Below are 72,089 nucleotides of genomic sequence, written 5' to 3'. Positions count from 1 at the left end.
CGGGAACTATTTGCGGCACGAATTTGCTTTTCTACAGCTATAATGGAATCAGTAGTGCTGAATTTGAAGTAAGAGTTACGGGTCCAAGGGGAAAAACGTAGAAGATATTTTTCGAACCGGAAGAAAACTAAACGAATTTTTGACTTGTCAGATTTTTTGAGTATTTTCCAAAACGGCGATATGTTCAGATAATGTGGTAGAGCGACAGCTGAAAATTTTCGAAAGAAGACGGTGGTTGAAGCGTAACTTATTCATTACAAAAGAAGCATATGATAACCCAACTCTATATTCAATGTGAGCAATTAATAGATGTGAGGAATATCCCCAGGTGACGCTTGCTTCCAGTTAAAGAATGCAACTTCGGACTTTTCACCATGGAAATGAAGACCTAGTTTTGCAAACTCAAAACTGTAGCGTTGCGAAAATTTGGCTAAGGCGCTGGATATTATGGTTCAAATTCAGAATGTCGTCTGCATAACGTACAAGAGATAAATCAAGATCGGCGAAGATAAAAATATGTGGGAACAGCTTATTGTGCATCAAAAACTCTGTTATTGAAGAGTGAAGGGGAAGAAACAGCACCTTGACAGTTCCAACGCTTTACGAACATCGTAACAGGCTAACATGAAAGTTTCACCTGATGCATCAGCATTGATCAGTGCGTTTGTGACAACCGATAAAGCGTGGGCACAACCGAGACGTGGCTGGAATACTAATTGGTAAGGTCGAACGTAGCATTTGGTATTCAGATTGTCAATGAACAGAAGTCCGAAAAGCTTGCAGAAGGTAGTAGCCACAGTTATAGGACGGAAAGACGAGCACTGGTTGGCGAGTGTGCCATTCTTTGGAATTGGAGGGAGATCTCCAATCGATAAAGAAGAAGGTACAACTCCTTGTGTAGCAATCATCTGCATCAAAAGGGCCATATGGTTTACCAGCAGCTCGCTTCCATGTAGAATGTGAAGAGCGCTCACTTTGTCGATGCCAGCAGATTTCTTACGTTTTGGGCATTGGATCGCTCGCAGTACATAATCAACAAAACAACAAAATTGTCGGTAAGATAACTAGACAGAAATTTATCAAGCTAATCTTCATATTTGGACTATAGGCCGGCATCTGGTGGGGATAATTCAGCAGAGAAGTACAAATATGACTCAGATTCAGGAATATCTTGAGCAGGTATGCGGATAGGATAGGAAGGTTAGGATAGAGAAGTTTGCTGGGACGTCTCTTCAACTATCTGGTTCAAGGGGATGGATAGTTTTCTTTCAAACTTTCTTTTGGTAGAAAGACGATGTCAAAGCCCTATCTAGAGCGAGGACGGTCACAATAGAGCCACAAAGTGTACCAAGACTTGAATTTTCTACAAGCGTCAACTGGGTTTGGATTACTGGACCAATGCTTCGTGACACCCCGACATTTAAGTTTAAGAGGTATAGTGGCTTTTTCTCTGCATCGTAGGGCATGGCGAATTTGTACAAAATAGATATCTAGCAACACCTTTATTTCATTTGCAGCAGCTTGGGGATTTCTCATGAGTAGCTGGAACGGAACATAATTTCGTGTAGGACAGAATTAGTAACTGTTGCGAAAAGATCACCATGGATGTTTTTCCAATCCCTGTAAAATTGGGTCTGAGGCTGATTTAGTTGTGGGGTGAGAATAGACTCAGCAGAAGGACAAGACATAGATGCAGATATTGGAAGGTTGTTTGATAGTTGAAAGTCAGTAACGACGTGAAGAAACCGCATGGTCAAAGTTCGAAACTTGACTTGAATGGTGTGTAAATGTAATCGGGACCTTTTGGCAAGATCCTAAGCCAATCGTCAAAAACATCAGACGAAATGGAATTTCACAATAACGAGGTGTCAGTTGAATTACAGTTAAAATGTCCTATAATACACAACACTTATGTAAATGGCAAATCTTTGAAAGGCGAGACCCTAGTTTCTCACACGCAGAAGTAAATACTAACTCCAATCGGTCATTGTGGTAATCTGTCGGGGGATAGACGTTTACGATAACATACTCATCTACACGGACGGCAAGAATAAAATCATATCTATCAAAAATACTCGACCGGCACGAGGTCCTAACATGTATCGTAATACTACCCAAGGGACGGCCACTGGAAGTGGATCGTCTAGCGGGCACCGAATAGCTAGCAAAATTATTGTCGATTTTCAGAAGGCCTTAACTAAGACTCGTCAAAAAATGTTCTTGCAAGCACAACGCGTCACAGTTCGAAAGTAAACCTTTTATCACAGGCGAAGTTTGACTAAAAGTTCACATTCAATGAAAGCACAGCTTGTGCATTAGTTGACAGATCCATCTCATACCGTGGGTTTTACTAGTTGACTGTTGTCACTGGGACACTTTACACTATAATAAGTATGGTCGGCAACTTTACATTCTAGACAGATCATATTTTCTGAACACAGAGAGGCACTGAACCCTTTTTTTGAACACTTAAAGTTGTGATCGCATGATTCACAGTGAAAGCAGAGGGCCACTTATTGGAGCATTGCGATGCCAGATACCCGGTTTTATGACACGAGAAACAACGCTTTGGGAGATATACGAATGCTTGTGCAGAAAACTTTGTAGCTAACTTTCACAGACACTTTCAAGAACTGATCCAGGTTTTGTTTCGACTCAGAGTAGACCTTGAACACTCATGACTTTCCGCACTGTGAAACTTTCACGCAATTTGGTACCAGAGATTTGACTTGATTTCTCATCGCATTTGGTTGGTACGCCTTTCAGGGCCCCTGTAAACAGTTGGGATTTCACACTCACCGAGATACCTGAGGTATTATTACTACCATTCTCGGCAATTTTGTTCGCTGCACACTTTGACTTAACAACAAGTTTCCATTCTGAGGCCGATTTCTAAGTTTAGTTATATCACCTGAGGCCTAAGGGCAAAGTTTATTGTTTAAGTCCTTACGAGTACTTTGTGAGGCCAGGTTAGCAGGCTTAGTTGTAATGTTGCTGTCAATTTCAGCTGGCCAAAAAGGTCCTGAATGCGTCGCATTCTCTAAAAAGCCGTCAATTTTTTGAATGAGTTCATTAACTTTCGAGACTAAAGAAGCCAAGACTGCCTCCCCGATTGTGAAAGTGACAAGATCAAAAAAGTTAGAAATGCGGGATTATCCTTTGCTGCCTTATTTAACTGTTTACAGATGTTAAATGCATTATCTTCATCTTTTGCATGTTTCAAACATTGGCTCTGAATATTCCGCTCCTTGTACAAAGCTCTTTAGCTCTAACAGTAGTACCATGATAAAAAAACTCACAGCTTTTCTGATAATCAGGTCAATTTTCGCATCATCAATCATGGATCTGGTAATAAAGTTTAGCAACAGATTTAAAATAATCTTCCAATTTTGATTGGTCATTGCGCAATCTAAATATCATAACCAGGGACAGTCTAGTATTTCTTTATCGTTCAAATTTCAGTCAACACAGATAGATGTGAGATAGATGTGAGTTGGAAAGTTATTAGTAGCTAAACGGGATGGGACTACTTTACTTCCAGATACCTCCACTAGAGTTATAGAAATCTCAGCACTTATCTCAGTAATTGGCAGCTGACTTGAGTTTTGAATTGGGATTCAATACAGGTAGAAATTACCTTTCATAATGTCTTTTATCCTTACAAAAATTATCAACACAAGTAAGCTAGGTACAACATTTTTTTAAGATTTACAAAAAAAAAGGATAATTGGTCAGAGGTACACCACTCTTCCATGCCAACAATTTATAGTATTTCCGTTTTCAGTGATTTCTGATTCCAGGAGGCAGAATCAGGTTGGTCACTCGAGAATTACTGGAAACAGAGGCCAATATAATTTTAAACCTTTATGCAAATTACTTTCAGGTTTTCTCGTGACTTTTTGGGTTTTGTCCTCTGTTAAAAAAGGAAGATATTTCTTCATTGCGTATTGAGCATTTCCCGTATCGCAGATTCCTTTTTCTCTTCCTTCCGTGGTATCGCAATAAGAAGAAAATGCCAAAATTGGTGATGAATGTTGTTATTAGTAAAGGTACCGCTCTAAGCAGAAAGCTTTCGGATATCAACAATAATATAGTGCATCCCTACCACTGTGTTGAAAGTTTTTATTTTTGATAATATAATTTGTTGTAGCTCTGAACGGGATGAGGGACTGTACGTAGATGTGTGCCCTATGTTTTTTTTTGTTTTTTTTTTTTGTTTTTTGCTGTGATGAGAGGTTTGCATTGGTAATATTGATACCGTTCCACTGTCTTGAAAGTTTTATTTTTAATTATTGTTTTTTTTATTGTTTTCTTTTTTCTTTTTTTTGTTTTCCTCTTCTGCTTATTTTTTGTAATTAGTTCGATAAAAATAAATAACAATAATAATTGTAGCTCTTGTTGTTTTGGGGAGGAACTTTACATAGATGTGTCTGTCGTATGGAGTGCTATGGGTTTTTTTAATCGTTTTATTAGAATTTATTTTATTAGAAATCGTTTTATTAGATTATTATGATTATTTATCTTTTTTATGTTTAGTAGAATTAGTTATTTTATCAGAATAACTTTAAAATAATTCATCATCATAGCAATAGGAAGAGCGTTTTAAAAAGAAAAAAGGAAAGTATATGTAAAGAATTTAAATTAACATGAGAGGAGGTCATATTCATAAATTTGATTGCATATTTTGCCTACGAAGTTAGCCTATATATTTTGCTAATATAAGTATAGAATTTTGCTATCATATTTTGCTAAGGATATATTACCTATAGAAATGGAGAAAGGTAGTAAACTATGATTCTTCATTTTTTTTTTTTTTTTTCACAACCCATACAGGACCTACAGCTTGAAAAATCCATGCGTTATATTCTTTTTTAAAACACTATTAAAGTAATAAATAAATAAATGTATATTTTAAAATACAAATAGATTTACATAAAAACTAGCTCATAATGCTGACAATTTAACGCCTTAGCCTAACGCTGCAAGCTTATCCTGAAAAATATCTTGGTCACCTACCAGTATTATAACATTCCCTCTCAATAACACTCATCAGCCACTCTTAATCATGTTTCCCTCGCCCAAAGAGGTTTTTTCTTGCATCCCTCGGTGTTCAGCTCTCACCCCTCGAATGAAGCACACTTTCATTTATATGCCCATAAATTGGGGATTAAGAGCCTGCATTGTTTCTAACCTTTCATGTATTTTCTTCTTTCACTGAGAGGAAAACATTCATCGTTTCATTTAAACCTCAATTTTTGAATATCTTAAATAAACCTTAATTATGATCTATAATGCTCACCTTGATTCTTTGAAGCAAGTACAAATTTGATATATTAAAGAAAAGTCAAGTAACAATGTAAAGCCTGCTGGAACGTACAGAGTTCGAGTAAGTGTGGGGAATAAAAAATTTATTGAAGCAATCCCCCTTTAGTGGACCTCAGTATTTAGGTAGCTACTTCCTTTTTTGGTGTTTAAATCAAAAAAAGTATTCATATGAAAATAATTATTCGTTGTTTCAGGTATTACCCTTGGAGTTTTCTGAGTAGCCCTGCCTGGATTCAAATCAAGTGTGAACTTCGCGTTTTGTCTCAATTTTCATTCAACTTAAATCCAGACTGGGAGCTCCCCGTCACATCTTCTGAAAGATCTCAGCCAATTCGAGATGGTGTCCGAGACATGTTAGTTAAACATCACCTATTTAGCTGGGATCTATAAATGTGAATTATTTTATTAAATTGGATTCACTGTATTTATGCATTCGCCAGAAGATAAAAGTACATATACTGCCATGTACTCTTATACCAAATGTTGTATACGTGTGTGTACGGCTAAATTACGTGCATGATAAATTACCTGGTCTTTCTTTACACATAGTGACGAGAACAATGAAAAGGGAAAAGAAAGGACAGTGGCTATGTATTGCTTTTCAAACGGCTAAATTTTAGCCCTGAAAATAACCGATTGTGCCTCTCAGCAGGTAATGCTGTAAAAAAAGGACGCATTACTGCAAGAATTGACTTGAGAGAGGAAAGAGGCTGCTCCATTCCCCTTCAAATCCGATTCGAAATCTTGAGCTTAGGTCTGTATAACATTTATAATCCATCAGCGATCTAGTGAAACAACCTAAATTTCCTCTTTTTTATACTAACTACAAAACTATGATTGATTAAAATCGAACATCGGATACCTCCGAATCAATATCTTGGATATGTGGCAGTATAACGTGTGCTATTGTCTTTCAGTAATCCATTGAAAGCACCTATATTTTTCGTTTTTTTAAGTACAAATTTATGATTGATTAAAATCCAAAGTTTATTAAAAAAAATAGATTTTTTTCTCAATTAATTTTCAGAGAATGGATACATTTCAAATTCTGACACTTCTTGTGCAAACGGTGCAGAGGCAAAAAACGGTGCAGAGGGGGCAGAAGTCGATGCCTTTCCAACTCCTTTTGTTTATTTAAGAAAAGCTTCAATTTTCGGAATTAGTGAATTTTACTGTATACTTGATCAAGAAAGTATTTTACTTAAGAGGCAATCGTGCCAAGGCACAATTTTTCGGCATATATATATATATATATATATATATATATATATATATATATATATATATATATATATATATATATATATATATATATATGTATATGTATATATATCCACGTTTCAGACTCTGTTGGATTGTCTTTTTTATCGGAATTTCCCTGTGCATAAGACCAAACAAGCTGATAGATAAATTTCAAAGTCCTATTTAAATTTAGCATTTGTGTTTAAATTCCACATCCTCCCTATATGTTTCGCACCCTCCTTGTGTTAAAACCGAAGGAGGTGATTCATAAATTTCTCATTCCTCCTGTGTATTTCAAGTCCTTTCTATGCACAATAGTAGAGAAGAAGCTGATCGGTAAATTCGAAATCAGAGTGTATTTAGAATAATAAAAACGTAGGGTGCGGTTTAGTTAATTAAAAACTGTATGCACAATCAAAAGCAGCATTGCTTTATCCGTACTTTTATTTTTTGAATTGAGACTGATGCCTGGTTATGGAAGTTGTACATCTTTTCTGTTTTGAATATATGTTGTATGGTCCTTTTTTAAAATAAAATGTCGAAATAATGTATCTTTGTTTTGATAATTTTCCGTTTTGGTTGGTTTTGTTAGTTTTTCCTCTCTTGTATTATTACTGTCATTATTTTATTTCGAAAGATTTACGGTGCCAAAAATAATGCTGACATTCCGCTAGTCATGGCAATCACTATTGTTGCTTAGAACAATGAATGATACTCCTCTGTTTCCGTCTAATTTTTTTTTGGTACGAACTTCCACCTGGATAAGTTAAAAAAATTTGAGGTTGCTTATACTTTTTTTTGGGGGGGGGACTTACTTTATTCCCTTCAAACATAGAATACACAGTCTCTTAAATTATTTTTGGGGCAGTTTCTTAAAGGATTTTCGGACAATTTTTTCTTAATTTAATTTGAAGCTTTATTCTGAGAAAAGTTTGATCTTACTTTGGATGTTATATGACCAGAAGAAAAAAAAATTACTCCAGCATAGCTGAATATCCAGTTTGCTTCTGATTCGGATCCGGGTTGAAAGATTAGTTTTTCTGACAGGCAAATTTGTGTTAAAACAACTAAAGTTTTTGTTAATGTACTGATAACAATCACAGTTCGTACTCTTCTTCTAGAAGAGGTTCTAAACATACAAGTTTTATAGGGAGACGTCAGGGAGTTCACATTTCAATCAGGCATCCAGCCGTTATTTAAATATTGATGGTTTTCCGCTTGACAAAATGTACCGTATTCTGTCAGAATTTGCGTCAAAGGTGGTCTCTCTTGTTCTAATATCTGTTAAAGTCATAAAATATATTCAGTTTTACCTTAAACTACTTATTATCATCCGTTTTGGCTTCTTATACTACAAGTCTCGATCATTATTGACTCAGAATATTATTCAGCAGATAATGAAATGATAATCCTAACAATTTGAATAATAACAAAGTCACCTGAAAAAGTAAAGAACTTCTTCCTTTACTGATAATACAAAAAACTGACACTTGCATTAAGTATCCTTAAAGAATTGCTTAGCCTCAAACAAAGACAGTCAAAACCTATACTATATCATGAGGGGTTCTTGCTATAAAAGTTTGTGCTCGTTTGACCATGTTTCAATTTGCTCTGTTTTTATGTCAGGTCGTTGTTTCGGTTATGACCAGTACCATGTTTTAATCCCAAAGTCTTTTAGTAGGTTATTCTCTAAGCCACAAGCTAAACCTTCGTATGGGTACGATGGTAGTACTAAAAATTTGACAAAAACGTGGATGGATTTCAGAGGGAGGCCCCGCCCTTTCCGACTATGATATCAGCTCGCAGCCCCCTGTGCCAAGACCATTACAGCTCGGTTCCTCTGGAGTTCTGTCGGACGTGTCCGACTTCTCCCGGGTACTAAAGGCTGGAGTCTTACCTACCGACCCAAATTCCCTCGCGCACATTTCCGTTCCCCCCTCCGTGTCTACCCAACCCACTTCCCCTGCCTCATTCTCGTTTACAGCACTCCCACTGAACAACAGCAACTCACAGCACCCTTTTCAATCACGTGCCCCTTTCGGAGCCCCTTCGCTACATTTACCCTGGAGGATTACATAGATAGAAGCCTAGAGTCAGTTACGAAAACAGAACCTCTCACTGCTGCTGTTAAGTTGAACAGTAGGATAAAGCTGAAAGAGAATTGTTTAGATGATTTTAATTTCTCAACTTTTCTTTACAGCAACGCAGAAAATTTGAGTATAAATAAAGTGTGTAAGTTAGAGAGTTTGATTAATATAGTTAAAGCTTCAGACGTAGTTGTTACTGAAGTGCACCGACAGAATCCTGAATTACTAGAAATTGTAGATTATATTAGTTTTGTTAAGCTTCACCCAGATGACCATGCTCTGGGGAAAAAGGGAGGCGGGGTTATGATTTACTCTTTTAATAAAATTAAAACAAGATTAATTGAAGTCACTTGTTTAAATAAGTATGATGAGTTGATTTGGGTTTTTCTGCAGCCTAAACGCCTCCCATGCAGATTCACTGGAATTGCTGTTTGTTCCAATTGTTATTTACTGGGGCAGAAATTTCTAGAAAAAAAATCAGCAAATGCTGATTGTGTAACTGGTAAATACCCTAATTGCAGAATGTTTATGCTAAGTAATGCCGATGAACTGAAACTTAAGCAAATCAACAGAGCACTTGGTCTTAAATAGCTGCTCAAAAAGCCAACCACTAATGGGGATACTATGTTATATCTTATTTCTTCTAATTTACATGAGTTCTACAGGGAATCAGTACCTGGCCTGCCGTTGGGCGGGAGTTATCACTTTCCTCTAGAGCTTAATCCTCTCCACAAAATTTGGATTGAGTACATAACTACAACGGTGACCAGCAGACCAATAAGTACCAAAAGACTTTTAAAATTTTGTAATTGGATTAGTCAAGTGAACTGGGATGAGGTTTATAAGGCAGAAGGTACACATTCAAAAGCAAGTGTGCTACGAGAAAAGCTATGGTGGGCATATAATAAGTCTTTGTTTCCGAAAAAAACTTCAAAACATGATTCAGCGGATCGTGCTTACATCACTAAGAATATAAAGACACTTATTTTAGAAAGAAGGTGGCTTTTCCGCGAAGGCATACGTGAACAAGCAAATAAACTAAAAAGAAAATTCGGAAAATGACAAGAAATGTGGCCCATGAATATACCGAAAGAAAAGTAAATCATTTGTTTAAGTCAAAACAAAGCCAGTGGTACAGAGAAATTAAAAATGTCGTTAGAAAAAAAAGAGAAAGGAGTGGATTTTAATTTAGATTAAATAAAAAAACAAGTTTTTTTGAAATGAAAGTAAGGAGCGACATTAAAACTTAAAACGAACAGAAATTACTCCGTATATGAAAGGGGCTTTTCCTCCTCGACACCCCGCTCTTTACGCTGAAGTTTTTTATTGTTTTAAAAAGTAGAGTTGCGAGAAAGAATCAATCTTTAGCGCAAGGAGCGGGGTGTCGAGGAGGGAAAGCCCCTTTCATATACGGAGTATATGAGTTTTTTATACGGAGTATAAAAAATATTCAAAAATTTTCATATACGGAGTTTTTTTTTCATATTTGCAGCTGAAGGATCATATTTTCTTCATCTATGTCATATTTTTATGCATTTTGATGATGCTTCTGGAAGGGGCCAATTGATACAATTCTTTGTTCAACCATATATTCACCCTATTAACTGTTCATTCGCTCTATTAACCCTATGAACTTTTCACTGTAATTATATCCATATTTGAGAAAACCTTTGAAATAGCTTCATTCCCCGTCCCTAAAAAATGGCAATAGCTAAAAAACAGTATCTTAGACGGAAAGCTGATCAGGTATATTTTTTTAGCTTTTATTGTCGAAGTCCCTTATTGAAATTGCATACCTTTTTATTAAAATGGTTTTTGCCCGAATGGTCTGCTCTATAAGATAACATGATTCGCTCCTATGACGTTATTTTTCAACCCATAAGTTGAAAAATAACGCAACATATATATATATATATATATATATATATATATATATATATATATATATATATATATATATATATATATATATATATATATATATATATAAGTTGTATGTGTGTGTGTGTCGAGTGACGTCATGTTTGTGTTTCGACTGACGTCATGTTTGTCGACTGACGTCATTATAAGGATTGATCTGTATGCGTCATGAAGTTGTTTGTCGACTGACGTCATGTTTGTCAACTGATGAAATTACATACCGGGACAGAAATGACGACCGGGACACAGGGAATATAAATGACGAGCGGGAACCTCAAAGAGTAATTACAGACTGGGACACCCGGACACAAATCACGACCGGGACACAGGGAATATAAATGACGACCGGGACAAAGGGACACAACTACAACGGGGACGCCGGGGGCACAGGCGGGATATATAAATGACGACCGGGGCACAGGGATTGTTAGAATATAAATTACAGACCGGGACACAAATGACGACCGGGACACAGGGAATATAAATGACGACTGGAACACTCAAAGAGAAATTACAAACCGGGACACCGGGACAAACATGACGAACGGGACACAGGGAATATAAATGACGACCGGCACACAGGGACACATCATTAGAATAATGAGGCATGGATCTGAATACGGATTGTTTATCCCATGGACAATTATATGTTGCATGTTCAAGAGTCAGTAAACCTAACAATCTATTTATATGCACAGACAATGGGACAGCGAAGAATTTTGTATATTCGCATGTTTTACGTATTATATATATATATATATATATATATATATATATATATATATATATATATATATATATATATATATATATATATATATATATATATATATATATATATATATATATATATATATATATATATATATATATATATATATATATATATATATATATATATATATATATATATATATATTCACAGGTGGGACACAGGGACACAACTACAATGGCGCGTAACTAATATGGCGTGCAACGACTTACGCGCGCGGGGGGCTTGGGGGGCGTGAAGTGCCCCAACACTCAGGCGGCTTGGTGCTGCAGTATATATATATATATATATATATATATATATATATATATATATATATATATATATATATATATATATATATATATATATATATATATATGTTAGATTTGCCACATCTCTGACCGATTTTTCTATCTTCCATTCTGTTTTTCTGGTGGCGGGTCTCTAGCATACCCAGGGGACTTTACGTAGGTTTTCCACCCCCTGGAAAAGCAGCAATAACTAAAAAACAAGTTACACATTTTTGATTTATTTAAAAAGTGTCAATTTATTTATTGGGAATTTATGGAGCAGAACTATTAATTTTTTAGGTCAAGGGTACGGAAAACCATTTTTCTTTATAGTCTTTTAGAGAAGGAAAAGAAATGATGCAATAACAAAAAGTAGAAAACAGTCGCAGGTGTTTATAAAGAAATATTTTTTATGATGGAAGTTTTCCAAACAACATTTTTAATAACATCTGTTTTTTTGTTTTGTTTTTTACTTCAACCGCTACCGTAGTATGTGCGTCATTTTAATTAACTCATTATAATTCAATTTAACATAATATATATGATTATTATATAATTTTTGCTTATTACATTATTAAGTTTTTATTGTTAAGTATTCTTGTAAGTACTATATATTATATTGTTATTGTATAATATAATAGTTGTTATGGAATTTAATAAATATCAAATGTTTATGGGAAACAATAATTTCAAAGGTAGAAAGCTATTAAAGCAAAAAAGAAGGGAAAATAACCATCTTGTAGGCTAAAAAATTTACATGAACACGTGGAAAAACGTGGCTACTTGGTTCTATTGACCTGGCTTGCGGGAAGGGGGAGGGTTGAGGAAATTCTGTCTAAAGTAAAAAAAGCGAACTTAAAGGTACTTTTTGAAACAATGATTTAGATTATTGATACGAATTGAAAATGAACAAAGGTACAGAAGTCAAAAGGAGATCAAAGAACTACAAAGAGGAAATTAAACGTTGAAAATGGAGATGAAAAGGAGATTAAAGAGTGGATGAAACAATAATATAGAATTTCAAAGGTAAAATAAAAAAAAAGGATTCCATGATGAGCAACTTTATCTCTTTTGGCTGACTATATTTCACGTATATTAACTTTTAGTTATTTAGCCTACTGCAAAAATAACCTGTGTTAAATTTATCCTTAAGTTTTCATTTTGAGGAACGCTTTGTAAGTGAAAACAAACAAAAGACCCCGTTCCACTTTGTCCTTCAGAGGTACCGGAGGATAAGGGATCCATTTACAAAAAGAGGACAAATAAAAGACCCCTTTTATCTCTTAATCTCTTATCCCCTTTGCAAAGCTCTTGTTCCTTCCCAAAACCGTTGCTATGCAACTAATATCTTTTAGTCTAGGATAGTCGCATTTCTAATTAGCAATAATGATAGGATAAAAAAAAACATATCACATAGTAAATTAAACCCATGTTTGTACCTAGGGGACAGGCTTGAGGTTGTTAAACTCTCCTTCGTCCATTCTTTTTTCGAAATTGCTCTTATATTTTGTCATCCAGTAGCTTGGGAGAGAGATTAGTTTCTTCTGAGGGAATATTTTCTTTTTCTTTAATTTCGTGGAACGTTCAAAAATTGTATAGCTTAGAATAGACAAATGCTTAGAAAGAAGCACTCTTTTGGACAATCCCCTATCGAAGCATCACCCCTTCCAAAAAACTCGTGCGTACGAGCCAAGGGTAAGAAATAAACTTCAGTTAAGTGTCTCCCTTCTCGAGGCATGAGATATCAAGAAAATGAATTTAATTCACTTCTACACAAAGACCTAGAAATGATAAGAAGAAAATAGTGAGAAAATGGGTTTTAAGGGATTATACAAATTTATACCATTTTGCCGTTCTAATTCCCCTAAAAGAGTTTCCGTACGTACGACTGTGCTTGGTTCTTAAGAAACCCCCAGGTCTCAACAAAAAAGCTTTCCTTATTGCATTTGAATGCCTAAATGTATATTTAAGTTTCCAGAGTTTTCGAAGGGAGTTGTCGAAACTACTGTATTCTTCAGACTACTGTACTGTAATGTAAAACTACTGTATTCTTCAACGCACATTTTTTCCAGCTCAACTTGATTTTGTACACCAATATAAGATAATATATATGTATTTGTTTTATAAAAACATCATTAATATATGGCTATCGTTTTTTCAAAGGACTTCCTCCAAGGATCCGATACTTGGTTCTCTAAGTGATGAATTATCCGTGCTGCCAATTCCAATGGATGTTTGGCCGTCTTCTGGAAGATCTGGCTTTGAATCACCTAAAAAATGAAAATATCTGTAAAAGGATTCTTTTTTTTCAAATCGATGCACTGTTAAAGTGACGGGGTAGACCAAAGAAAAAAACACCCTCCCATCCAGACAAGTATAGAAGCCCCTTTGTTGTTTACATCTTATAAAAAAGCTGAGGGGCTATTACCTTAACTCTCGTAAATAAATTTATTCATGGACTTTCTATACATTTAGGAGTGTATCCATGGGGGGGGGAGTCAGTTCCTGAAACATTACCTAGTTCTGGTTCACTCATTGATAATATATTTATGTCTTTGCCAGTTCAGGCAAATTTTGCTATTTTAAATGATATATAGGATCATTTTCTGCTGGTTTTAAATTTAGTTTTTACCTTTAAATGCCACGGGCAAGTACGAAACGGCAAGTACGGTAAGTAAATAAAATAACATTGAAGTATCTGAATGAAAATCTTGGTCGGGAGGATTGACCGGAGGTTATATCCACGGAGCATACAAATGGCCAACTGATATTTTTCTAAGCAAATTTAATTGATGTCTTTATTCTAGTTGCCCACTTGTTGCGAGTAAAATTTGCAAAGGGAAATCATCTTTAAAGCCATGGATAGCTTCTAGAATTTTAAATAAGTAAAGAAAAAAAATCATTTATTTAAAAAGCTGTCGAAGAACCCATCTGATTATAATATAAATAATTTAAGAAGCTCCAAGTCCCAATCCCGTAAAAAGTGGTCTTTAATTAGTTATTTCATAAAAAAAAGGAAAAATTCTAAATTTCCTGAAGTTCCTAGTTAAGAGGACATCTCAACTTCTAAACATTCTAAGGAAGTAGCTGATATTTTGAATACTTATTTTGCTATTATAGGAGAGGAAACTGCTTCATCAGTAACGCATCACTTTGATGTAAGCAGTAATAAACATTTTTCCTCGCACCTTCCATCTCCTCAAAGTAATTCAATTTTCGTGGACCTATTTCTCAGTTTGAAATAACAAAAATAGTTTGTGCTCTAAATGCAGGTAATTCATCCAGAACAAATGGGCTACAGGTCATTTATAAAGGATAAAAATTCAGCAGTACTTTTACCATTAGACCATATAATTTATCTTTTCATTTATAACTGGAATATTTTCTTTGCTTCTAAAGAAGCAAACATGTTCCCACTTTACATACGTGACTCTCCTGAAAACCCATTCAATTACCGCCTTATTTATATTTTGTCAGCTTTTACTAAAATATTTGAAAAAGTAATATACAGCTAGTAAAAGTACTAGCTGTACTAGTACTAGTGTACGAGAAAGTACTATAGTTTTTATAATTTTCTGAAATCGTCTAATTTCTTTACGAATTCCCAATTTGTTTTCAGGTCTGGACACAATACTTTACACGCTATCCTTTCTCTCATCCAATATATTCATGAATGCCTGTAGAAAGGAGCAGTTCTAGCAACAATATGTTTTGATTTAAAAAAAGATACAGTATCCCGATATATTCTTTTTTGTAAGTTGGACAATCGTGGTGTGCGGGGACCGGCGTTGAATCTGGTTAAATCTTTCCCGGTACTAGAAGGTAAGAATTAAATGGAGGCAATATCTACTCTCCAGCTGCTCCTGAGTCTGCGAAGGTAGGGGTACCTCAGGGCTCTATCCTAGGTCCTCTCCTTTTTTATTTACATAAGTTTTCTTCACCTCGCCTTGTCAATCCCGGGTCTTAACACGCATTTTGCAGATGATACGGCAATTTCAATTTCTGAGAAGAATGATGAGAAGGTGGTTGAGAAACTGGATACTGCATTTTCTAGTATTTTTAACCAATGTTTATCAAGTTTTATTGTTCCGAATCTATTAAAAACTATTTTCACAATTTTTGGTAGAAAGTCAAATGCTTGCCCTTGCATTACCCGAGCTACTTCTTCAAAATATTACCAAGGGACTACAAAAATTCAAAAACCTTGAAAAAGAAAACCGAAAGTTTGAAGCTTAATAGAAATCGTTATTACAAATCGGACTTGTTTTAATAGTCATACATCTTTGAAAAGATGCAGTGTGAAAAGATATAAAATTGCGTAAAGAGCAAAAAAACAGGTAATTGCAAAAATATATGTAGATATTTTAACAAGGGATTAGAGCCATTAAAAGACCTTAAAGAAGAAAACCAAAGTTTGGAGCTTAGTAGATATCGTTGTTAGAAAATCAAAGATTTTGAAGAGACTTCAGTATGAAAGACAGAACATTGTCTCAAATAGTCTGCAGTTAGATGTCAAGCAACAATGAGAATCCATAAATAGAAGCCTGCCACGTGCCGAGTAACTGGGTCCGGTGGCTGGTAATTACGAAAATATGTGTATATATTCCGAAAAGGGATTACAAAAGTTCAAAAACCTTAAAAAAGAAAAACAAAAGTGTAAAAGTAGATATCTTTGCTAGAAATCGGTCTTGCTATACCAATCAAATATATTTGAGAAGAAGTTATGTGAAAAGACAGCAAATTGTCTCAAACTGTCTGCGGTTAAAATACAAGCGACAATGAAAATTCATATATAGAAGCATACCGCGTGTCGAGAGCCGGGGCCCGGCGGTCAAGCCACCAAGCTCCTGGTGCTATATCAAATGAAAAAAGCAAGTTTTTTTAACTGCAAGTAAGGAGCCACATTAAAACTTTAAACGAACAGGAATTTTCCCGTATATGAAATGGGTTGTCCCCTACTCAAGGCTCCGTTCTTTACACTAAAGTTTGACTCTTTGTCACAACTTTATTTTTTAAAACAATTAAAAAACTTTAGCGTAAAGCGTGAGGCGTTGAGGAAGGGACAACCCCTTTCATATACAGAACGCGACATTCTGGACCACTGGGTCGATACGATCACCCTTGGGGAAAACAAACAAACAAATAAACACGCATCCATGACCTGTCTTCTGGCTAAAAATACAAAATTCCACATTTTCGTAGATAGGAGCTTGAAACTTCTACAATAAGGTTCTCTGATACCCTGAATTTTATGGTGTGATTTTCGTTAAGATTCTGTGACTTTTAGGGGGGGGGTGTTCCACTCTATTTTCTAAAATAAGGTAATTTTTTTCAGGCTCGTAACTTTTGATAGTATTTAAAAAAGCTCTGATAGTATTTATAGCATTAAATGCGATTCTTTTGATGTAACTATTAGTATCAAAATTCCGTTTTTTAGAATTTCGGTTACTATTGAGCCGGGTCGCTCCTTACGACAGGTTGTTACCACGAACTGTTTGATTTATATATATATATGTATATATATATATATAATATATATATATATATATATATATATATATATATATATATATATATATATATATATATATATATATATATATATATATATATATACATACTCTTTGATTTATATATATATATATATATATATATATATATATATATATATATATATATATATATATATATATATATATATAAATCAAACAGTATGCATATATATATATATATATATATATATATATATATATATATATATATATATATATATATATATATATATATATATATATATATATATATATATATATATCAAGATGTAGACCAAGTTAAAATTCCTCCAATTTTTTGTTTCAAATACGAAACTGCCAAAACTAGTATGCATTGTATACATTAGGAAAGCGATTATCCCCGTTTTATGAGAACAATCCCTTTTGTGGATGATAGCGCTTTGCCCCCGAAGGGAACGTTACATGAACCTTTGTCAACTGAACGATAGTAGGGTCACAAATGCTGTATCTCTCAACGATGAACTAAAAATGAATTCCCGACCTTGTCCGCCAACTCATATAAACGTTACGTCTGCTACATTTAGGTGGCTTTTATTCTTGGAACTAATGCTAAACTAGCATGTTTTGCTTCGCAAGTTTTCTAAATGCTCTGAATTTGGCCCTTACGATATGGCTATAGATTTAGGTTGCATATTTTATGATTCTGGCTTTTTTATGTTTATTTAGATTCATTTCCATAAGTTCAGGAATAGTAATGAGCTATGGTGAGTTCTAGCTGTGGTTGCGCTTTTGAAAAAAAAACAGCAATTTCGAATATTAGCATTATCTTCTTTCTGGTACAAGTTGTAGCTGTAGGCCTGTCATCAAATCGCATGTTCTGTGGAAAATAACTTTAATACGAGCCAAAAAAAACGAAAGAGATTGTCTTTTTTTTGTTCTCGTGCAAAGTGTTGTGTGACACATCGCCTTATAAATTCCTGCAGACGAAGAGATGCTCGATTTTATTGCTGTCCGAATATTTCTAGGATTTATGTTAATAATATTATAATATTAGATTAACATTAATTAGATTAGATTTAATTAGATTAATATAATATTAGATTAGATCTAATATTAGATTAACTAGTATTAGATTAACGGCATGTGTATTAATTGAATAATGTGACTCATAGTCTACAATAAACGACTAAGCTTTTTAAAAAATAAAGTTCAATTAAAACAAATCTGTCATTTAGAATTTTAAAAGAATTTCCTGTCACATTTCTTATGAAAAATTTATTCAAGTAACGAGTATTAACTAAAATGACTGTACTTACTCAAAGTGTTTTGAAAAGCTTGACTATCTGATTCGAGGTGAGCGTCTTTCTCTAATATACTGGATTCTATGGGTTCCATTCTCCTTCCATCGTTCGCTTCCTCTTCCATTGGGATGTTATCTTCCAGAGCATCTTTTTCCTCAACTAAAATTATTTCAAAAACTAAGTTGGCTTATAGTTTTACCGTTTAAAAACATTTTTATTTAAATTAATTAGGACTACGAATCCCATTTATTATGCCCTAGTATTTGGTCCACATGTACACTTTGGAACTGTACGTGCCAATAGCACTAGAGAATCAATTCACGGTTGAAATGGAAGGTAAGCCAAAAGACGCTGCGCGTAGCCAGAGGGTCAATACCGCATGTGCAATATCTCGGAACGGCTTTGTGGACAAAGCTTCAGGGAGCATTGGGCTTTGCCGAAATTCATGTAGATATCCATGAATTTAAGCTCCTGATGGTGACAAAGAGCCATAAGGCCCATAATTTTCGGTAGTTTTACAAAAAAAAATAATGCAGCAACATACCCTATAAATAAGTGCATTGCGAGTAATTTATTGAATAAGGCCTTTTTTTATCGATAATATGCAAACAATTATATGATATATACTATATAAAACCGGTTATAGAGAGTCTGCTAGCGAGGCTAGAAGCTTACACGTAAATGGATGTCCGAGAGGACCTGTGACCTTGGCTTACACGGCAAAGCACCTGTCTAGTGTGCAAGAGGCAGAGGTTTTATATTTTATATGCCAAATAAGTCAATCCTCTATTATCAATAGTGTTAAAAAAAAAATCTCAAAATATTCCTTCGCTCGTGCATTAGTTTACTAATAAATCTATTTGTGTACATAGGAGTACATAAACTCAAGACCTCTTTTACTTATTATTTTACCTATTATTCTCCAAATTTGGGGAATATTGAGGTTTAGGGATAATTTTCAATAACAAATATAGATATATAGTTTACTTAGTCACTGAACTATCCGATTTTCGTTAGTAAAGTTACGAGGAAAAGAAAGGAGGTATCAGCGATAGCTGAACAATCAAAATAAGTGTTCCAGGATAGTTTTAATGAATACAACTAAAAAGAAAACAAGTTTTTTTTGCTGAAAGTAAGGACGTCAAACCTTTAAACGAATGGAAATTATTTTTTATAATAGGGGGCTTTCCCTTCCTCAATCCCCACTGTTTATTTTAAAGTCTTAAAGCTCTTTAAAAGACTTCTCATTCGAAATCAATAGCCCCTGTATTTGAGTACTCTTACCTAAAGAATCAAGACAAAAAGTCAAACTTTAGCATAAATAGCGAGGAAGGGGAAACAGAAGAATTTCTGTTCGTTTTAATTTTTGATATTGCTCCATACTTTCAGTTCAAACAACTTGGTTTTTAAAATTTAATTTCTGACTGTCCTTCAAATCAGACTAGGAAATCTCCATCCTCCTCGAAAAAGAAATTCTGGAAAAAAAAAGAAAAAAAATTCGGGGAAAAATTCCTCCTAGAAAGTAGCCTACCCTTAGAAACTTTTCTCTGTACTTAGAGTCCTCCCCATGGAAAATCTCAGCCCATCCCTACAGAAAACTACCCCGAAAATTCTCCATTTATTTCCCAATAGCAAATACTATGTGCAAACAATATGGGCAAGTTGCGTAACATATAGCTCTTTATCCAAGGACTCTGGAGGGTCTTGTCATCGCCAAAATTAGAGTTATACGACCTTTTATGCTGAATTATATGAATATCCTAAAATTTGGTTCGGATGTCTTCGGAGAAAGAGGAGAGCTAGGTGCCGTCAAATCTTTTGGTTACTTAAAAAGGGCACTAAAACTTTTGTTTTTTTTTCGAATGAGCTCTTTCCTGATCTTCTAGGACCATTGCTTCGATACAATCACCCCTGGGAAAAAACAAACAAACAAATAAATACCCAAATGTTATCTTAATTCTACCAAAAAAGAAACAAACACATTTTTTGTGGATAGGAGGTGGAAAGTTCTACAGCAGGGTTCTCTAATATGCTGGATCTGATGCCGTGATTTTCACTAAGATCGTTTGACGTTTTTGGGGTGTTTACCCCCTTTTCCAAAAATCGGGCAAGTTTTCGTTCCTATTTCGTTCCTCAGGCTTGTTCCTTTTTATGGGTAACATTAAACTTAATGAACTTTATATATTTGGAGTCAGTATAAAAAGCCAATTCTTTTGATACAACTATGGTTATCAAAAGTTAATATTTTTTAGTTTTGGTGACTACTGGACCGAATCACTCCTTTCCTATAGTTTGTTACCACAAATTGTTTGAAAGTTCCCATACAGTTATTACTATGATGTATATACATGTATATGTATATGTATATATTTATATTTATATGTATCCTAGTATATGTATACATGTATACATATATATATATATATATATATATATATATATATATATATATATATATATATATATATATATATATATATATATATACATGTATATACTGTGAGTGCATGCAATGTACAGCGTAAGCAAAAGTATTTAAATGGACAGTTTTTTCTCTGCTTTTTTCGTTCATGGTGTGTGAGGAAATACGTACTTATTCTGTGCATCTGATCCAAGTCACACTCGTCTCAAATGTATGTGTATATAAAATATATCGTAATATCAAAATGCCATTCAAATTTTTAGTTACAGGATTCGCTTATTTACTAATGGAGTGGACTATTGTAAACAATCACCTTGCGGAAAATAGATCCTAATAGAATCTCGTATAATTTTGCATGTTTCTTCTTGTTTATATGGGCACCAAAATAGTCGTAACCTCCCTTAATCAAAGTGGTGTCGCAATTGAATTCAAATATCTATTAAATTAATTCCATTCATGGAAAAAACGTCAGTAAATAGAACGCAGTGTATGAATTCCATAAAGAAATAGAACAGTAAATCGGGGATTTCTTAACAGCTGCGGAAGAACACTTTGGAGCAGATTACTTTCGAGAAAGACCACGTAGCGATAAAGGGTACCTACTTGAAGACGACGACCTGAGAAAGTACTGCTGGAGAACTTCAGGTAACAGAACATTGAAAACTGTAAAGGCTAGGGGATGATTATTTTTGGCAATAATGGTATCAAGTGTATCAAGACCTGTATCTGCATAAAGGTCAGTAGATGGGTATAGTCGAGGAATGTGAAAAGCAGCCTTTGATGCTCTGTTCTGGGCTCTCTGGAGAGAGTGAAGTGTATATTTGTTGGTATTTCCCCAAACAGAGCAGCAATTAGAAAAGTAAGGAAAAATGAAAGCAAGATAAAGATTAAGCAAAATAGTAGGTGATAAAACTGAATTGGCACGGTTTAGCATTGAAGTTTGTCGTAACAAGACTGAAACCGCAATTCAGTAATATGATCTTAATGGCATTTCTTGTATTTCAAAATGTTATTAAAACTCTTTGTTGTAGCACCTCCATTGAAATCTCTTTCAGTTTTTTCCACAGTTTTTACCGTAAGAGGTGCGTTTATTATTTGATAAACACCTTTAAGTTTGAACAAACACATCTACTTAGGGTATACATTACCTGCAGTTATAGTAATCGCCAAACATTTAAGTTTGTATAATTCATATTGTAAAGAGAGTTTATATATTTAGAAATATTATTTAGGTTTCTCTTGCAGAAAATTCATAATAAGCTCTTTCATTTTTTTTTCCTCAGCCTTTACCGTAAGAGGTTTGTTTACCTTTTTATAAACACATCGTATATTTGAACGCAATAGCTTATGCTGCACACTAAGTGCTGTCATCTATGTAAGTATAAAAAGCAGTACAATAAGATTTTAAAGTTCTGAATTACAGTTCATGCTTTTCTGCATATTATATGTTTTAACACATTTGGTTATATTGTACATAGAGTACAGTAAAAGTTAGGGCTGGGTTCAAAGCTTTAACCGGTCTACGCGCAAGTGTTTTGGCCGCTCAATTCTTGCGAGATTTTCAGGGAAATCCTTGGAATCCGGAGATAGTGGAAGCACTGAACAGAACACAACTGATGAGCTAAAAGTAATAAAAGAGAGAGGTGATACCAAACTCGCAGCTATCATTCTTGGGAGGCATCTATCTGTTGATAAGTGGCCGCGGAATTACTGTGTTGTTCTAAAATCTCTTTTCTGCGAATAGCCAGTGCTGCTGCGGAGTGCACCTGACACTTCCATGATTAATCGCAGAAGTCCAGTTTTTGTAAAGAAAAAATCACTCAGTGATAATTTATTGCACCCCCTGGCATTTTGCGCCCTTATACCCGGGGTTAGTGAGCTTATTGTTAAATCCGGGCCTGGTAATAATAATCATTTTATATGTATGAATTTATAAAATTTATTATAATTGTATCTTTTATATTGCAATTTAACATAAGAAATATTTACATTGAAGTAAATATTTCTTCCACTGGTTCAATGCAACAGCTTCTTGTAACGTTTTTCAAGATTTTCCTCAGCTATCAAACAGTTCTTGGTAACGAGCTGTAAGTAAAGTGTGACCCGGGTCAACAGTAACCAAAACTCTATAAAACAAAACAGTGATACCAATAGATATATAAAAAAATTCTTATTATGCTGATTCCAAATATATAAGTTTCATTAAGTTTAGTTATACCCATTAATAGCTAAGAGCCTGAGAAAATTTGCCTGGTTTTCAAAAAAGGGGGAAGACCCCCTAGGAGTCATAGAATTTTAATGAAAATTACAATATCAGATTCAGCGTATCAAAAAAAAAACCTACTGTAGAGGTTTCAAGCTCCTATCTACAAAAATGTAGAATTTTGCAATTTTTGAAAGATGAAAAATCACGGATGGGTGTTCATTAATTTTTTCCCCATGAGTGATCGTATCGACCCTGTGCGTCTAGAACGTCGGGATAGGGCCCATTCTAACGAAAATGAAAAGTTTTAGTTCCCTTTTTAAGGGACCAAAAATTGGAGGGCAACTAGGCCCCCTCCCATGCCAATTCTTCCCCAAAATCGTCCGATCAAATTTCTGAGATAACTATTTTGTACAGCATAGCTGAAAAGCCTAATAACTGTGTCTTCCGAGACAACATGATCCCCTACAGCCCCTGGAGGAAAGTTAAAAAACAAGTTTTTTAACTGCAAGCAAGGAGTGACATTAAAACTTAAAACGAATAGAAATTATTCTGTATATGAAAGGGGTTGTCCCCTCCTCAAAGTCTCATTCTTTACGCTAAAGTTTTTTTTATTGTTTTAAAAAGTAGAGTTGTGACAAAGTGACAAACTTTGGCGCAAAGAGCAAGACGTTGGGGAGGGGGGACAGCCCCTTCCAAATACTGAATAATTTCTGTTCGTTTTAAGTTTTAGTGTCGCTCCTTACTTGCGCTTAAAAAACTTGTTTTTTTTATTTAATTTCTGAACGTTTTTGATTAATGCATGTTTTGATTTTGGATCACCGCAGATAATTAAAACGAGATTTGAATATTAATTTGTTTTTCGGCTAAATGGCTTTCTCATAGTCTTGATCAGAAGATTTTGATGCAAAAAAGGGGGTGGGGGAGGAGGCCAAGCTGCCCTCCGGTTTTTGGTTATTTAAAAAGGCAGCTAGAACTTTTTATTTTTTATGAACGTTTTTATTAGTAATAAATATACGTAACTTAAGAATTAACTTACGTAACCAACTTCTATATTTGTATATTTTTATTACGTATATGAGGGGGTGTGCCCCCTAGTCAATACCTCGCTCTTTACGCTAAATTTTGAATTTTGTCCTAATTCTTTAAGAATGACCCCTGAATCCCAAAGGCCGTAGAATAAATAGTTGAAATTACTAAAAATGCTTAACTTGAAAATTGAAGCATTGTGGAGGAGAGGAACCTCCTTATTTACGCAGTAATTTCTGTTCTTTTTAGATTGTAATACTGCTCCTTACTTCCAATTGAATTTTATTTATTTATTTTCTCATTCTTTTTGTTCAATAATGTTAGAAAATCCTGCTGCCCCTTCATGGAAGTTCTCTTCCCTCATGATAAATTCCTCCATGGAAACATCCTCCCTCCTAACCCCTCAACCCCTTCAACACGAAAGGGTCCCCCTGAAAACGTCTGTACACTTCCCAAGAACCATTTCTATGGGTAAACAATGGTCAAAGTCTGTAACTTGCAGCCCCTCCCCCAGGGACTGTGGGGGATTAAGTCGTCCTGAAAGACATAATTATTATGTTTCTCGACTATGCTGAACATGATTGCTATCTCAGAATTTTGATCCAGTGACTTTGGGAAAAAATTAGCGTGGGAGGGGGCCTAGGTGCCCTTCGATTTTTTGATCACTTAAAAAGGACACCTGAACTTTTAAATTTCGTTAGAATGAATCCTAGAGCGACATTTTAGGATATCTGGGTCGATACGATCACCCAGGAAAAAAAAAACAAATAAACAGACATCCGTGATCTTTCTTCTGGCAAAGATTACAAAATTCCATATTTTTGTAGATAGGAGCTTGAAACTTCTACATTTGGGTTCTGTGATAAGCTGAATTTGATGGTGTGATTTTCTTTAAGATCCAATTACTTTTAGGGGGTGTTTTCCCCTATTTTCTAAAATAAAGCAAATTTTCTCAGGTTCATAACTTTCGATGGATAAGACTAAACTTGATGAAACTTATATAATTAAAATCAACATAAAATGCGATTTTTTGATGTAACTAATCGTATTAAAATTCCGTTTTTTAGAGTTTCGGTTAATATTGAGCGGGGTCGCTCCTTACTACAGTTCGTTACCACAAACTGTTTGATTTTCTTCCCTCATGGTAAAGTCCTCCTTAGAAAGATCCTTTCATGTAGCCTCCTCCACCCGGCCCCCCTTTAACGTAAAAAATTCCCCCTGAAAACGACTGCACACGTCCAAATAACCATTACTATATGTAAACAATGGTCCAAGTTTATAACTTGAAGCCCCTCGCCTGGGGACTTTGGGGGATTAAGCCGTCCCAAGAGACATAATTACTAGATTTTTCGACTATGCTGAACAAAATTACTACCTCAAAATTTTGATCCAGTGACTTCCGGAAAAAACGAGCGTGGGAGGGGCCTAGGTGCTGTCCATTTTTTGGTCACTTAAAATGGGCACTAGAGCTTTTAATTGCTGTTAGAATGAGTACTCTTGCGACATTCTAGGACCACCGGGTCGATACGATCACCCCTGGGGAAAAGAAAAAAACAAAAAAAAAACAAATAAACACGCATCTGTAATCTGCCTTCTGGAAAAAAACAACAAAATTCCTCTTTTTTTAGAATGGAGCTTAAAACTTCTACAATAGAACTCTCTGATATCCTGAATCTGATGGTGTGATTTTCGTTAAGATTCATTGACGTTTAAGGGTTATTCGCCCTATTATTTAAAATAAGGCATATTTTCTGAGACTCGTAACTTCTGATGGGTAAAACTAAACTTTATTAAACTTATATAACTAGAATCAGCATGAAAAGCGATTCTTTTGATGTAACTAATGGTATCAAAATTCCATTTTTTAGATTTTCGGTTACTATTGAGCTGGATCGCTCCTTACTACAGTTCGTTACCACGAACTATTTGATTTGTTATTGAGAAGTATGCACACATTTTTCGTGTGGGTAGGGGAGGACTAGTTTACTGCTGGGGAATTTGGACGGGGAAAAATATCCACGGAAACAGAAGTTACCAGGGGGTGAACTTTTCAGGGAAAACTTTCCTGTGGGTAAATTTGCCAGATTTCCTGTTTGAAATTTCTTTATATGTCTTGCTGTCTCTTTACCGATTCAATTTTACGCGTGGAATTGTCTAGGGTACATTTTCACCAGGATTGAATTGTCCGGAGGATATTTCTTGGAGAGGGGGATTTTACTGTGAAGTTGGGGTCAGCAAACCTAGCGTTATTGAAAAACGATCAGAAAATAAATAAAAAAAGCCAATTTTTCCAACCGAAATTAAGGAGCAGAATAAAAAATAAACATGAAAGAAATTACTACGTATATAAGGGGTTGCCTCCTCCTCAACACCTCACTCTTTACGCTAAGGTTTCCAATTTAGTCCCAATTCAATAAAAAAGACTTCTGAAACACAAGGGTCGTTTAATTAGAACAATAAGTAGCTTTTTTAAAGTGCCAAAAATTTTAGCGTGAAGAGCGAGGTGTTTAGGAGGAGGCAACCTCCTTCATATTTGTAATAATTTCTGATCGTTCTATTTTTTACTGCTGCTCCTTACTTTCGGTTAAAAAGGGAACCAATTTCCTTATGCTGTAAAGCAAGATCAGCCATAGTCATCCTCTCTCGTGTGCGTATGGATAAAACATACTATAATAGGATTTTATATGTTTCGAAATGATATCAATCCTTTTCTTTCGATTCAAGTTGATTTTCTTCCGCTGATGCAAATCCTAATACATCAGTTACGTTATGGCCCCTTTCAACGTTTTTCCAAAGTTTCTCGTACAATAGGTACTATCCCCTAGTTTATAGTTTTTTTTTCTGATAAAACTTAATTTTTACATTGTATGTTTGATTACTTTGTCTCATATGCTTATACTTATTTATAAAACAAAAAATACCAAAATGCTAGATATTGCGAAATATTCGGCTGCGATCAGCCATAGTCATCCTCTCTCGTATATGTATGAATAAAGCATACTATAATAGGATTTTATGTATTTCGAAATGATATCAATGCTTTTCTTTCAATTCAAGTTGATTTTTTTTTCCGCTGATGCAAGTCTTAATAGGCTACATCAGTTATATTATGGCCCCTTTCAATGTTTTCCCAAAGTTTCTCGTACAATAAGTATTTATCCCCTAGGTTATACTATTTTCTGATAAAACTTAATTTTTACATTGTACGTTTGATTACTTTGTCTCGGTACTTATATTAAATATGAAATGTTAAATATAATGTACTTATATTAAATATTTTATATTAAATCAATTATTTATTTATAAAACAAAAAATACCAAAATGTTAAATATTGCGAAATGTAACTCATGTTTATCTACACACTATGGTGGACGTATTTTCTGCTGACCTGATGAAGTAATGTTGTATCATGCTCATTGTAACCCTTTTCAATGTTTTCAGTAACTTAGAAATATCCCGGACGCATGTTTGTCTTCTTCCCAAGGGTGGAAAGAAATATTGGACTAGCGAATAACAAAACGAGATGGAGCTCCCAAGACAAAAAAAAACAGACCACGAAGTCATAAAAATGCTTGAAAAGTCATACTCAAAGATTGTGAAGGACACAAAAATATAGTGAATAGAGTAATGGCTCCCTTAGAATCAAACACAGAAGAAGCTCTAAAAGCGGGAATAGTAACTCTTGATTTTATGGTCGACAAGTCAGTAAAGGATTATGTTTTCAGAAAGAAATCACAAGCAGCCCTCATGACAGCCATGAGAGCTTGCGTATTGGACATCAAGCACATAGATCCTAGCCTAATCTTCTGGAGGTTCTAGGTTGTTGCAAAATGTTTAATCACACCAGAAAGAGATTGCTTCAAACATGAACCATGTGCTATTCCTTCGTCATTCTTTGACGAAGATGACCTCATGAGGAGATCAAACAAGTCTGATCTTGTGAAAGCTTTATTTGAAGCTTGTAGAAATATAAATCATCTGTTCTCAAATAACTACTACGACCCCATCGTTACGTTGTGGATGGTGGATCTCGTCTTCATAGACTTCGGTGGAAGATTGGAACCAGCTTTTCAATTATATTCGACCAGTAGTTGGCATCTATCGGAACGTGGTACCCACAACCTACAGTGGTTATGACGGATCGACGGAGGACCCGTAACAGAAGACCAGAGACAAAACAGACGCGTGGAGTTTAGCGGAAGAGAAGCGCTGTTTAGTGCATATACATAAATTCCAATACCCATGAATTTGCATAAAAAAATAAGGCGAGGTTCATCCACATGCTCGGTGAAAGCTAACGTGAAAGGGGGATCGAAATATTCCAAGAGAAAGCAACACGGGTGTGAAGATGGTTAAAACTGCTGCTGAGAAGTCTAATGTTCCTCCTGCTGTGCTAGATGGTGATGTTACTGACTAACTCTTTGTTTTATTATTTCATGTCATATGCGATCTCAACAAGATACATTATTCTTCAGAAGCGAAACAAGGTAGTGTAAGTGTTACATGGGACTTAAACATGATGAAATCTACTTGGGAATAGAACTCAGCAATTCCACACTTTTCTGCCAGGCAGGGCTTTTCTGTGACACCACTTCCAATTACACTGTGTTGGAAACAGAAAAGCTATATGCATGCTTAAGGAAAACGAGGCGTTGCAAAGAAGTTTTCTGGTTTTTCTGAAGCCAAGCACAAAGGAAGAGATAGTTAATGATAGAAAACATGTTTTACTGTCCTTATATGGATACAAGAGTGATGAAGATATAAAATCAGATTGATATCATATCTTCCAAAACCAGGTCTTAACATTCTCAAAATGTGTTCATCTTCGAGACTTGCCACCCACAGGTGCATCAGCAAAGTTTCACTCGCTGCATGTCTATCATCAGGTTCGGATTTGGTGTGGAAATAGTAGTCTCATCCCTCTTCAGCGGGGATTCAGGTGTAAAGAAACCGTCTTGGTTCTGATGATTATTGATCTCCGGCTCAATTGCAGCTTTTGAAAGTTATGAAGTACTCCTGTAAGCCAAACGCCTGTGACTCAGAAAGATGCTAATGCATGAAGTTGGGTCTGGATTGCTGTATAGCGTACAAATCATGCAGAGGGATCTCCTGCCAGAATGCTATGGAACCATGACCTTTACAGAACCATGAAGGCGATGAAATTACCTATAGTGCAAATAATTTTTGAAAGATTTTTTCTTTTTATGTTTGACGAGGTGAAAATAATTGAAATCAAAGTTATTTAGTTCATTCCCTAATCTTCGTATTAATTGATTTTGCTATATTATTAAATGAGCCACACTTTATGTGTCTTAAAGCCTTGGATTTTTTTCTCTTAGGCAGGGTATTCAATTAAGTTATTTTCTAGGTTTAAGTTCCGTCTATTCATTTTTTAAAAAAGAATTTTCTTTAATCAGGACTTCAGTAAAGGGTAGCCGGTTCTACAGAAGCACGTAATTTATATTCCATGAGATTGTAATTGCAGATGTTTGCTGGTTATAAGTCTCTTTGTTTTCCTTTTTCATTATCTACGGTCAAGAATACCCTAAAAAGGAGTCCTTGCTCAGTAAAAATGAATATTTTGTTGAATTTTGGGGTTACCCCTATCCCTTCAAACTCTAACGGTGAATTTGCAAAAATATCTCTGTGATACTGGGGATGGACCCTTTTACGTTCACTTTTTTCTGCAACCTCAATGATCCCATAGAAGATATCCCTTTCTATTCATTTTTAAGAAATCAACTTTTTAGCTTTTTCCCCCTCCTCTGTACTTAAAGGGCAAATTTGACCTGTTTCTCCCCGGGGTCGCGATACCTATTTTGATTCGATCATTAAGCTCCTTTTTCTATATTGAATAAAATTAAAATCATTTTTGTTGCAATTTGTTGAAAGTCTATTTCGACTACACTACTCTGTGCATACTGCTACTACTATACTGCTGTCGCTAACTTGAGTGTATAATGAGGAAGATGTTGAACCAACCAAAAGGTACTATATGCATACTACTACTACTACTACTACAACTACTACTACTACCACTAATGCTACTACTAAGGCTAAGAATATTAAGGAGAAATTTTCGGGGAAATTTTCATGCTCACACTATGTGCATGTGGGTTATTAAAGTGGTGCATTAGTAATATCCTAGCAACGGCTTAGGGTTTTAAGCTGAAAGTCCTAAGGCTAGCTATCTTTTGGCACTAAGTGAAGTTTCTGGAAGGAATTTCGTAGGACGAAGCCCGACGAAACTTACGACTTCATGTGCGCGAAGTCGACGGAAACCTATTGACCACCTAAAATCAACTAATCGACCGGGATCCTACAAAACTTGGTATTTTCTCGGTCTAATGCAATGTCATCAAATACTTTTGTCGGCCGAAGAACAACAAAATTCGCTGTTTTGTCTGCGGAAAGCTGACAAAAACCAATTGCCCCCTTTAGAAAACGACTTGTTTACCTAAGCCTTATGAGACTTTATATATAATCGGTCCAACCTAATGTCGTTAGACTTCCGTCGGACGAAAGACTACGAAATTCACTGCTTCATCTGCACAAAGTCAACAAAAGCTCAATTCTTTTTTGGCCCACTACTATGTAATAAAAGACTTCCGTCGGGAATAGACGATGAAATTGACTGCTCCAATTGCACGAAGTTAAGAGAAACCAATTCGCCACCTAGAAAAGGACTTGTCAGGTGGGGCCTTACAAAACTTGACATTTTCCAAAGCGTTGGTTAGCAGGGACTACGCCTCGGTTGTTCTCTACTGAAAAGAACCATGTTGGGAAATATTGTTGTTTATTTTCAAAATATCGGAAACAGCTGGCAAGGTTAAACTAAGCTTATTTAGAACTAGACCTCTTCCGCTTATTCTCAAAAGCCCTATGACAACTCAAATAACCGAGGGTATGAAGAATTAAAACTGCGAGGAAAAGAAACAATTTTTAATTCTAAATGAAAATTTTGCTGCTTTGTGAACTATACTTATTTTAAGACTTTGCTTAACAAAAAAAAGAAAGAATACTGGAAGCCCAGTAACCTGGGTTGTACTCCTACTCCAAAAGAAAATTCTGTAATACATGGCCATTTCGAAATCGACAATTTTTCAAGAATGAGGAAAGTTTACAGGGAAACAAGTTTCTCAGTGATCTTGGAATTTCAATTTTAATTAATGCGATTCTACATTTGAACAAAAAAGGACGCTTTATTTGCTTAGATCATCAGTACATGAAATATCTGCAGAACAAAGAAACAGATCCAAAAGTAGAATAAAGCTTGTGTGTGAAGTTTGTTTTAAAAAAAGAATGATGAAAGGCATTACGAATTTGACTCTGATTTACGAACTATTCACAACCTAAAGCATCATAGTGAGGAATTGTAAAACGGTGCTAAAGCGAAGATTAGGCCGAATATTGTGCAAAAGATCTCTATATTTGATATTCCAAAATGGTTACACTTAGAAAGCTCAAAGAAAATTGTTAAAGGCCCTGTCACGAGCGAAATTCATGTCGAACAGCAATATAGCTTAATGCAGTTTAAGTCAACAGAAAGCTTAGTCTGTCTTCAGTATCTTCAATTCTGTCTTCTGCCTCTTGTTTTAGTGCTTCGAAATCACAGACACCTGGTTTTTCACATTCTGACACTACCAAAGATGTTTATCAAGAAACTTCAGCAGATGCCCTAGTTGATAGTACACGATCTGATATGATAGATTCCCACATTCTGGGTAGAATCTCAATTTTAAGGGGACAATTTGATCAGCGAGCGTCAGTTTGTTAAAGGTTAGTAATTTAATTATATTCAATTATTTTTTATATAATTATATTATTTAATTTTTAACTATATATGATAAAAAGATGACTTATGCAGAAGGGCGGTGAACATGTTCTTTTAATATTAAAACTTTTTGTATTTTTACCTAATTTAATTGTGTTTTTGTGAGTTAGAGGACAGTCTTAGTAAGAGGCCTTTCTTATAGGATTGGAGTATTGGAATCGTGTGAGTTTTAAGGATAATGAATTATAACTAAACATATATATACCATATATATGAATTATAACAAATGATATATATATATATATATATATATATATATATATATATATATATATATATATATATATATATATATATATATATATATATATATATATATATATATATATATATTTATATATATATATATATATATATACAAAATAGCGTTATTACTATTCAGCAGATCTCTAATCTCTACACGTTTGAGCTTGCTCTCTACTGTTGGGGTTCTTGCTCTTTTTTCTTTCGAGGTATGCTTTAAACATGGAACTGAACTGAACTAAACTAAGGAATATCAAATTGACTGCAAGAAACAAAAAAGAATATAATTTTGAGATTGCCTTGCAAGTTTAATGAATCATGGTTAGGTTTTCATATAAAAGTTTTTGAATTCATTTCAAACTTTTCAATTTTTTCGAATACCTGAAATAAATACAGAAAAACAACTGTGGTGAAATCGAAGTAACATTCCAGACATCACTTTAGAAAGTTTGTCTTGGTCTATCCTTGACAAATATCGAAGTGTGAATAAAAGAAGATGTGGCTTGAAAATCGAAGTTACTTATCCTCTAAGGTCTGGCAATATGAAATGTTGTGAAAGAAAAAAAAACCTTGGAAGAAGTTTGCTGTTCGGAAAGTGATCACGAAGAAACATTGGGAATGAGCAATCTATTCGCTCTAATTATTGCATTATTGGCTGTACCGAAGAAACTGAAACTTGCAGTTAAGTTGGATTCCATTACAAGCGAATCAGACATTGTAATACAAGTGCTAGAAATGAGGCGATCAATCAGCGAATATGGAACTAGGCTTATTAGTCAGTCAGAGAAATTCATTTCTCAGCATGTGTCAAGAATAGAAGGAGTAAAATCTGAAGCCTAAAGTTTAAAGCAAGCTGGAATCGCAAGAGTCAATCACAATCCCGGCCTAAAAAAAAAAAAAACTTAGAAAAGTTGAAGCTTATCAAACTAGGACCACTTCAGATAAAAGTAAATTTCCAAAAAAATAAGGAAATCCGACCCCAGAGTTTCAAACACCAGTTGTGGTTTGTTAGAAACGGGTAAAACGAGTACCCGCACCTAGAGCGTAGTGTCGAGAAAGATTTAGCCCACTGCTTTGTTGGTTCGTTGTTTTGAACTGGACCTGGCTGCGAAAACAGAAACAAAGATTCTTCATTTATAACGGAAACTGAAAACTGGCACAAGTTGTGAAGCAAGGGCATCAAGGCTGAAATACTCTTTACTCACTTCTAATCAAATGTTAAGAAAGCTTCGGTAGATGGTTTTACCATGTGCAGTGCAATAGCGCTGCCAAAGTAAAGTGTGTTGTGAGCAAAAGTTTCTTATTTTTTTAGACCAGGGTACTTTGTATCGAAGGAGTTGTCATAGAAATTTTGGAAAGGGCTCATTCGATTGGAAATTGAAAGGACTACTGCACTTTTTAATAGTCAAAAGTAACTGGAGAACCACACATATATATATATATATATATATATATACTAGCTGTTGGGGTGGCGCTTCGCGCCACCCCAACACCTAGTTGGTGGGGCGCTTCGCGCCCCCCAAGCCCCCCCGCGCGCGTAAGTCGTTACGCGCCATATTAGTTATGCGCCATTGTAGTTGTGTCCCTGTGTCCCACCTGTGAATATAGATAGATTTAAATATGTGTTTCAAACTACGTAAAAATTGCGAATAAACAACATGCTTGGCTTTCCCATTGTCTGTGCATATACAAAGCCGTATGTACTAATAATGACGTCATATGAAAACGCTCTTTTTACAAACAAACAAACATGCATCCACACAACTCGTTTTTATATAGATAGATAGATAGATAGATAGATACAATACAAATTAACTGCGTAAAACTTGCGAATATACAACATTCTTCGCTGTCCAATTGTCGCTGCATATAAATACATTGTCAGGTTTACCGACCCTCGAACATGCAACGTACAATTGTCCATGGGAAAAACAATCAGTATTAAGATCTATACCACATTTTTCCAATGATTGACCTTGAGCTTTGTTAATGGTGATTGCAAATACTAATCGAATTGGGAATTGCAATCTTTTAAATTGAAAAAGCAGATCCGTTGGAATCATGGGAATGCGAGGAATAAGAACAGCCTCACCCTCATAAGGCCCTGTCAAGATTGTGGCCTCTATTAGGTTTTCCATTTTTTTTTTTTTTACGGCAAGTTGCGTGCCATTGCAAAACTTTGGTGGGTTGATATTTCTTAAAAGTATTATTGGTACGCCTATTTTTAGTTGTAGCACGTGTGGTGGAAACCCTGAAGGATCTATGGAATTTAAAAATTCAGATGGATAATTAACCGCTTCATTTGGTTCCAAAACTGTGTCGACTGACTTCTAAAGGACTGCCTGGTCTCGAATCTTGGTCAAAACAATATTGTTGATTTCGTGGACGTCTATATTTTTGGGTGCGAGAATCGCTCTTTCACTTAGCCATTTATTATTTTTATAATTTTTTAGAATATTCGGAAATACTTTTTCAATCAATTCATTTTTGGACGTCACATCAGCAGGTAGTTGTATACGTCCTGAAATTGAGTCTACTGGGAGCTTTCCGTTTCCAATTGTCAGCAATTGATCTGAAAATATTTGACCAGAGTCATCGTTTTGCAATCGGACACGCATATTTGTAGTTAATTTTAATATTTTTACGTGTGCCCATAAATTAGAATTTTTCAGGCAAGCATTCATTTCGTCTGCAGGAGTTGATCTAGGTATTATAGGTAATGTTTGCCTGAAATCTCCCGCAAGCAATATTAATGTGCTGCCAAAGGGTTTTGACTTCCCTCTCAAATCTTTCAAGCATTGATCCAGAGCCTCGAGCGATTTTTTGTGTGCCATTGTGGACTCATCCCAAATAATAAGTTTGCATTGCTGCAATACCTTACCCATCCCAGATGATTTGGAAATTTTGCACGTGGGAGTTTCTGTAGAATGCAAATTCAGAGGCAATTTCAAAGCGGAATGAGCAGTTCTTCCACCAGGCAGCAATGTTGCGGCTATTCCGGACGACGCAATTGCCAACGCTATATCATTTTTTGATCGAATTGATGTCAGAATCAGTTTTATCACAAATGTTTTACCAGTACCTCCTGGCGCATCCAAAAAGAAAATTTCTCCAACGTTGTTATCGACACAATGCATTATCGTATCATAAATGTCTTTTTGTTCCGACGTTAACTTGGAAATGTTATTTTGTACATACGACAATAGATCACTCGTACTGTAACTTTGTTCACGATCCAATTCTACACATGTCGAAACAGCAGGGATACGGTTAGGTGAAGGCATTCCCAAATCCTGAAGAGGTTTGTGTGCCATACGTACGCACAAATCTTCTATAATAACTAAAGTGTAGTTATAAATTTCTGATGTAAAATCAAAAGTCATATCTGACGTCTCTAACTGTTTTCGATGGAGTATATCTTCGGACATTTTTGACTTATATTTTTCCCATAACTCTGTAGGAGCTGATGGAGAGCAAGTTGTTAAAATGATGCCAAACAATGCACGAATTTGACTTGGGGTTGACGTTTCGTACGCGTCATTGATGCAGTTATCCCAGTGTTGGTCATTCTCCAATAAATTCAGAGCTTGGCATGCACTACGGTAAGTGTCATGTATAGTACCGTTTACAGTTCTCAAATACTCAAAGGATGTCGGACCGTGTACATTCACCAAAAGCAGGCGTAGAAAGAAGCATTCATGTTGATTGGGGTGAACGGTGTAGAGTCTTCCTATCGTGGTATCTTTGAAGATGGTAGGTTGGCCGTCGACTGACTTACCCTGTTTTCGACGTTCAAATACTTTATTTTTAGTATTCCACGTGTAATACGAAGGCACTTCAGTATACAGCAGTTTTTTTGCAAAAGAATCATTTTTGCAAAGCGAAAAAAAAGCTGTTAATGTTGTATCACCGTCAAAGCAAAAATGACGACAACTAACTTCATGACGTCAGTCAACACAGAAACATGACGTTACCTAACAGACAGACAGACACACAGACAGACAACTATATATTTTATATATATATATATATATATATATATATATATATATATATATATATATATATATATATATATATATATATATATAAGTCGTTTGTTTGTCTGTTGACTGACATCATGTTTGTTTGGGCTTTTCCTCCTCAACGCTCCGCACTTTACGCTAAAGGTTTTTACTGTTTTAAGACGTAGATTTAAGAGAAAGAGTCAAACTTTAGCGTAAAGAGCGGGGTGTTGAGGAGGAAAAGTCCCTTTCATATACGGAGTAATTTCTGTTCGTTTTAAGTTTTAATGTCACTCCTTACTTTCATTTAAAAAAAGTTGTTTTTTCATTTCATCTTAACAAGGCTCGGATGATAGCCAATCAGAAAATTCTAGGAATAATTCTGAATAGTCTTAATCATTAACATTTAATATCATTTAATATTTAATATCATTTAATATCATTAACATCTTAACATTAGCTAAGTTGAAATAGATTAAACTTCAGTTTTGGCTTGTTTCAGTTCTGGACACTTGCTCAAAATCTCAAATTTTGAATGGGATTGGTATAAAGGGACTCCAGAATTACCGCGTCTGCTCAGAAAATTAGAAAATCTGCTTCACAAAATCAGAAAAATACACTATTAGTCATATCTAACTGGGAATGAATGTTAACCTACTAAGGACATCAAAATAAAAACAACATTTTGCCCCCTGTCTAAACCTTGGGTCTATTCATACCTGGAAGCTGGGATTTCCTTTCTTCATAGGTTGTTATGCAACTATTAATATATTTTCCTTACATAAATTCTCTGCTTTGTTGCCACACTGAGTCGTAAAATGAAATTAGGAGAAAATTTTCTTGTCAAACAGTTCGTGGTAACGAACTGTAGTAAGGAGTGACCCGGCTCAATAGTAACCAAAAGTCTAAAAAATGGAATTTTGGTACCAATAGCTACATCAAAAGAAGTGCATTTTGATGCTGATTTTAAATATATAAGTTTCATCAAGTTTAGTCTTATCCATCAAACGTTACGAGCCTGAGAAAATTTGCGCTATTTTAGAGAATAGGGGGAAACACCCCCTAAAAGTCATAGAATCTTAACGAAAACCACAGCATCAGATTCAGCGTATCAGAGAACCCTACTGTAGAAGTTTCAAGCTCCTATCTACAAAAATGTGGAATTTTATATTTTTTGCCAGAAGGCAGATCACGGATGCGTGTTTATTTGTTTTTGGTTTTTTTTTTTCCCAGGGGTGATCGTATCGACCCAGTTGTCCTAGAATGTTGCAAGAGGGCTCATTCTAACGGAAATGAAAAGTTCTAGTGCCCTTTTTAAGTAACCAAAAAAATTGGAGGGCACCTAGGCCCCCTCCCACGCTAATTATTTTCCCAAAGTAAGCGGATTAAAATTCTGAGATAGCCATTTTATTCAACGTAGTCGAAAAACCTTATAACTATGTCTTTGGGGACGACTTACTCCCTCACAGTCCCCGTGGGAGGGGTTACAAGTTCAAAACTTTGACCAGTGCTTACATATAGTAATGGTTATTGGGAAGTGTGCAGGCGTTTTCAGGAGGATTTTTTGGTTGGAGGCAAGGGTTGAGAAGAGGGGGATATGCTGGGGGAACTTTCCATCGAGGAATTTGTCATGGGGGAAGAAAATGTCCATGAAAGGAGCACAGGATTTACTAGCATTACTTAAAAAAAACAATGAAAAAGTTTTTTTCAGCTGGAAGTAAGCAGCAGTATTAAAACTTAAAACGAACAGAAATTATTACCCATGTGAGGGGCTCACCTCCTCCTAATACCTCGCTTTTTACGCTAAAGTATTTTTAGTAATTTCAACTATTTATTCGGCGGCTTTTGTGATTCAGGGGTAATTCTTAATGAATTGGGACAAAATTCAAGCTTTATTGTAAAGAGCGAGGTACTGACGAGGGGGCGAACCCCGTCATATATGTAATAAAAACATAAGAATACAAAAGTTCTTTACGTAAGCTAATTTATAAGTTACGTATATCTTTTACTTGTAAAAAGATTCGTAAAAAATTAAAAGTTCTAGTTGCCTTTCTAATTAACCGAAAATCGGAGGGCAACTAGGCTTCCTCCCCCGCTCTTTTTTTCTCAAGATCATTCGATCAAAATTATAAATTTAGCCCAAATTTAGCCCAAAAAAAAAATACAAATTTCGTTTTAATTATTCTTCTGCGGAGAGCCAAAATCAAAACATGCAGTAATTCAAAAACGTTCAAAAATTAAATTAAAAAAAAACAAGTTTTTTAAATGAAAGTAAGGAGCGACATTAAAACTTAAAACGAAAAGAAATTACTCCGTATATGAAAGGGGCTTTTCCTTCTCAATGCCCCGCTCTTTACGCTAAAGTTTTTTTTACTGTTTTTAAATTTAGAGTTAAGAGAAAGAGTCAAACTTTAGCGTAAAGAGCGGGGCATCGAGAAGGAAAAGCCCCTTTCATATACGGAGTAATTTCTTTTCGTTTTAAGTTTTAATGTCGCTCCTTACTTTCATTTAAAAAACAAGCCCAACCAAACCGTTGCAACACCCGCTATATCTGCATCTGATCGTTTGGCTGCAAAACAATCAAGAAATTGCTACGACCGTCATGTTCAATAGGGCTATTGTGCAAAAATAGGGTAGCGCGTATATGTAAAAATTAAGAACTAAAAGTGCTTATTTTTTTACCAAAAAGAATTAAATTATACTGATATATCAACAACCAACTATAGGGGTGAATATAACAGAATAAGATAGCCTAAATGGCTTTCCTAAAAAGACTCTTTTGTTAGTAAGTCAATTAGCTAGTAAAGCAAATTGTTCAATCTTAAGTAATTTTAATGATATACATATTAAAGCATAAATTGTATTATTTCAGCTGTCTTTTTTTTTGGCAATCAAGAAAGCTACAGTTTATAGAGCTCCATGAAAATATATTTTTTAGCTCATTTTCTGCTGATTTTTCACACAAATTCCTTATCTCAAGCTAAGCGTAAAACTACATAATTGTATATGGAGGGCTTTTTCACTAAAGATTGATTTTTTTTTTTATTTAAGAGTTAACGACACTTCTTGACTACTAAGGTCCCTGCGTCGGCCCTGCAGTGTATTTCTGCAGCGTGATTCGATCTCTGGGTCCCGTATTACCAAGCTAAGGTCAAATCCACTGCGCCACCACAGGACTCACTAAAGATTGAGTTCTCTGGTATTCTTAATTTTAAAACACGTTTATGGTTGTAAAAGTTTCCACCTATACAATTTAGAGAATTAGATTTCAATTTTAGTGTCTTTGGCACTTGAACATATACTCGAATTAAATGTAGGATGCAACTAAAACTGAAAAGTTGCTGATGTAAGTCTCAAATATTTACCAATAAGACCATCGATAACTGGATCACTTATTTTCTTGTCTGGCATGTCTTCATCATCTGTAACTAGGACCCTCAAAAGCTTCTCATTTTCGTTTTTCTCGGCCGCTTCCTCTGTAGCTTCTTCTTTGTCTGAAATATACATTAAAAGCTTCGTTCAGAACACAATCGCAGTTATGCATTCAGAAATCCCCTCCACCCCTAAACCTAATGAAATTTAAATGTAAATACTTTCACAGTAATTCATTTATTTAAAGAAAATAGCGAATCGCACGGTTTTTTCCAGTAAGTGAATTTATACAATGGTACTTTTTTTATTACTTTTTTTGAGGAGAAGTTTTGTCTGTTATATGAAGGTCATTCGTTTCATAGAACTTTGGAAATATACCATGATCATTCAATGGGGAAAATGTGAGTCGTAAAAACATCAAAATATTGGGGAGTGGAGGGCTTGATTAAAGTTTCTCCCCTTTTCACATGTGTTTCTAGGCTAGAATATGGAAGATTAATGGCAATTTGCAAATTAAAATTCCATTCAAGGCTTGAATTTCTCGATTTATCAAAAGAAGTCCTTCAGATAAATCTGTAGGGAATTGTGGGAGGTTTCAAATCAGGCTAGTAGAAGATAAACACAGCATGTGTCCATCTTTTTGGTGCTCTTTCCAAATACACAAGCCACTTCCTTTGTAAATTTTATTTTGAGCCCATAAAGGGACCCTTAAAGTGATAATTAGTTCCTTACTTGAAAACAGTTACCAGACATTCTGAAAAATACCCTAATTAATCATGAATACTTACTCATTTCATTCCTTAGACCGTATTATTTCACTTCCCCCCAAAAAAAAACCTCCCCCCTTATGGATAAATATATAGTCCACTTTATTCACTCAAAGTCTATTTTCAACTACGTTACTTTTCGGCGAACGCCAATTAGCCTGGGGAAAGGAAAAAGGGGTTACATCCTAAACATTAGTTGGAATGTTTAAAGTGGACTCTATTTTTATCCATCAGGGGTGGGAATTAAGAGAAGTGACAAATATCTTTTTTATTGAAATTAATAAGTATTTATGATTGTTTTAAAGCATTTTTTTGAGTATTTTGGTTGCTATTTTCTGTTGGCAAATAATAAGAAACAAGGTGTCACGTTAAGCATCTTTTTAAGAGCTAAAAAAATGCGATGGAAACAACTTGTATATTTGGTGAGAGATAAAAGTGGGCATCGTGGGGTGCGTCCACTGTCTACCTAGTTGCTATGTTTTACCGTTTTCCCTAGCTAGTAACGAAAAAAAAAAACCACAAAATTTACCAAACCTTGTCTTATTTGTCTGATTCTATTGTTGTTGTTGTTTTTTGGCCGTGGGAGGGAGAAGGATTTGTGTATTTATTTCATCCGTGCAATATTTTCACCAATGCAACGTTTTATAGGTTTCACACTCTACTGGGTTTTCAGTTTCGGGTACTTATTATAATTGTTTTAAGTAGATTTTGCACATTAATTAATCTTTAAAACTATATTATATAATTTAATTAGAACAATAAGAAGCTTTTTCAAAAGTATTAAAAATAATGCGGAAAGCGATGTGTTAAGGAGGGGGCACCCTCCTCAAAAACATAATAATGCCTGTTACTTTCAAGTTTTGATGTTGCTCCTTACTTTTAGTTGAAAAAACTTGTTTTTCTATTTAATTACAAATATGAACCGAATGACTTGCAAGAGGGTTGGCTGACCTGCAGTCATTTTGATTTTGAAATTCAAACTCATTGTGGAAAATGCAATGATAATGCAAACGATATGTCTTTTACATTGCGTTAAATTTCTGATTTTCTTTTTTTCGTGCGCTTTACTTGAGAAGAAGGGGGAGGTGTCTTATGAATGCATTTATTTTAATGTATGATATGATGAAACATCGACAAGAAAAAATCAAACTAATAATCAAGGTTAGTTAAAACTACTAATGTAAGTTAACTAATCGGATTGTACATAAGGATGTTAATTCATGGAATCCTCAGCAATTGTTTCCTTTTTAATATAGTTGGTATAGGCGTAACGGTGAAAATGTTCAGAATGTATTTTGTTTTCAGTAAAGCGTAAATGATTCTAGAGCTTTAGATGGTTTATCGGGTGGTAGTCCTGCTCCTGATTGCAACAATTAATGTTTGTTTTACGTTTGACTTTAATTTTCAATTTAATCTCTGTCTGTTTCGGGATTCATTCATTCATTTTCATCTTTATCTGTTATGTTTGTGTTTGACCTGATCTTTTATGTAATTTCTAGAAGTTTTGGGTTTAATTTGTTGGTTTATAGTAATTTATATTCGCCTAAGTATGAAGTATTATATGCTTTTATTTCTGCTCGTCTTAGGCCCTTAAGAATGCTTTTTGCTTTTCTTTGAGAGCTTTTTTCTGAAAAAAAGTTTAAATTAATTTCTGTTTCTTCTTATTTGACAAAGTCTTATTATTTGCAGATTAAACTTTTCTGCTTAAGAACAGAAATTTTGGATTGCAGTTCAAATTTTAGAAACTGATTATTCATTCAAAATTTCTGACAGTAGTTTTGCACGGTTAAAATTATTCGTGTGATTTGAAAATCTGTATTATTTTTGGTCTTTTACTAGGCTTTAGCCACCCATCCTGTAGACGACCCTGAATATACATGTAATCTTCGCCAAAAATTTTATTGAATTATTCAGTTTATGTTATATTTTGTTACATAAATGTGTGTCAAAGCCATTTATTAGAAGAGAATTTTTGAAGGAAATCACGCAAATAAATACGACCAAATTGGTTTCTTTTTTTGTCTTAAATGAGGTTCCTTGATTTTGAGATTTTAATTGAGGTGTCTATAGGGCCTACTATTTTAAAGCAGATCAATGTTTTAAAAAGTTCTAATTTTTCGTGCTCAAAAGACATAAAATCAGATTTTTCTTCTAAACTATATAGTCTTTGTTAAAGTCCCTTGTTTTCAGTTTACTTAATCTGAATGTTTCACGCTGATCGGAAAAAACAGTACTTGGTTCATTTTATGGCTTTTCAAATCGGAAAAATTCATTTCCTTTTTCAAGGGATCTCTTAGGGACAGAACACACGTAGCTTTCTTCGGTATCAATTTGAACAGCTCAGTGGGTACAAAAACAATGCTGTTTGCGCGTAATTTTCAGAACTAAACAGCGTGGACACCATCAGTCAATGGAAGGTTATCAATAGTTCCATGATTGATCTCAGCTTCTCCATTTAGTTCTTTTATTACTAAATTTTTATTTTATTAAAAATTTTCAATTATTTTCGAATTCTATCATAATTAAATGATGAAGCTCTTCTATTGCTAAATATTTAATTATTATAATCATTAGTTAGTTCTTTTGATTTTCCTGCTGAAGAGAAGGGAATGATTGAGTATTTCTCTTTTTATGTGATCATGATGTAATTCAGTACCGTTTTTATACATCGGCACTGAAAACTACGAAATTTTTCAAGCTCAAATTTGTACCGTTTTCTTTGCAAATTGGTACTGATTTAGTATTTCGGTGCAGAAAAAAGCTATGTGTGTCTCTTTAGCTTCGTTTGACCAAGTATACACGCCAAATAAGTTATTAACTGATCAGAGACCATAAGAATCTAGACCTATTTTGGGAGTCATGAATCACTTCAACATTTTCTTTTAATAGATTTTTGTGTTCGTTGAGGTCCCCTTGTATCTTTCTACTAAAACTACTACGGAAAACTCACCACCTGAGGCCAATACAGCATCGCACGCTCCTCCTCCATCCCAGTCTATTCAAAGCCTCCCTCTTTACACCCTCAGTGGAAGTTCCCATTTCCTTCAGATCTTTCTTTATGAACCCCCCCCCCACCCCAAATGAGGATGACCTGCTTTCCGTTTAGCCCCAGACGGTTGGCCCAAAAGGACTATCTTCGGCAATCTGTCATCCTTCATCCACAGAACCTGCCCTAGACATCTCAACCTTTATCTCGTTATAGCCTTAGAAAGCGGGATTGAACCACACTTTTCGTACAGCCTACTGTTTGAAATAGGGTCAGCGAGCCGGGTACCCAGAGCAATCCGTAGGTGATTTCTCTCGAAAATATCTAGCAAATCTTCATCCGCTTTTCGAGCCACCCATGCTTCAGAGCCATATTTGACCACTGCCATCACTGTAGCTTGCAATATTCTAATCTTGGCTTACAGACTTACATTCCAAACTTTTTTTAACTCTGAAAAAACACCCCGAGTATTGGCTATTCTACTTTTAACATCTTCACTGCTCCCAGCATCTCTACTAATGATGGTACCAATGTAAGTGGAGTTGTCCACCTGATTAATCCTGAAAAAAATGACCGTGGGAGGGGCCTAGTTGCCCTCCAATTTTTTTGATCACTTAAAAAGGGCACTAGAACTTTTCATTTCCGTTAGAATGAGCCCTCTTGCAACATTCTAGGACCCTTTGGTCGATACGATGACCCCTGGGGAAAAGAAAAAAAAACAAACAAATAAACACGCACCCGTGATTTGTCTTCTGGCAAAAAATACGAAATTCCACATTTTTGTAGATAGGAGCTTGAAAATTTTGCTATAGGGTTTTCTGATACGCCGAATGCGATGGTGTGATTTTCGATGGTGTGACTTTTAGGGGGTGTTTTCCCCTATTTTCTAAAATAAGACAAATTTTCTCAGGCTCGTAACTTTTGATGACAAAGACCAAATTTGATGAAACATATATATTTAAAATCAGCATAAAAATCCGATCCTTTTGATGTATATTTTAGCATCAAAATTCCGTTATTTAGAGTTTCGTTTACTATTGAGCCGGGTCACTCCTTACTACAGTTCGTTACCACGAACTGTTTGATATTTAAAAAACCAGCTGCAAAAGCAGGCATCTTATTTCTACCCATGATAGATTTTCCTTCAAGTAATGAGCCCTGCTTGTATTAAATAAAAAAACAAGTTTTTTTTTAACTGAAAGTTAAGAGCGACATTAGAATTTATAACGAACAGAAATTATACCCATATATGAAATGGGTTGTCCCCTCCTCAACGCCTCGCTCTTTACGCTAAAGTTTTTAAATGTTTTAAGAAGTAGAATTGTGGCAAAGAGTCAAACTCTAGCGTAAAGAGCGAGGGATTGCAGAGGGGACAACCCATTTCATATACGGGGTAATTTTTGTTCGTTTTAAATTTTAATGTCGTTCTTTACTTTCAGCTAAAAACTAATTTTTTTATATTTAATTTCTGAACGTTTTTGAATTAATGCATATTCGATTTTGGCTCTCCGCACATATAATATTAAAATGAAATTTGCATATCAATCCTTTTTTTGGCTAAATGGTTTTCTCTTAGTTTTGATCAGACGATTTTGAGAGATAAGGGGTGGGGAAGGAGGCGTAGTTGCCCTCCAATTTTTTGGTTACTGAAAAAGACAACTAGAACTTTTAATTTTTAACGAACGTTTTTATTAGTAAAAAATTTACGTAGCTTAAGAATTAACTTACGTAACAAACTTTTATATTCTTATATTTTTATTGTGTATATGAGGGGGTTCGTCCCCTCTTTAATACCTCGCTCTTTAGACTAAATCTTAAGTTTTGTGCAAATTCTTTAATAATGACCCCTGAATCACAAAGGCCGTAGAATAAATAGTTGAAATTACTAAAAATACTTTAGCATAAAGAGCGAGGTATTTATCTCCTCCTAAATACCTCGCTATTTATGCTACAGTATTTTAGAACCCCTCATATGCTTAATAATCTCTGTTCGTTTTAAGTTTTAATTCTATTCCTTACTTTCAATTGAAAAAACTTTTTCATGTTTATTTTTTCATTGTTTTTTTTTCATAATAATGCTAGAAAATCCTGCGCCCTTTTCATTGAATTTCTCTTCCCCCATGACATGTTCATCCAAGTAAAGCTGATCCCACATAGCCCCCTCCCCTAAAACCCACCCCCCAAACCAAAAAAAAATCCCCCTGAAAACGTCTGTACACTTCCCAATAACCATTATTGTATGAAAATACTGGCCAAAGTTTGTAACTCGCAGCCCCTCCACCAGGGACTTTGGGGGAGTAAGTCATCCCAAAAGACATAGTTATTATGGTTTTCGACTATGCGGAACAAGATGGCTATCTCAAAATTTTGATCCAGTGACTTTGGGAAAAAATGAGCGTGGGAGGGGCCTAGGTGCCCTCCAATTTTTTTGGTCACTTAAAAATAGAACTAGAACTTTTTATTTACGTTAGAATGAGCCCTCTTGCGACATTTTAGGACCACGTGGTCGATACGATGACCCCTGGGGAAAAGAGAAAAAAAAAAATAAACACGCACCCGTGATCTATCTGTCTTCTGACAAAAAATATGAAATTCCACATTTTTGTAGATTGGAGCTTGAAATTTTTACTCGGGGGTTCTCTGATACGCTGAATGCGATGGTGTGAATTTCGTTAAGATTCTATGACTTTTACGGGGTGTTTCCCCTATTTTCCAAAATAAAGTAAATTTTCTCAGGCTCTTAACTTTTGATGACAAAGACTAAACTTGATGAAACTTATATATTTAAAATCAGCATAAAAATCCGATTCTTTTGATGCATCTTTTAGCATCAAAATTCTGATTTTTAGAGTTTCGTTTACTATTGAGCCGGGTCGCTCCTTACTACAGTTCGTTACCATGAACTGTTTGATTCTGCCTTATTTTTGTAGCCGATCAAGGAGAGAAATAAGGATTTGTGCCTATTGTAACGTTTGACCAGCTTCTATGGTGGAAGCCTATGAAAATAATAGAAAGCGAAAAACCTGGAAGCATACTTTGAAAGATTGCCTTGAATTTACCAGGTTTTCTATTTCTCATGAGCTTTCTCGGCTACATAGGACATATCATCCAAGGATGAGGCTTGAAAGGAATTCTTGAAGTTGCTGATGCTTAATAAATAGAACCTCATATGTTGACGGTGAAAGCAGTAACTATCCAAAGCTAGGGAGTTTATGACAAAAGATTCATTTCAAGCTTTGTAGGAAGGACTCCTCGACAGTAGGTTAAGCTTGTAAGATGTCTTTGAAGATCAAGTACTAAAAGATCTTGAAGCTGCATTTGACAAGTAGAAAGAAAAATTTTCAGTCGATGGAAACAAAAAAAATAAGGCTTTGAGTATATCAATCTCCCAAAATTTCAATTTTGTCATCGAACCAATTTCAATGATATTTTTGTCAAAGTTGTTAAACCACTTATCGTAACAAAATGTATTAATATTTGCAAAAAAAAAAAAAAAAAAAAACACACAGTCTGTGAACTATGATCTTATCGTTTTCTTAAAATTTTATCTTCGTCAAAAATGTGAGATCTTGGAAGATTGACAAGCCAAAACACGACCCTATTATAAACACTTACTCAGCGAAGCTTGTAAAGCCTGGATAATCGACTCCACATCTGATTCTTCATCTCTTTCCTTTCCTTCATTTATTACTGGGACATTAGGAACAACACTGGGGACATTGAGGCCAACATTGGGAGCATTGACAGCACCCTGTGCTTTTGAAGCTAAAAAAAGTGGAACAATATGTCTGTGTAACTTACAAAATATTCTAAAGAGGTCTAAGAACTAGAAACAAAAAATCTCAATTCTCGATCTTGGTTCTGTCGGTAAACACAATCAACGTCAAAGAACTTCAAATCTCTGGCATGTGCATCTAATAAGCTTGACGTTTGCGCTTTTCAGGGGTTGCTCACGTTAAAGCAAAACTAATGAACGGCCCATATTTTGGGCTATAATCGACTAAAAATTTTAATTTCCAGTTTTGGTGTACACAAGAATCTTGAAAGAATTTATTCAGAACAAATTAGTTACACAATAAATACAAGATCCTAATGCTTACAAAGGCTATTGTTCTTTTTATTCACAGTAACTCTAACCTACTAGGGGGGCTAGGCACGTTCATTCCCCAACTCCAGCTCCCAGTAAAATACTCCCCGCAGAAGATACTATCTCACGAAAATTACCATCCCCAACTGAGGATTTCCCTTGTGGGAATTGACTACAAATTCCTGGACTACCAGTTCTGATTTTTGACTATCAGCATTTGGTAAAATATATGATAGCATCTATTTTTATATTCCAGTTTATTTTAATTATGTTTTTCTTTTTCTGGCTGAGTTATCACTGCAAGGGGAGACCTCATAGTTAAAACTATGAAATCATATGGCAACTTTACATAGGTTGTATTTTAGATGGAAATACAGAGAGATAACAGGCTGGGTCTAGGCCAGTATATACGCATAGGCCCGTGCCTAGGGGTGCACAATGCAAGGGACGCAAGAAAAACACTGAGTGATTCTCAACAAAATTTGGACTGATGTGATATATTGTCAAAGTGCTAGTTGAACTTTGCTGCTGTGCTCCCTATTCACAGAAAAGTGATCTTGAAACAACACGGGAATTTCGTAGCCGCTTATAAACTGTCAGATGTCTCTCAACCATGACAGCTAAGAGTTAGGTATCACCTCTCTCTTGCATTACTTTTGGCTCATCACTCATCAGTTGCCTTTTGCTCAGGACTTCCACTATCCCCGAATTTTTGGCGATTTCCCCGTAAATATCTGTATCTCTGCAAAAAACTTCTTGGATCTAGGGGCGCCAAAACACTTGGGCCTAAGAGTGTCGAAGATTTGAATTTGGTCATGGCTGGGATTAAGGAGCACGCGTAATTACTTAGCGTGAACCTGGCCTGAGTCATTACTAGCCAAAACTTTTGAGGATGGGATGATGGATGAAACTGAGTGGCTTAACATGTCTACGGACTGATTAAGGAGATATTGCTCTTACAATTATTCCATAAAAAACATATACGCATCCATGATATATGAGTAATAATTTCCCCGGGAATTGGTGTGCTACTGGCCAGAGGCATAACAATCGAGGAAGTAAAAATTTCTGGGACTCAGATTATGCTGATGATTTAAGCATCCTAGAACCTTTCATGACTCTCAAAATCTTCAAATCTCCAATCTGAGATATCTTCAAATAGGAATTCTGAACAAAATGAAAGAACTTTTAGAGTTATTGCGAGTTCAGGGTGCTAGAAGATGCTTGAAAATTTAATGTCTAGAAAACTAAGTCGCTAAGGCTAGGAAAAGTGAAAATGAAAATGTGACGTTGCAAAACGAAAAGATCGATCAAGTGGACAGCTTCACTTAACTTGATAGTATTACTAGAAAAGGCGGTGGGCACAGTGGAAACGCTAAAAGTAGAATAGCCAACCTTGGAAGAATATGAAGATAAGTCTCTGAATAAAGATTAGAATGTTGTAAGCTACAGTGGTAAATTATAGTTCTGAAGAATTAGAGCTCCAAAAAACGGTGGATGATTCGCTAGATGTTTTCCAGAGAAACTGCCTACAGTTTATTTTGAGTGCCAGACTGATTGACCGTATTTCAAACAGAAGGCTGTGCGAAAAGTGCGGATCAATCACTTTTTAGGGCTACAAATAAGATCGGTTGAGATGGCCAGGGCACATTCTGCTGAGGTAAGATGACAAATTATCTTTTTAGGTCAACTGTCTAGGGTTAAACAAAAAACATATTGCCCTCAGTTGGGGTGGGAGGGTGTCGTAAGGAAAGATTTAACGAAAATGGGAACTTTCTGGTAGGGGTATAAAGACTAAGCTTTTGAAAAGATTGAGATGAAGGACGAGCTTTTTGTTGTTATGTTGGCCTCAGGTGGCTTGGTACTGCGGTGAGCTCTAAGTAATAGTAGTATTGTTCTTTAAAATTGTTCTATTCTTATACCATACCGGGAAATGCAGTAGAAATCTCATACACCGAAATATGCTGCATGAAACGATCGAAACCCAGTTTCGGTGATGGTTTTGGTTATGTTTACTGTTAATAGAGATAATTTTTGAGCACCAAGTCTGAAGATTAGGCTTAGCATCGGAAATCCTGCGCGATCGAAAGAACTGTCGAATATTTGCAAACCCCCGTGAAAGATTGCACCAACCAAGAAAAATTTGACAACTAATTTTTGATTTAGAAAGAGAGAAAGAAAGAATCATTGAAAAAAATTCACATTTATTAACGTTCAGAGAAAATAACTGAGAGATAGAGCAATGATTGAGGAATAAGCGCAACACAATTTTTAGACTTAGAAAGCCTCTTTCGGAGGTGACTAATCAGGTGAATGTGATCCGTATAAACTAGATATAAGACATTAGAATTTTCCAGAACGGAATTATTCAGAAGATCAATCAATATATTGGAAATACAGTTTGAAAATGGAAGGAGGTACCTCCCCTCCTATGTCTCACATCTTGCCTCTGTGAATTAGAAATTTCAAATAATGACCATAAACAAATTTAAAACGAAGAAAAGAATTTTCATACCAGTATTTTTCGAGACCTATAATACAAGAAATTATTGCTAATTGAAGCCAAAGGATAACACCTCTTTCACACTGATGCGTCAAGCGTGCTACTGCATAACGCAGAGCTTCCGGAGCGAAACATAACGCTACGTAAGAATAGAACGCTCTATTCCAACTTTGCGTTAGCGTATTGACATCAAGATTGTGCTATTTGTGTTCTTTATAATGAAAGTTTTGAGGATAGATTGGCAAATCTGGTGCAAGGCACTTCTGCACTGTACATTAAAATGTTCTCTGATTAGCACAATAATGCATGGGGGCCAATCTGTGATATTATTAACAAGCAATTTAGCAAAATTGTGGCTGGTATTCCAAACTTAGTTTTGGTTTTTGTTTCCAGCTTACTCCTAGTTGCTGATATTTCATATAATCATAACAAGTAGTTACAGTTTTTTTTATTGAGCAATAAGAAACACCAACAGTTTGCTTTTATTCGGTCTATCAACCAACCAAAGGTCATCTCTTTTTTTAACTAGTTAGAGAACTGAAGTTCTAATTAAACCAAAAATTTATCATTGAAAGTTAAAATGAATTTAAATGAAAACTGTGTTGTTAGGGGAATGAAAATATGCTTAATTTTGCAAAAAAAAATAGTGCAAGAAACTGAAAAATAACTATACAGTATGAAAACATATAGTGGGTATATAGTGTGAGCTAGACCACGCACAACTGAGTCAAAATCTTCGGAAAAATCAAGAGAACATTTATACCAACTAACACCTCTTTCCAAAGTATGGGCTAAAAAGAAAAAAGAACCCTATGGACGTGCTTTGAGTAAAGCCCAAAGTTGCTCTAGCATTTAAAGTGCTTGACGGAATAGATCCTTCAAACAGCTAAAGTTATTTTATTTAACTAATAAAAGAATTTTCGTACGACAATGCATCAATAAAAAGCAGTATTGGGGTTCACCAATTTCTATTACAAATTTCCTTTTCAGTTTCAGTTGGAAATATTGGCCCAAAGTCACTCAGTGTTGATCGGATTACTAAAATATCTAAGATTTTCAACAAACGAGGTTCTGACTAGAGTCGACTTTTCTTCGGAAGCCAAATTCTACAGCCACCTGGCACAAAAATATCTTAATGTAAGGCTAATATTCGGTTCGTTTTAACTTCAGGTTAGAGTTGAAAAATTTGCTTCTACGGTCAAAAAATTATATTTAAGTAAATGAAAGCTTCCTGGTTACGGACTGGTAAAATCGTGCTTCAGATAATTTCTTTTGAATATTGAATGACGATGGCCACAATATAGCATTCCCGCCATAGAAACAATAAAGCACATACTAGAATGTGGAAACCTTAAAGACCGTGAATTGTAGAAGGAAACATATTAAACATTTCTGCAATAAATAATGGCCTTTTGCAATAGACCAAAAAAAGCAGAATAAAGATAAAATTCAGCTGACAATTGAAAACGAGAAAACTAAAAATTAAAACAATAAATAAAAAAAGTCTTGATACCATTTCTAAGCTCAGTTTCCCAGTCGAACTTGAGCCGAGTAATGATACCAGGACTCTTTTATATATGGCTTTAATTTTAATATCCTTATTTTTATAATAAGTGGAATTTTATCTTTATTATGCTTTTTTGTTTTGCTGAGTACAACCATTAGACATATGATCGAAATGATCAATTACAGTAGTTTTTTCTACTATTTGCTGCGTTTCAAATTTCCTCGTTGCAATATCTCCTATATTATTTCTATTTTTAAATATTTGTGTAAAATAGTTATATCAAATAAATTAGCACATAAAAGACTTTTACTTTCTGTGAAACGTAGTACCGGCAGGATTTCACATGACGACATCGCCTGGTCGATTTCGCTTGACCAAGTATGCTCGAGAAAAGCTGTACCAAGTACCTCTTGCTCGAGAAAAGCTGTAGAGCTCGTTCGGGAGTCGGAGCAAAGACTGTGGAAAACTTATACGAGTGGAAATATTCACTTTTTGACAGGATTTGATAGGAATTAAAACCTATTAGAGCGACTTACTGTGTCGCAGTATGTATCAAATTAAAACAGATCCAAAACAAGCTTAAATTTGTCTATTAAAATTCGGATTGCCATTACGATTCAGGTCTCTTTAACCACAATTAGAAACATTCTAAAAGTATGTATATCCTTTCATCTTAAACTGCTACTACTACTAGTACTAATAACTCACCGTAACACCAAACCACCTGAGGCCAACACAGCAACGAACACTCTTCCTCCATGCCATTTACTCCTCCTTCTCCAACAGTTTAGGCTATATATCTAAACAAACCATAGGTTACTACCACTAAAACCAGCAGTAACTCACTGTAGTACCGAATTACTTGTGGCGAAAATAGCTGCGCAGGCTCCTTCACCATCTTACTCTATTCAAGGCTTCGCTCTTCAACCCCCCAATAAGAAACTAATTTCCATTAGATCCTTCCTTACGGCCTCTTCCCACTCCATTTGGGGAAGAGCCCTTTTTCTTTAGCCCCAGATGGAGGGCCAAGAAGCACAATGTTTGGCAATATGTCAACCTTCCCCTGTAAAATATGGATAGACCATCTTCGTGCTTCCTCCATTTTAGCCTTAAAACGTGTGATCAAACCATGTTTATTGTACAGCCTACTGTTCACTGACCATTCGGTCAGTAAAATGACTACCAAAGGCTATCCTTAGACAATTCTTCTGGAAAGCATTTAATAAATCTTCCATCATTTAACGCAGATTATCTGTACAAAAAGCTATACAAATATATCAATTATCACTTCATATCAAAAGTGGTTCTTTATTCGTTGGTTCAACTTAAAGCTAAGTGAAAAAGAGAAAACAAAGATCATCTAGTATTTTCTTGTAATTCATTTTGTGATTTTGGGGTTTAACACTATATGTCACTGACTGTTTTCCTTTCAGAGACATTGATTAAGCCTCAGCTATTCAGATTTTATTATGATACGTGAGATAAGCTATCTTCATTTGACTTATATGGTAGACGGATATTCTCAATCCGCACCAGCTCTATCAATAGCGGAACTGCAAGGCTATGTAATACCACTTATTAGATTGCTGATTGCTTAACAGCTGTAGCATAGAATTGAAAAACATTACTTACATAAATCTGTCAAAGGAAGCTCGGAAAGCTGATCTGGTAAAGGTGGTGGAGGAATTGTTGGCAAACCTTGAATATTGTCCATATTTGAAAACTGTGCTTCTATTGAAGGGTCTTTGACTGCTCCAGGGAAAACTTGTCCATGAGAAGCTTGATTTCTTCCCCCTCCCTGAAACATTCCCATCATTGGGTGAAACATAAAATTGGCCATATCAAACCAGCTAGGACTCCCTGATTGTGAGAATCGTCCTGCGTCGTTTTTACTGAAATTGGGTCCTGCTAGTACAAAGATGGCAAGCCTTTCTTCTTCATCAGCAGTTTTGCCAACTGGCTTGGCTGTGATGCATGCAGCACAAACAGCTAGCTAAAATGACAGAATGATTGATTCAAATGATGTAAAAGAACTTGCAATTTTGATCGTAGGCTGCGCAATACTACTGCCTATGCAAAGACCACCATGGCTTCCATGTGCTATTCTTTTTCTTTCCTCATAGCATTTCGTATGGAAGGAGTGGACATGAAAACTTAGGAGGGAATTCATTCGATTGAAAATCTAAGTTTGTAATGGCCTCTTACAGAGTTTAAGGTGATTACAGCGTAGCCAAACCCCGTCCCACACTCTCTTTAATCAACCATTTCCCTTACCAGCCGAAGATATTGAATATTATTTTAAAGCGGACATTTTGATCAAATTAGTCGAAGTCTCCAATAAACCTGACTCCAAGGATGAAATAGCCTCCCACAGTCTCTGGTGCAAGGACTATAAACTATGCAGGCTATCTATTGTTCACAGGTAGGTCTCAAACTACAAAAGGAAGGCAGATCCAAGATGTCCGAAAAGGTGAAGGATATCAAGTTTAGAATATATGGGATGTTAAGTGGAAAGTTTAGCTCAATCAAAATAACCTGTGTGTATGCAGGTTATATACACACATAGCATATCTGCAATATCTTTGGAGCAATTAATCACATTCTGTCGAAACTTCCATTGAATGTTAGGGGAAATATTTGGAAAAATGAGAAGACGGTAAATACCTAAGGGCTGTCGAAATGGCGTATTTTTTGGAGTAGCAAGGGTATTAAGTTGAAACTTTCAGTGAATGTCTTGGGGGTGTTGTATTAAATCAATAAACACTATTTTAATCCAGGTTGTCAGAATGATGGATCTGCAAAATGTTACGAACACTTGAAGTAGTTGACTGAAACTTTCAGGGAGCGTTGAGGAGGAAGAGGGGTGTTGAACTACATAAGAAAATATTATGAATATCCAGGTTGTCAATATGGTGTATCTGTAATATCTCGGGAGCCTCTAAGGTTATTAACTCGAACCTTTCAGGGAATCCCAGGGGAATCTTGGACTAACTCAAAATAGAGTGTGTGTATACAGGTCGTTACACATATCTACAAAATCTTCGGAAAGACATATCGACAAAATCTTAGGAACGACTAAGAGTATTTAGTTGAACCTTTTGGGGAATATTCAACTAAATCTAAAGACATAATGGGTATCAAGGTTGTCAAATTGGCCTTTCCAGTGCATCTAAGAGTTTTAAGTTTAAATTACAATGTGAATGTACTAAACACTATGTGGGGGTATCTGAAATTTACAAAGAGCGCAATTCATTGAATTGGAAAATTAGAAGTTCTAGTCTTCTTTTTAACAGAGTCAAAGGGGCAAGCAGTTCCGTCCTGTACCATTTTCTCCTACAAACGTGTCTTAAGGGATGACATGGCATCCACACCCCCTGAGATAGAGATCGTAAATTCCCTAAGTTCGCCATGTATAAACATGGATTTCATAATGGAAATGGGGAATGTCTGATCCTGAGTGTCTGATTAGCTTGCAAATTTTGGATATCATCATTTGGAACGAAAAATCATATTTTTTTTTGTATGAGGGGGGAGGGTAAAAATAGCTAACAAAAACTTTTTTTTCTAGCTAATTGTGTTCCGTGTAAGTTCTCACGGATCTTTTGCTAGGCGAAGATTAACAATGTTTCCCAAAAGCTCTGGAAGCAACACGCATACCTGAGTAAATCCGAAGAAGTTATATTCCCATATATTGTTTTGTTTTGTTTTACACTGTATAAGGAATGACTGAAGGAATCGCGTCGACACTTTGAGGGAGCATTGGGGGGAGTCATTTATATTCGTTATTTGCACCTAGAGAGGCAGGAAGGAGGCATATCGAAAGGCGTTGTGGGTATTCAGGTCTGCAAAATAGCACATCTACAATATCTTGGGAATGATCTGGGAGATGAAGTTGAAGTATTCAGACACTGCTGATAAAAGAAAGGAGGAGGGTTGAGCATTCGAAATTTATAAGGGATGTATTTGTACTCTGAGTTCTTATAAGACTCATGATATATCCACGGATAAGTAGCTAGATTGTTCAAATACAGTTTTCAATAAAACTCGTGCGACGTTGACAAAAATTTGTATTTGTAATATCGTTGGAACAACTTAGTATATTAAATTAAAAATTTTGGGGAGTGTTGAAGTTGGAAGGGGTCAGAGGGTGCTGAGTTGTGACTTGTGGGAACCATATCCGCAATGTCTCGGGAGCGGGGGAATTTTTGACGGGAGAGGGACGGGCGTCAAGATTATTCGAAATTTTTACTTGGGGAACTGAAGAGAGATTATCAGAGACAGTAAATTCTTTAATAAAAATGCTGTTTTATTCATTCTAAGTGCAAAGTAACGTTCTTGTATTTAATGCTGGTCTGTTAATTTTAGGCCATGATCTCAATTATAATTTCAGAACCATTGGAGTCCCAATCAGGAGACAAGTCGGGTTGCAATTATTCTTGACATCCTATTTTTATTTTTATTTTTTAAACAATAAAACACAACTCTTTTTAATAAATGAGCTGAAAATTCAATTAATGAAACAAAGAATCAGTTAAAACAAAATGTAAGACAGTAAAACTATTTACATAAAATCGTTACGATTATTCGTTTATATTCAAGATTGCTACAGGATGATAGTCGAGGATGGCTTCAGTCCTATAGAAGGTAAAAAAATAAAGTAGATTTTGTGCAAAATTATACCATCAAGTGGAATAATATACGTACTTCCCATTCATTCTAAATTACATAATATAAATATTTGTTGCAAAATTTTGTTCGAAATATAAATAGCAAGCGAGAATCTTAATTTTTAAGCAGAAAATGGAAAAAAAACGCTTTACAAATACTTCCATTACAAACCAATAAAAAAAACAGTCAATTAATAACTAAAAAAAAAAAAATTTAAAAAGATTTTTTCCAAAAAAAAGGTTTATAAAGAAAAGTAAGGAGCTTTATTTCACCTAAGATGAGCAGAAAAAAAAGCCATATAATATTTCCGACTTAAAATGACCTAAATTCCCTGTCAATAAATAAATGAGACCTAAACGAACAGAAAATAGAACGAACGATGAAATCAAGCTTAGAATAAACAGCCTTCTAAAGCCCCTCCTTGCCTTATAAAGGCCTTCTAAAATCCATAGGATAATTTACCCTTTGATAAAAACTATTATTATTTTAGATATTTTTTGTATTTGTCTGAAAACCAAAAATGAGCAGAATTAAAGTTAAATAATTTTTCAAGCTTAAAACACATTGTATCGGATTTTGAAGTAGCCAGATGGCAGTATGTGCATACTAATAATACTACTACTGCAATTACTGTAACTCATGATCCTAAGGGTAAGAACATTTAGGGAGATTTTCAATTAAACTAAAAACTTTCTGCATGCAGGTTTTCTAAAGGGTGTTTAATCAATATTATAGGCAGCACCGCTCTATAATGGCTGTCAATATCATTGAGACTTTTAAAGAAGCTAATTCAATTAAAAACTAAAAGTTATAGCACCCTTTTTAAGGATAAAAGAGATTAGAGGGCAGGCAGCCTTTCTCCCAATCCCCATTAATTTTCCAAACACATCCAGTCAAAATTAGATTTAATTTTGTGATAGATCTATTCAATTAGATTTTAAAAATTTGTACTTCTACGATATAGTCCCTGGCACTCAAGTTGGTAATTCATTGACGCATCATTGAATAGGATTTTTAGGGCACTTGGTATTAACCAAGTGACATATAGCGATCGCAAATTCTGTCGGTCTGTCTGTCTGTCGGCCTGTCTGTCGGTCTGTCTGTGCCGGTTTTGCTACTTTAGGCACTTCCAGGTAAGCTAGGACGGTGAAATTTGGCAGGCGTATCTGGGACCGGACCAGGTTAAATTGGAAATAGTCGTTTTCCTGATTTGACTATCTGAGAGGGAGTGGGGGGGGACCAGTTAATTCGGAAAAATTAGAAAAAATGAAGTAGTTTTAACTTACGAATGGATGATCGGATCTCAATGATATTTGATATTTAGAAGTATATCGTGTCTCAAAGCTCTTATTTTATATCCCGACTGGATCTGGTAACATTGGGGGGGTTTGGGGGGGGGCTAAAATCTTGGAAAACACTTAGAGTGAAGGGATCGGGATGAAACTTGGTGGAAAAAGTAAGCAGAAGTCCTAGATACATGATTGACATAATCAGAACGGATCTGCTCTATTTGGGGGAGATGGGGGAGGGGGGTTAATTCTGAAAAATTAGAAAAATTGACGTATTTTTAACTTACGAAAGAATGATCGGATCTTCGTGAAACTTCATATTTTGAAGGACCTCGTAACTCAGATCTCTAATTTCAAATCCCAACGGGTCCAGCGTCATTGGGGCGAAGGGGTAGTTAGGGGGACCGGAAATCTTGAAAATTACTTAAAACGGAGAGTTCAGGATGAAACTGGGTGGTAAGACTAAAAACAAGTCCAAGAGACATGACTGATATAACCGGACCGGATCCACTCTCTTTGGTGGAGTTGGGGGGGGGAGAATAATTAGGAAAAATTAGACAAAATGACGTATTTTTAACTTACAAAGGAGTGATAGGATCTTCGTGAAACTTCATATTTAGAAGGACCTTGTAACTTATATCTCTTATTTTAAATCCCGACCTGATCCTGCGTCATTTGGGGGGGGGTCAGTTGGGGGGACTGGAAATCTCGGAAAATACTTAAAGCGGAGAGATCAGGATGAAACTGGATGGGAAGAGTAAGAAGAAGTCCAAGATAGGTGACTGACATAACCGCACCGGATCCGCTCTCTTTGGTGGAGTTGGGGGGGAGTAATTTGGAAAAATTGAAAAAAATGAGGTATTTGTAACTTCCGAACGGGTGATCAGATCTTAGTGAAATTTGATATTTAGAAGGATCTTGTGCTTTAGAGCTCTTATTTTAAATTCCGACTAGATCCTGTGACATTAGGGGGAGTTGGAGGGGGAAACGAGAATTCTTAGAAAACGTGAAAATTGGGGTATCTTTATCTAGCAAATAGGTGATCGGGTCTTGATATATAGAAGGATCTTATATCTTAGATGCTCTGTTTTCGACTCGAAGTGGATCCGGTAGCGGCTTGGAGGGGAAAACAGAAATCTTGGAAAACGCTTAGAGCGAGAGATCGGGATGAAACTTGGGAAAAATAAGTACAAATCCTAGATACGTGATTTAAATAATTTGAATGGATCCGTTCTCTTTGGAGGAGCTAGGGGGTGTTAATTTGGAAAAATTAGAAAAATCGAAGTATTTTTAAATTAAGAACGGGTGACTAGATCTTAATGAAATTTGATTTTTAGAAGGAACTTATGTCTCAGAGCTCTTATGTTAAATCCCGACCAGATCTGTTGACAGTGGAGGGAGTTGGAGAGGGAAATCAGAAATCTCGGAAAACGCTTAGAGTGGAAGAATCGGGATGAAGCTTGGTGGGTAGAATACGTGATTGACGTAACCGTACTGTATTCTTTCTCTTTGAGGGAGTTAGGGGGTACGGTTCAGTGCTTTGGCGAGTTTGGTGCTTCTGGACGTGCTGGGACGATGAAAATTGGTAGGTGTGTCAGGGAGCTGCACAAAATGAATTGATAAGGTCGTTTTCCCTGATTTGATCTGAGGGGCTGAAGGGAGAGGAAAAATTAGAAAAAGTGAGAGATTTATAACATACGAGTGGGTGATTGGATCTTAATGAATTTTGATATTTAGAAGGACATCGTGACTCAGAGCTCTTATATTAAATTCTGACCAGCATTAAGCCTCTGATTTTCCTTTTAAGTCAATCTATTGATCCTTAGAATGTTGTTAGAGCGCATATCATATGAACTCTTGGCTCTTCTGGCCTCGTCACAAGTGCCATATGAGCTCTTAGCTCTAGTTTTCGTTAGTTCCTTTCAGCTTAGCGTGAGACAAGACAAAGAGAAGTGACAGAGTAGTAACAGAATGTTGGCTATATATTTGCACATTAGGAGGGGGGTTAAATGTTTGGGCAATATGAAGTTAGAAAACAATTCTTACTTCATAATATGCATAAAAATTGTACCTAAAACATTAGGTATGCAGACCCGCTATTTTACCCCTACCCCCTAATGTGCAAATAAATACCCAAAATTTGTTTCTGAAGTATTATGTTTTATCATACTTAGGTATATTTCATTAAGCTTGAGTGTTAGAAAAACATATTAGAAGAATACAAGGTAGGAGCTACATCATACAAGTACCAAAAAAGTATTTAAATTCTTTAAAATATGTCTTTTTGGACTATTTAGAAATCTTACTTCACAATCATTTATAATTGAGTAGAAATTGGATTTTCTTACCACAAAATAAGGGACAAACATTTTACAAGCTCTAAATTCTCAAACAACTGATGCAATTTTAAAACCATCTTTAAAAGCCATATACGCCTTTATAGGCAGCTGTTTTGGCATTAGTAAATTTTTATAACGAAAACAGAGTAACTGCAACATTAAAATAACAATGAAAACACGAAACTCAAGGATATAGTAGAATTTGCTTGTAAAGTTAGTATCAGAGTCATAGGATTTCGACAAAATCCTAAAAATACCAAGGACATCAAAATTAAAACATTTTTTTTCAGCTCAAATCAATTCTTGATTTATTTTTTTTGCCAATTTTTAATACATATATGGCTGCGCATGCTCCACAATTTCCAGTTCAAACAATTTGAATTCATTTTTATTGTCCTTGACACTTTAAATTGTGAAAGGATCTAAGAAATGCTTTCCTGCTAGGGCGAGAGGATTTTCTGGTGGAATTTTTTCTCAACTTGACTATATAAAGCTGATAGGATTTTTCACTTTTGCAAAAAAAAATGTAAAACTTAGTATTCCTTCAATTAGAAACATATAACGATATACTCAGAAAAAAATTAATAATAAAAATGTTGGATCAGGCTATCCAAAATTACCAAGTAAGGCCAACCAACGGACCAAAAAATCGCAGCATATATGAAATTAGATGAGATGAGTTACCTTTTGAATTAAGATTGCCAGATACCTATATACACTCTTTGATTGTTATCCAGAGGTAATTAGTCTGACAAGATAGAAATTTAACAGCCAGGCCCTAATTGCAGTCCTTAGCCTAATATATTTAGAGTCTTATATTTTAAAGGGCCATGCAACTTTAATAACTGAAATACAATCAAGAAAATGGATTTCAAATGACATTACAGAAGGACATTAACACTTCAATTGACTAGAGATTCTTGTATTTGTGAGGGGGTTCTCCCCTCCTTATCCCTTCACTCTTAAGGCTGAAGCTGTATAGTGCTTTACACGTACTTCTGATTCAAATTTAAAACGTGATTTGAGGAGTTGTTCTTGCAAGATTGACACACAAAGTCCAAGGAATAGGGGGAGGAGGCAGCTCCCCTCATAAACCGAATATTTTCTGTTTGTTTTAAGTTTTAATGTCGGTTTTCACTTTCATCTAAAAAAAACAACTTGTTCTTAATTTATTTTCGTTTATTTTAATAGCATACCCAGGGTTACCCAGAATGCAGAGACGGTTACCGTCCCCTCAAAACCGACTCTTTAAATCATAAGGTCTAAAACACAGCCTTGAGAATGATGGTCACACATAACAAACATTTCCCTTCACATTTTATCAAGAGGGAGGGGGGTTGAATTATGAAAAATAAATTATATGGTCACCATTTCTATGGTTTCAAAGGCGAGTTCTTTAAATCTCCCTGGCCCAAAAAAAAGTCATGGCACCCATAATGATCTCCCAGCCTTTAGCCTTTTTGGCAGTAAGCAGGTGAGTCAAATTTTTTATATTACACTGAAAAGTGTCATCACGAAAAACCTATCTCGGAGGCGTAGTCTAGTAATATCCCTGAGTTTCAAAAGTGAATTGAGATTAATTTCTTGTCTCCCTACCCCAGTAGAATCTTCTATATTTTTACCTGAAGGTTTCCAGAGAGTTAAGAAATTTAGGCATAAAAACGCATCTTTTGAGGCTCAAGCTCATTGTTGTCACCTAAACAAAGATCCACCGACTCCTTAAAAATGGCTTATATGCGATTACAGAGCGTTGTGCATAAATCTATCAAGCCTCAAATCAATCACCTTAGTTAAATTGCTTTAAAATGAATATCCATATGATTCACGCATAGGTCTATATGGTCATAATTAAAGTCGCCTAAAGTACTAATTAATAAAAACAAGAGCTAAGAGCTCATATGGCACTTGTGACGAGGTCGGAAGAGCCGAGAGCTCATATGGTACGAGGTCGGAAGAGCCAAGAGCTCATTTGGACGAGGTCGGAAGAGCCGAGAGCTCATATGGTACGAGGTCGGAAGAGCCAAGAGCCCATTTGGCACTTGTGAGAAGGTCAGAACCTAAAGTTAAACTTTATAGCACAAGATCCTTCTAAATATCAAATTTCATTAAGATCTGGTCACCCTTTCGTAAGTTACAAATACCTCAATTTTCAAAATTACCTCCCCCCTCTCAATTCCACCAAAGAGAGCAGATCCGGTCCAGTTATGTCAGTCACGTATCTTAAGACAGGTTTCTATTCTTCCCATCCAGTTTCATCCTGATCTCACCGCTTTAAGTATTTTCTAAGATTTCCGGTCCCCCCAACTGCCCCCCCCCAATTACGTTTGATCCGGTTGAGATTTAAAATAAGATATCAGAGTTACGAGGTCCTTCTAAATATGAAGTTTCATGAAGATCCGATCACTCCTTCGTAAGTTAAAAATACGTTATTTTTCTTATTTTTCAGAATTACCCCCTCCCCCCGCAATTGAGCGGATCCGTTCCAATTATGTAAATTACGTATGCAAGACTTTTGCTTATTTTTCCAACCAAGTTTCATCCCAATCCCTCCAATCTAAGCGTTTCCCATCATTTTAGGTCTCCCCACCCCAAACTTCCCCCAATGTCACCAGATCCGGTCAGGATTTAAAATAAGAGCTTTGAGCCACGATATCCTTCTAAAAATCAAATTTCATGGAGATCCAATCACCCGTTCGTAAGTTAAAAATACCTCATTTTTTCTAATTTTTCAGAATTAACCCCCCCCCCCCAACTACCCCAAAGAGAGCGGATCCGTTCCGTTTATGTCAATCATCTATCTAGGACTTGTGTTTATTTTTCCCACCATGTTTCATCCCGATCCCTCCACTCTAAGTGTTTTCCAAGTTTTAGGTTCCCCCTCCCAACTCCCCGCCCCCATCACAAGATCTGGTCGGGATTTAAAATAAGAGCTCTAAGACACGATATCCTTCTAAACATCAAATTTCATTGAGATCCGATCAACCGTTCGCAAGTTGAAAATACCTCATTTTTCTAATTTTTAAGACTTACTCCCCCCCCCAACTACCCCAAAGAGAACAAATAAGTTCCGATTATGTCAATCATGTATCTAGGACTTGCGCTTATTTTTCCCATCAAGTTTCATCCCGATCCCTCTACTCTAAGTGTTTTCCAAGATTTTAGGTTTCCCCCCTCCAACTCCCCCCAATGTCATCAGACCCAGTCGGGATTTAAAATAAGAGCTCTGAGACACAATATCATTCCAAACATCAAATTTCATTAAGATCCAATCACCCGCTCATAAGTTAAAAATACTTCATTTTTTCTATTTTTCCGAATTAACCGGCCCCTACTCCCCCCCCCAGATGGTCAAATCGGGAAAACGACTATTTCTAATTTAATCTGGTCCGGTCCCTGATACGCTTGCCAAATTTCATCGTCCTAGCTTACCTGGAAGTGCCTAAAGTAGCAAAACCGGGACTTTAGGTTTTCCCCCTCCGACTCCCCCCAATGTCATCAGATCCGGTCGGGATTTAAAATAAGAGCTCTAAGACACAATATCATTCCAAACATGAAATTTCATTAAGATCCAAATACCCGCTGATAAGTTAAAAATACTTCATTTTTTCTATTTTTTGCGAATTAACCGGGCCCTCACTCCCCCCCCCCCCCCAGATGGTCAAATCGGGAAAACGACTATTTCTAATTTAATCTGGTGCGGTCCCTGATACGCTTGCCAAATTTCATCGTCCTAGCTTACCTGGAAGTGCCTAAAGTAGCAAAACCGGGACAGACCGACAGAATTGGCGACTGCTATATGTCACTTGGTTAATACCAAGTGCCATAAAAAAAGTCCTGCACGTTTCGGGATTGAAATTTGAAGACTGTTTTGGCGATAGTGAGGGGGGCAGTTTTCAATCTGCAAGATAGATTCTGTTATTATCGGCCATGTTACCCTCTTTGACTAAAATAAAAACATTCTACTTGCTTGCTCGTAGAAGGACCAAGCAATTCATACCTCAATTGGCGACTGGATGTTGCATTTTGTAGCTTTTTTTTTCACCGTAAGTTCCCCAGCCTCATGGAACAAAAGAACATTGTAATCTATTTAAATCTAAAAACTTGCAACATACTTGATACCAACTATTTTCACCCAAAACTGTAGAGTAATCACATATTGATGTCTTAAATTTAATCAATAGATATAATATTTTCAGATGAAAGTACAGAGCAGCATATAAACTTAAAAGAACAGAAATTATTCTGTATAACAGGGGGTTTCTGTCCCCACTCTTTTGCTAAACTTTTACTTGAAAAGATTTTATTGGTCGCTATACATACCCAAGTGATAATTATAAGTGTTTTACTTATAGATTGTCTTTAAAACAACTAAAGAGGAAATGTGATTATTATTCATTATAAGCACACAATGACAAATGAAATGAGTAGCCATTGAGAATAGGTTCTTTAATTCTCTAAGCAGTCTGATATAATGTAGAAATTTTTAAACTTTTCGTCACATAAACTTTTCTTCACTCTTCGTCACTTGGTATAAGAGCACTCATTTTGAAGCATTGAGAAAAAATCAATTTCCACTCTAGTGGAAATTGATAGAAATCTAGCGGGATGGGAAATGAAAAACGCAGCTCCCATTCACCGAAAAAAAAAATCACTGAAAAACAGATTAAAAACACGTAGAACCAAACAGCTTTAGAAGACGTCGTTTTCTTTTGAAAGTGTAGTTGTCTTTGGGAGATGGCTAATATTTGAATTTTTCGCACCAAAAGTGTCGAATTCATCTATTACTTTTTCTTATTTTTTTTCTCTGATTAAACATAGACAAAGTAACAAAATATGATAGCGTCCTAAAAACTTCATAATTTTGAAACAGCCAAAAACTTCGAGAATCGGGTTTTCAGGTATTAATAGACCAAATATTAGTCAGGGGGGAATGTTTTTTGTTCTGATGTCTTTAATACTTTAGGCTTGATTATAGTTAAGTAGTAGATTTCAAAAAAATTCTGAATTTTAACAATGGGTATTTTGATAGGAAACCTACAACACCCTGTTATGGAGTTCTTATTATGTTAGGGAAATAAACGTCAACAAGAGCTAAGAGTTCATATGGCACTTGTGACGAGGCATGAAGAGCTAAGAGCCAAGAGATCATATGGTGTGAGCTCTAGCAAAATTCTAAGAATCAAAAGATTGATTTAAAAGCAAAATCAGAGGCTTAATGCCGGTCAGGATTTAAAATAAGAGCACTGAGTCACGACGTCCTTCTAAATATCAAAATTCATTAAGATCCGAACACACACTCGTATGTTATAAATACCTAATTTTTTCAAATTTTTCCTCTCCCTTTAGCCCCCCAGATGGTCGAATCTGGGAAAACGACTTTATCAAGTCAATTTGTGCAGCTCCCTGACACGCCTATCAATTTTCATCGTCGAAGCACGTTCAGGAGCACCAAACTCGCCAAATCACTGAACCCCTCCCCCAACACCCCCAAAGAGAGCGAATCCAGTACGGTTCCGTCAATCACGTATGGAGGACATTTGCTTATTCTATCCACCAAGCTTCATCCCAATTCCTCCACTCAAAGTGTTTTTCAAGATTTCCCCCTCCAACTCCCCTCCAATGTCAAAAGATCTGGTCGGGATTTGAAATAAATTCCTTGTAAATATAAAATTTCATTAAGATCCGATCACCTATTCGTAAGATAAAAATACCCCAATTTTCACGTTTTCCAAGAATTCCAGTTTCCCCCTCCAATCCCCCCAATGTCACAGGACCTGGTCTGAATTTAAAATTAGAGCTTTAAAGCACAAGATTCTTCTAGATATCAAATTTCATTAAGATCTGGTTACCCTTTCGTAAGTTACAAATACATCAATTTTCAAAATTACCCCCCCCACCTCCACAAAAGAGAGTAGATCCGGTTATATCAGTCACGTATCTTAGACAGGTTGTTATTCTTCCAATCCAGTTTCATCCTGATCTCACCGCTTTAAGTATCTTCAAAGATTTCCGGTACCCCCAACTGCCCCCCCCCGATTAAGCTGGATCTGAATGAGATTTAAAATAAGAGATCTGAATTACGAGGTCCTTCTAAATATGAAATTTCATTAAGATCCGATCACTACTTCGTAAGTTGAAAATACGGCAATTTTTGACCTACCCCAAAGAGAGCGGATCCGTTCCGGTTATGTCAACCATGTATCTAGGACTTGTGCTTATTTTTCCCACCAAGTTTCATCCCGATCCCTCCACTTTATGTGTTTTCCAAGTTTTAGGTTTCCCCCTCCCATCTCTCCCCAATGTCACCAGATCTGATTGGGATTTAAAATAAGAGCTCTGAGACACGATATCCTTCTAAATATCAAATTTCATTGAGATCCGATGACCCGTTCGCAGGTTAAAAATACCTCATTTTTTTAGTTTTTCAGAACTAACCCCCCCCCCCCCCAACTACCCCAAAGAGAGCAGATCCGGTCCGGTTATGTCAGTCACGTATCTTAGACAGGTTTTTATTTTTCCCATCCAGTTTCATCCTGACCTCACCGCTTTAAGTATTTTCTACGATTTCCGGTTCCCCCAACTGCCCTCCCCCAATCACGCTGGATCCGGTTGAGATTTAAAATAAGAGATCTGAGTTACGAGGTCCTTCTAAATATGAAGTTTCATGACGATCCGGTCACTCCTTTGTAAGTTAAAAATACGTCATTTCCTCTAATTTTTAAGAATTACCCCCCCCCCAATAGAGCGGATCCATCCCAATTATGTAAGTCACGTATCTAAGACTTATGCTTATTTTTCCCACCAAGTTTCATCCCGATCCCTCCAATCTAAGCGTTTTCTATCATTTTAGGTTCCCCCACCCCAAACTCCCCCCAACGTCACCAGATCCGGTCGGAACTTAAAATAAGAACTTTGACACACAATATCCTTCTAAATTTCAAATTTCACTGAGACCCGATCATCTGTTCGTAAGTTAAAAATACCTTATTTTTTCTAATTTTTCACAATTACCCCCCTCCCAACTACCCCAAGGAGAGCGGATCCGTTCTTGTTATGTCAATCATGTATCTAGGACTTGTGCTTATTTTTCCCACCAGGTTTCATCCCGATCCCTCCACTCTAAGTGTTTTCCAAGTTTCAGGTTCCCCCCTCCCAACTCCCCCCCCCACAATGTCACCAGATCTGGTCGGTATTTAAAATAAGAGCTTTAAGACACGATACCCTTCTAAATATCAAACTTCATTGAGATTCGATCACCCGTTCCTAAGTTAAAAATACATAATTTTTTTAATTTTTCAGAATTACCCCCCCCCCCCCCAGCCACTCCAAAGAGGGTGGGTCCGCTTTGGTCATGTAAATCATGTATCTAGGACTTTATTTTTCCCACCAAGTTTAATCCCGATCCCTCCACTCTAAGTGTTTTCCATTATTTTAGGTTTCCCCCTCCCATCTCCCCCCACTATCACCAGATCCGGTCGGGACTTAAAATAACAGTTCTGAGACACGATATCCTTCCAAACATCAAATTTCATTAAGATCTGATCAACCGTTCGTAAGTTAAAAATACTTCAATTTCTCTATTTTTTCCGAATCAACGGGGCCCCACTACCCCCCCCCCCCCACAAGATGGTCAAATCGGGAAAACTATTTCTAATTTAATCTGGTCCGGTCCCTGATAAGCCTGCAAAATTTCATCGTCCTAGCTTACCTGAAAGTGCCTAAAGTAGCAAAACCGGGACCGACAGACCGACAGAATCTGCGATTGCTGTATGTCACCTAGTTAATACCAAGTGCCATAAAAAAGGGGAGAATGAAGTGGAAAAAAATAGAGAGAATTTTTATAGCCTCAAGATTCTGAAGAGGGGGAGGGTTGACCTATAATTAAGTACTTGACCGAAACGCAGATTGAAAAAAATAATTTCAACTCCTTAGAAAATCTTCATTCCTGTTCTGTTAACATTTTTAAAGGGGTACTTTGCAATTATTTACAATTCAGCAGAAAATTGTTTATCTTACCACAAAATAAGGGACACACATTTTACAAGCTGCAAATTCTCAAACAACTGCTGCAATTCAAAAACCATTTTTAAAAGTCATATACACCTTTATAGGCAGCTGCTTTAGCATTGGGAAATCTTTATAATAAAAAAAAGTAATACTAGAATTAAAATAACATTGAAAAAAGTTAATTTAAGGATTCAGTCAAGCTTCTTTGCAAAGGTAGGATCAAAGGTAAAGTATTTCAGCGAAAGGGAGAAAGAATTCAAGAAAAGTGTTCCTGAAAGGGTGATAATAACTTAGATAAAGTCTAATCATAATTAAGGAAAAATAATTGAATAAATATACAGTAATTAAATGGTGCAAACCCCTACAAAGACTCCTGGATATGTAAAGAAAATGGAAAACCCACGAGTCGTTTAAGGCTTATGCTTCGTCTGAAACATGCGACTTTGCGACAAGCCTACAGTCGTAATTTACACCTGAAGGCAAGATACTTGCATTGCTGGATTTGTTAGTTTCAGGTTTATCGATTCACGGAGACAGAATTATGATATAACTTATACTTTTGCTTAAAAAGTGACTCAAAATTACTTAAATATACGAAGGTTTTCTCCTTTTGACGATTTCTAGCTAATTTTCAAGGTATTTCTAAACCTAAAAAGAACACGAAGCAAGTTTCAGAAATAGGATTCTATAGATGGATAAAACTAAATTTCAGCTATCAAATGATACGAAAATACTGTTGAAAAAATTGAGACCACAGGACTGTAGAAAATAATATACTAGAAATTTGCACAAAGAACATATATCTTAAGCACTAAGTCAAAGAAAAAATTCAAACAAAAAAGTAGACTATGAAAATTATGAATAACAGCAAAAAAATAACATGTATAAGAAACAAATGGATTGAATAAATTAAATAGACTCCAAATAACCCTACACAGAAAAAAACGTCTAAGAGGACCAAAATATCTTACCTGTAAAGAAAAAAAAACAAACGTCTAAAAAAAAACAAAGCACAGAAAAAAACGAAGTCTAAGAAGCAAAAAACATACCTAGACAGACAAAAACAAACGTCGAAGAAACCAAAAAAACCTATCTAAACAAAAAAAAACGTCTAAGAAACCAAAAAATTTACCTAGACAGAGAAACCAAACGTGTACGAAAAAACAAACTATGCATAGAAAAAACAAACGTCTAAGAAATCAAAAACAAACCTACCTAAACAGAAAAACCAAAAGTCTACGAACAAACAAACATGCACAGAAAAAAAAACGTCTTAGAAACCAAACAACCTTACCTAGACAGACAAAAACAAACGTTTAAGAAACCGAAAAAAAACTTACCTAGACAGAAAAACCAAACGTCTACGAAAAAACAAACAAAGCACAGAAAAAAAAACGTCTAAGAAATCGAAAAAACGTACCTAGAAAGAAAAACCAAACGTCTACAAAAAAACAAAGCACAGAAAAAAACAAACATCTAAGAAACCAAAGCAAATTACCTAGACAGACAAAAATAAGCATCAAAGAAGCCCGAAATTGCTTACCCATACAGAAGAAACAAACGTCTACGAAAGAAGCAAACCATGCACGGAAAGAAACAAACTTCTAAGAAACCCAAAATTTCTTAACAATTCCTTTCAATAAAATAAACGGTCGTACTATCTACAATATTACTCGCCATAACAGGATTCAAGTCTAACCTTACTTAGGGAGTGAAAGGGATATAAATATGATTTGTATGACGCAAATATAGTTTTGATCAGGGTTAAGAGACGGTAGAATACAAAGTGGCTGAGCTATGTCACCATGAAGCTGAGGAAAAGTAAAATATTCACTCGAAAGTATGTTCAAAATCCAGTAAAGGGATAATTCTTGAGCGATTAGTGTCCAGCATGCGGATTCTTTGTTGAAATACCAAGATTTCTACATATCTTCACTTTAATCAAATCAACGTGATGTTTGAAAAACAAGTTATCATAAATAATGATGCTAAAAAATTGGATATCCTAATCCTTCAATCTACTAATAGCCCCATTTGACAGATGGATTGCAGATAGCTGAGAGAAAACTTGAGAAACGCGCAAGAAAAAAAAAACTAAAGAAAACTTTGCTTCGAGAAATTTAGGGCAGGATAATTAGCATCAAACCAAAGAAGTACTCCCTCAAACAAATTTGCTAAATTCCACAAAGTTTCGATTCATATCTCCCAGAAGCACCAAGGCTACTGTCACCAGTGAAAGAAACAAGGACACCTGAAGAAGGCGAGTTATAAATGCCATTATGGACACCGGAAGATTAAGGGTGACAAAATCTATATTTATAGATTCTTATTCATTTACTACGTAAAAAAAACATAAATACAAGCTAAGAAATAGTACTGACCCTAGGACTGATCCCTAGATGATACCACAATTTGATTCTGATGGTGAGCAAGACATTGTCTTCGACACAACAATTCATGGGGTAAGGAACCAAAAGTCTTTCAAATATCCAGGTATATAGCAAGATGAATGAATTCAAAATCCAAAGTAGAATATAAATAGTTGTGGTCACCCATGCATGCTGTGTTGAGTGCTTTGAAAACCAAGCTGAAAATCATAAAGGAAGTGTTGAAAATTTAGAAAATCAATGAGAAATCAAAGATTTTAATAAATAATTGAAATTGACCTATAATTTTCTGGGTCATTTTGTTGGTTTACCTTTAAATAAAACAATAATCCAACCACTTTTGAGAGCATTTGACTAAACTCTGCTTTCAAGTGAGAGTTTAGCAAGTTTTATTGTATGCAAACCCGGACACAGTAACAGTAGAAGCAATATTTTTACCTTTTTTAGTGACAAATGAAGTGCATGCCTCTTGGATATAAACAGAATTTAAGAGAGAAGAACGGGTATAATTTAAACTAGATCTATTTTGTATAGGTAATGTGAGATGTTGCAACACCCTCTGTTCAGCTTTGCCGAGTAAAGTGTTGCGAGAGCAACACTTTGGTCAAGTTTCCTCGCTTCGATTAAACGCTGAACTTTTTAATCTATAAGGATATTATAATAAATACTATAAACACATGCATCAAAAAGTTATCTGTGAGTCTATGTGCACCAATTTGCACAAATTCTAGCCGAAAGTGAACCAATTCTTAATTACAAGTCCCTCTCCCGTGATAAGACATTAATTTCACCGGAAGCAAATAATAGATACACTAACTAGCAAAAGTTACAAACCCCTCATTGCTGAAGATGATTATGTGGCTTAAAACTCCCCTATATGTCTCACAATTGGCATCGCCTATCTTTGGTTTCAGTTTGTACCTTACTACTGAAGTTGTCAACCCCTTTAAACTTTCAAACAGGTATATCTCATGAAGGAATTTTTCTACCAAAAAATGGATGAGATATTGCTTGATCAGCTCATCAAGAACTATCGACTGCCGTCAAAAAAAAAAAATCTATTTGTCTTAGTTCAAAAGTCGACTTTTTTGCCGTAGGCCAAGTTTCTACCGTCATCACTTAGAAAGGAGCAAAGGATAAACTCTATTTCTTTAACAATCAGAGAGCTTTTAAGGTTTAAGAAGCACATGTGATACCATTTCTCTATCGCAATCCCAAGTGCGAAAAATCGAATCATAAATTCAGCTGAAATCACGAACAGAAATTGGTAGAAATCATAGATGGCAGCACTTTCAGACCCGTGGGAAAATGCCATTTTTTTGTTTCTGTAAATTTTTCTATTTATCACTCAAAGAAGATACATTGGCTGTTGGGCCGGGTAACTGCCGCATATATTTAACACTTATAGATTTTAGTCCACCTTCAATTTGAAACTGGTGCCTGCCTACTAGAACGGAGCTTTCCGCTCGGAAGTAGAAACATGGTTTGATGAAACGAAAGCTTAACTGCATAACTTCAGATGCTTCTCTCTGACATAGGCTATAAAACTCCACTTCACTTCACACACTATAGACTCTGGCTCAAGGACAACCAAAAACCATACTTTTTGGCCCCAGGCAAGAGTTCTACGGAGCTTTCCAAAATACAAAGTCATATTCATCAATCAGACCTAAGGTTAACACTTTCCGTAAAAGCCGCAGGGGTCAGATCCTTACAACTCTCTAAGAATAAGCTGAAATCGGGTAGTTAGGAACAAAAAAAAAAAAACACGACAAAACCTAAGTGTTGCTCTCACAACACAATTAAACAGTGGAACAAAATAATTGTATATAAAAATATTCTGAATATTTCTTCTCTACGTCCGGGAGACTTTAACAACAGAAAAAATATTAAAGCTAAATTTGATTAAGCTTGCACATTAAGCTCACCCTTCACAGCCTGGTCATCAATGAATTGAGTCATAGCTATAGAATTAGGCTGAGAAGCAGGTTTAAGAGTAGAATTTGTTA

General features: G+C 35.6%; 2 protein-coding genes across 3 annotated transcripts in view; one reads left to right on the top strand and one right to left on the bottom strand.

The window, feature by feature from the left end:
* The window catches only part of LOC136041965 (small G protein signaling modulator 3-like), a 67,578-nt gene extending 60,460 nt beyond the window's left edge, over nucleotides 1–7,118 (top strand). Inside the window, exon 10 of the mRNA XM_065726784.1 lies at nucleotides 5,520–7,118. Coding sequence (XP_065582856.1) covers nucleotides 5,520–5,715 — 196 coding nt within the window. The 3' untranslated portion in view covers nucleotides 5,716–7,118. The remainder of the gene's footprint in view (nucleotides 1–5,519) is intronic.
* A 6,597-nt stretch (nucleotides 7,119–13,715) lies between these two features.
* Nucleotides 13,716–67,782, bottom strand: LOC136041976 (uncharacterized). Of its 2 annotated transcripts, none has more exons than XM_065726803.1 (6): nucleotides 67,703–67,782; nucleotides 53,023–53,383; nucleotides 46,909–47,058; nucleotides 39,534–39,662; nucleotides 18,448–18,591; nucleotides 13,716–13,888 (listed from the first exon to the last, which is right to left on the bottom strand). In XM_065726803.1, the coding sequence occupies exons 1-6, from the start codon at nucleotides 67,721–67,723 to the stop codon at nucleotides 13,776–13,778; spliced, it is 918 nt and encodes a 305-aa protein (XP_065582875.1). In that variant the 5' UTR covers nucleotides 67,724–67,782; the 3' UTR covers nucleotides 13,716–13,775. The 2 variants fall into 2 exon arrangements, with proteins under 2 accessions (XP_065582875.1, XP_065582874.1); XM_065726802.1 differs by lacking the exon at nucleotides 67,703–67,782 and adding an exon at nucleotides 59,696–59,802.
* Between the last annotated feature and the right edge of the window lie 4,307 nt (nucleotides 67,783–72,089).

This window comes from Artemia franciscana, unplaced genomic scaffold (genome assembly GCF_032884065.1).
Source record: "Artemia franciscana unplaced genomic scaffold, ASM3288406v1 PGA_scaffold_52, whole genome shotgun sequence".
NCBI lineage: Eukaryota > Metazoa > Arthropoda > Branchiopoda > Anostraca > Artemiidae > Artemia > Artemia franciscana.
The sequence above is the reverse complement of the archived record's forward strand: the minus strand, read 5'-3'. Positions and strand labels throughout refer to the sequence as shown.

What these genes read in the sequence shown, in the direction of transcription:
- LOC136041976 (XM_065726803.1), bottom strand. Translation starts at nt 67,723, where the DNA reads ATGTGTGTCCCTTATTTTGTG. An exon ending in GCTTCCTTTGACAGATTTAT is followed by an intron (nt 47,059 to 53,022) that starts GTAAGTAATGTT and finishes CACTTTTTTTAG; the next exon opens with CTTCAAAAGCACAGGGTGCT. An exon ending in AGTTATCGATGGTCTTATTG is followed by an intron (nt 18,592 to 39,533) that starts GTAAATATTTGA and finishes AAATAATTTTAG; the next exon opens with TTGAGGAAAAAGATGCTCTG.